The 72,089-nt window shown below is 38.9% G+C and overlaps 2 protein-coding genes and 1 pseudogene across 4 annotated transcripts; 2 read left to right on the top strand and 1 right to left on the bottom strand.

Moving 5' to 3' along the window:
- Positions 1-29,324: 29,324 nt before the first annotated feature.
- On the top strand, positions 29,325-30,617 carry LOC110945086 (annotated as a pseudogene).
- Positions 30,618-30,786: 169 nt separating this feature from the next.
- Positions 30,787-37,637, bottom strand: LOC110865962 (ABC transporter C family member 3). 3 transcript variants are annotated; one of them, XM_035974626.1, is made up of 11 exons: positions 36,522-37,636; positions 36,320-36,421; positions 34,319-36,098; positions 34,145-34,231; positions 33,008-33,607; positions 32,775-32,939; positions 32,393-32,687; positions 31,778-32,298; positions 31,642-31,705; positions 31,323-31,562; positions 30,787-31,242 (listed from the first exon to the last, which is right to left on the bottom strand). In XM_035974626.1, exons 2-11 carry the CDS (start codon positions 36,373-36,375, stop codon positions 31,124-31,126), a joined length of 3,927 nt encoding a protein of 1,308 aa, XP_035830519.1. In that variant the 5' UTR covers positions 36,376-36,421; positions 36,522-37,636; the 3' UTR covers positions 30,787-31,123. The 3 variants fall into 3 exon arrangements, with proteins under 3 accessions (XP_035830519.1, XP_035830518.1, XP_021971000.1); XM_035974625.1 differs by having other exon boundaries at positions 36,509-37,636; XM_022115308.2 differs by lacking the exon at positions 36,320-36,421 and having other exon boundaries at positions 37,482-37,637.
- A 26,821-nt stretch (positions 37,638-64,458) lies between these two features.
- Positions 64,459-67,848, top strand: LOC110945084 (replication protein A 70 kDa DNA-binding subunit D-like). The gene is made up of 9 exons (XM_022186721.1): positions 64,459-64,611; positions 64,706-64,973; positions 65,072-65,174; positions 65,316-65,446; positions 65,565-65,649; positions 66,951-67,077; positions 67,164-67,363; positions 67,450-67,573; positions 67,660-67,848. The coding sequence occupies exons 1-9, from the start codon at positions 64,459-64,461 to the stop codon at positions 67,846-67,848; spliced, it is 1,380 nt and encodes a 459-aa protein (XP_022042413.1).
- Positions 67,849-72,089: the final 4,241 nt, after the last annotated feature.

Consider the following 72,089-nt stretch of genomic DNA (forward strand, 5'->3'; position numbering starts at 1 on the left):
TAAATCTGCATTTTCGGACAGATTCATACTCTTGCACAAAAGTGAGTATAACTTGCTCATTTCTTAACGAAATCACTTGATTCTTCTTCCTACTTGCTTGGATAATCATGGGGTTTGATTCCTTGACTTCTCCTTGGAGAAATCAGACCTGGAATTGCTCCGAAATTGTCCACAAACTTTAGGTTTTGTTTCAAGTTCTTCAAAAGTTTGTTTAAACTCATCCAACTTGTGTCTAACACATCTCAAGCCTATGTCCTAATGCTTACAACCTCTCTTATGGTTGGTAAAGCTTAAAAACAAGGTTGAGACACTATAAATCAGAGGTTAAAACCTCAAATACTTTCTGTTTTATTAGGGTATTTCACCCACAAGTCATGTTCAAGCTTGGTTCTTGATGAGAAGTGATTATGGAACAACTTGGGTTGTTCCAACATAAAATCCTCACATGATTTGATGATTTCTCTTTAGTTAGATTGTTTGTATTATTGTACTAAACCTAGTTCGTGACCCTCCTTGGTTGTCTTTACATCAAGTGAAGTGGTGAACATTCAAGGGGTCCCTAAATGGGAGCATGTTCTTCCTACCCCATACATGACATTCATGAATGACTCGAGGGACCTAAACGAAGATCCTAATCTTCTACCTCCTACTTGAAATATTAAACTTAATAATATGTAATACTTAAATATATATACACACACATTCGAACCTTTAATATTAGACTTGTGTTTATATGTTAAAGTAGTAGAATGACATCTAAGACTTAACACTCCAAGTATGATTCTAACGGGCTTACTACCCATGAAATACAATATAACCCTAGTGGTTACGTAGTGTCATATAAGAGTATAAGTCAAGGATGATTATTTTGATATCCTACCTTATGCTATGTTAAACTCCAAATTATAATCTTCCGTTATACGCCAAACTCACACATCTACGTTTCCTCGTGTAGAAGGACAAGGTGCTCCAAACTAATTCATCCACCAAACTTGCTCTCGGAACTTCAAGTCAAGACTTGTAAACCGTGAGTATACTCGAACCCATTTTACTTTTAAACACTTTGGGTGCAACATGTATTCTATATTAAACGCACGTGACACTTGAAACTTATTTGAAACATGCTCTATCCTTTTAAACATGAAACATGAAACTTGTGATACTTGAGACTATTTTTGTGCTATGTGAACGTTTAATCCTTGTGTGTAGTTCTGCCTTAACAATGGTAGCGCTATAGGGGTAATGCACCTCCCCATTAGTCTTTGGGGTATTGTTAGGAGGAGACATATTAACCTCCCGTGAAACTTTGGGTTAGGTACTTTAACGCATTGGAAACTTGGGCTATCACTTGGACTGCGTAAACTAGCATGGTTGAAACTATTTTAATATGTTCATGTTGGATACGAGTTTTTATTCTATTATGCTATGTAAACAAACTTGTATACTCTCTCTTTGCTTTTGCATTGAAACTCTATTTTAATACATGTTGCAGGTTGATTATTGAAGTATGGGTGATTGATGAAACAAGTTTAGGGTGGACTAGTTACACACCTAAATTTATCTATCTTTTGTTGTTATGATTTTTGTTGAAACAATGTTGTTATCTCCTTTTGAATTTGTATGACATTTAGTATTGCAATGAAATTTGAATTAAATTAAATATTGTCACATAGTGTTATGACGTCTCTAGCAATCTATACACACTTCGTCTCATCCCGATGTTTCCGCCATCGGTTGGGGTGTGACAAATTGGTATCAGAGCCATAACTATTGGGAATTAGGAAAATTGCCATGCTTTTGCCCTAATCTATAGTTCTAGGAATTTTGCCTCTTATTTGTTGTTTAAAACTTTTGTGCTCTACCATGCATGCTTCCTAGCTACACTTTCTATTAAACTTATGTGCCTTTCCTAAGGCTAACACTAATACACTTATGCTATTTTTATGCTCTTGTAACACCAACGAGAAGAATTTACCAAAATAGGCGTGAAACCCACAATTTGGTAAACGACTCTCATTCTACCTTTAATCTATTTTGCACGAAATTTCACCATTAAGCTAGGAGTGACATCCACAACTTAATGGTAATTTCCATTTCAACTATAGTGGACCCTCGTCAAAGTGTCAAAATTTTATTTTGATCGACGAGTACCAACCACATTTAGGGTACGAAATCGTCAAGTTAGGGGTGAAACCCGCATCTCGTCGATTAACTCCCATTCCTCGATTTTTATTCTCGCCAAAGTCCCGAATGTTTCAATCATTTAGAGATGTGTAGTAATCGGAAGGGTAAGATACCGTTAATCGCTTCTCGACGAGAGTATCTTACTTATAGGCCAAAGCACAATATCTCTAATTCGAAAGAACTTTCGAGCCACTTTGGAATAGTCGACGTTTCTCTACCCGAAACAATCCAATGTTTTATTGAGCCTCTCTTTTATGTATCTCAATTTATATGTGATTTTTATACTTGAACGTTCATTCATTTCCAAATGTCGTTTTAATCATTTCGCACGTTATCGCAATCACAAACAATAATAATCCCTCGTGAACAAACTAAATTTACGATGCTTTCGTTTATTCATGTTATGCTATGTGGAATTCATGACTATGCTATATGAAACACTTTTATGCTATGTAAATCAAATTGAACCTTTTATGCTATGTGAATCAAATTGAACCTTTTATGCAATGTGAATCAAATTGAACCTTTATGCTATGTGATCAATTTCGTTTCTGAAACAAAGATTATGACCAAGTCTCACCTATTCGTTCTTTTGAATCTTAGATGTCTTCTCGTCACTCCAACGCGTCTAAGAAGTCAAAGTCTCGCTCCACAAAGAAGATGATGGCTTTCATGGCCGATCAATTTGCTCGCGTCGTTCCAAAGGTCATTTCCGAGATTCGAGCCTCTTAAACCCCTCACTCTTCTGTCGACTCTAAGGTTGAAGCACGCAAGCCCGTCTCGTTCAACTTCAAGCACTTTTCATCGTGCAATCCAAAGCTATTCACTGGCAATGATGGGGTGACCGCCATGCTTGAGTGGTTTGACAGCATAGAGGTCATATTCATCAATAGCGAGTGCCCCGATGAGCTCAAGACGCGCAGCGCGACTGGGGTATTCCAGGCCCGAGCTCTCGAGTGGTGGACGAATGAAAGAAACATACGTTCGAACGAGCTGGCATATGCTCTGACATGGGAAGAGACTACGGCCCTAATGATGGATGAGTTTTGTCCTCCACATGAGCAACGAAAGTTGGAGGAAGAATTTTGGGTATTAAAGCAAATTGGTGATGACAACCTAGCCTACACCACTCGTTTCAAACAACTCTGTTTCATTGTCCCTCACCTTGTCTCGACCCCTGATCGCAAGAAAAGCAAGTATATTAATGGCTTACCCCCTAATATGCGTGATACAATCGAGGCAGCTAAACTCGATAGCATCGAAGACATTTACCGTTTGGCCGCGTCCTTGAACAACAACCGTATTCGCGATAAGCAAGCCGCAAACCTCGTTCCTTCGAAGCCAGCCAACCAAATCACTCAACAATCGAATAACAATAGGGGAAAGAAGCGAAAGCAATGCGATTGTGCCGCCTGTTAACCCGGACCCTGTTGCTCCTGATAACACCCAAAGGCCGTACACTGGGATTCACCCCAAGTGTGCCACTTGTAATTTCCATCATCCCGTCAATGCTAGGTGCCGTCGTTGTGGCAATTGCAACCGCTATGGTCATACTACAATTTTTGTCGCCAACAACCACAACAAGCACCACCCGCTCAACAAGCTCAGCAAGCCCAACAAGCACAACAAGCCCTACCTGCTCCTCAAAACGCAAGACCCGCTAGAGCTTGTTTCAAATGTGGGGATGTTAATCATCTTCGTCCTCAATGCCCACAATGGAATCAAGAGCAGCAACAACCTCCTCGTGGACGCGCCTTCAACCTAAACGCGAATCAAGCGCGCAACGACAATGATGTCGTTAACGGTACGTTCCTTGTTAACCATCTTTATGCTTCGATACTATTTGATACTGGTGCGGACAAAAGCTTTGTGTCCTTAGAATTCGAATCATTGTTAAATTGCACACGCTCTAAGCTACCTAAGTCGTTTTCCGTTGAAGTCGCCAATGGCAAGTCTATCTTAGTCGATTCCATTCTCCTCGATTGTCGTCTTACTCTTAACGAGCATGCTTTCTCTATCGATCTTATACCCATGCAATTGGGTAGTTTCGACGTCATCATAGGCATGGATTGGCTTCAAAAGAATCATGCTGAAATCGCTTGCCACGAGAAATTCGTTCATTTGCCTCTTCCATCCGGTGACGTTTTGCACGTTTATGGAGACCGACCTTCAAGGGGACTAAAGTTGATGTCCTGCACACAAGCGAACAAGTACTTATGCAAACAGTACTTTGCCTTTTTAGCCCACGTTGTGGAAGAACAGGGCAAGGGAAAAAGTTTAGGTGATGTTCCAGTGGTGCGCGACTTCCCTGACGTCTTTCCTGAAGATCTACCCGGTCCTCCTCCCCCTCGATCTGTTGATTTTCGTATTGACCTCGTGCCTGGTGCGACTCCTGTTGCCAAGGCTCCTTATCGTCTTGCACCTTCCGAAATGCAAGAATTGTCTTCTCAGCTTCAAGAACTCCTCGATAAGGGTTTTATCCGTCCAAGTACCTCTCCATGGGGTGCTCCTGTGCTTTTCGTTAAAAAGAAAGATGGTTCTTTCCGCATGTGTATCGACTATCGTGAGCTCAACAAACTCACCGTTAAGAATCGTTATCCCCTTCCGCGTATCGATGACCTCTTTGATCAACTTCAAGGCGCTACCTGTTTCTCCAAAATCGATCTTCGTTCAAGTTATCACCAACTTCGAGTCCTCGAAGAGGACGTTCCAAAAACCGCTTTTCGCACACGCTATGGACATTACGAGTTCGTGGTTATGCCTTTTGGCTTGACCAACGCACCCGCTGTGTTCATGGATCTCATGAATCGTATTTGTAAGCCTTACTTGGATCGCTTTGTGATCGTCTTCATTGATGATATTCTCATTTATTCTAAATCTCTAGCCGATCATGAGCGTCATCTCCGCCTTATACTTGAACTTTTGCGTGTTGAACGTTTATATGCTAAGTTTTCTAAATGCGAGTTTTGGATCAAAGAAGTTCAATTCCTTGGGCACGTTGTTAGTGAAAAAGGAATCCATGTCGACCCTTCAAAAATCGAAGCCGTGAAAAATTGGACCGCGCCTAAATCTCCTTCTGAAATCCGTTCTTTCTTAGGATTGGCGGGTTATTACCGTCGATTCATCTCGAACTTTTCGAAGATCGCCGTTCCTCTCACTTCGTTGACTCAAAAAGAGAAACCTTTTGCTTGGGGTCCTAAGCAAGAGGAATCTTTTTAAACTCTCAAGGACTTGCTTTGCAATGCTCCTATCCTCGCTCTCCCTGATAAGAATGATGACTTCGTGGTGTATTGTGATACATCAAATCGTGGTCTTGGTTGTGTGCTCATGCAACGAGACAAAGTCATCGCTTACGCCTCTCGCCAACTCAAAATACATGAGAAAAATTATACTACCCACGACCTCGAGCTTGGCGCAGTTGTTTTTGCGTTAAAGATTTGGCGACACTACCTATATGGTACTAAGTGTGTGGTTTTCACTGACCATAAGAGCCTACAACACATCTTTGACCAAAAAGAACTCAATATGCGACAGCGACGTTGGGTGGAATTGCTCAACGACTACGACTGCGAGATTCGCTACCACCCTGGTAAGGCGAATGTCGTGGCCGATGCACTTAGTCGTAAGACTCATGTAGATGTCATTCGTTGTTTTCATATCTCGAGCGATCTTCACAATCGCATTCGTGAAGCGCAGTACTCCTCTATCAACGAAGGTTCCATGGCTGTAGAAATACGTGGAGCATCTGAAAGTCAACTCGTTTCAAAACCTGATGGTCTCCTCTATTGTTGTGATCGCGTCTGGATTCCGGATCGTGACAATCTTCGTGACCTTATCATGAACAAAGCACACAAATCTAAGTACTCAATTCATCCTGGCGCTGACAAGATGTACCATAATCTACGTACATCCTATTGGTGGCCCGGTATGAAGAAAGACATTGATGTGTACGTTTCCAAGTGTCTTACCTGTTCGAAAGTCAAAGCCGAGCATCAACGACCTTCTGGTCTACTCGAACAACCTGAAATCCCCGTGTGGAAATGGGATAGCATTGCGATGGACTTCATAACTAAACTCCCGCGTACACCTTCTGGTTACGACATCATTTGGGTAGTCATTGATCGTTTAACTAAGTCCGCACAATTCATTCCCATTCGCGAAGATTTCAAGGTTGAACGACTTGCTCGTGTCTATACCAATGAAGTCATACGCCATCATGGTGTTCCCCTCGACATCATTTCTGATCGTGATGGTCGATTCACTTCGCGTCTCTGGCAAACTTTTCAGTCCGCTATGGGTACTCATTTGAATCTTAGTACGGCTTTCCATCCGCAAACGGATGGACAGACTGAACGTACTATCCAAACCTTAGAGGACATGCTCCGTTCTTGTGTCATCGACTTTGGTGGTAGTTGGGATGTGCATTTACCTTTGATCGAGTTCTCATACAACAATAGCTACCACTCCAGTATTCAAATGGCTCCTTTCGAGGCATTGTATGGTCGCAAATGCCGATCTCCTTTAAGCTGGCACGAGATTGGCTATAAACATTTTACTGGCCCTGAGATCATACAAGAAGCAACGGATAAGATTCTTCAAATCCGTGACAATCTACTCAAGGCTCAAAGTCGTCAAAAGAGCTACGCTGACAAAGGACGCAAACCTATGGAATTCAACGTTGGTGACCATGTCCTTCTCAAGGTGTCTCCTTGGAAAGGAGTGGTTCGTTTTGGTAAAAAGGGAAAACTTACCCCTCGCTATGTTGGTCCTATCAAGATACTCAAAAGGATTGGTAAAGTGGCTTATCGACACGATTTACCTCAAGAGCTCAACAACGTTCATCCAACGTTCCACGTCTCTAACCTAAAGATATGTCTCGCTGATGAAGGACTTCAAGTTCCTCTCGAAGATCTTCAAATCAACGATACTATGCATTTCGTGGAGAAGCCTGTAGAAATCGTGGACCAGCAAGTCAAGTTACTAAGGCGCATTAAGATTCCTATCGTCAAGGTTAGATGGGAAGGAAAACGTGGCGCCAAATTTACTTGGAAACTCAAAAAGGATATGAAGTCAAAATATCCTCATCTTTTCCCTGCGTCTTCCTAAATTTCGGGACGAAATTTCCTAAAGGAGGGGAGACTGTAACGCCCGGCTCTTTTGTACTTTCCATTTATAAAAGGTTTTGGTCGTATTTCTATTTTTTGGAAACTTTGTAATCCTGTAATCGTTCTCTTCCTTGAAATCATTGTCAAACCGAGACTTGGATCATTAATGAAGCTTATATTTTGTTACATTATGTTAAACGCATTCTAGGTATACTCGTATGTTCGATTTGGTGAATCAATCTATGTTTAATCGTGATTCTTGGAAACTATGTGCAAAACTTGTAAATGATCTAAACTTATGCATGGAACGTATTTTGAACGAGAACGACACTTGATTTGATACTTATACGTGTGATTATACTTGGTTTATACTTCTCATACTTAATCATGTCTTAAACTATGCCTTTATGGCAAATATGGCCCTTAAAATACCCTAAATGCATCAAATACACAACTTCAGGGGCCAAATTGTAAAAAAAATGAAACTTTATCCGGAAACTTGGAGGCTCGCGGCCCGCGTGGACTTACCCTGTCCCCTTACGCGGCCCGCATGGGCTTCAGATTCGCAGAAAACACATTCAGCTGCGTTTTGACGCGATTTTGCACGAAATCCTAAGTTCTAACACTCCCCAATCATCATTAAGCCACCTCTAAACACCTCCAATCATGCTCAAACTCTTCCACTATAAATATACACCTTCTCCAAGCATTTCTACACTTTCAACACTCACAAATCACTCCAAATTCACTCTCAATTCAGCTGTAAATCTGCATTTTCGGACAGATTCATACTCTTGCACAAAAGTGAGTATAACTTGCTCATTTCTTAACGAAATCACTCGATTCTTCTTCCTACTTGCTTGGATAATCATGGGGTTTGATTCCTTGACTTCTACTTGGAGAAATCAGACCTGGAATTGCTCCGAAATTGTCCACAAACTTTCTGTTTTGTTTCAAGTTCTTCAAAAGTTTGTTTAAACTCATCCAACTTGTGTCTAACACATCTCAAGCCTATGTCCTAATGCTTACAACCTCTCTTATGGTTGGTAAAGCTTAAAAACAAGGTTGAGACACTATAAATCAGAGGTTAAAACCTCAAATACTTTCTGTTTTATTAGGGTATTTCACCCACAAGTCATGTTCAAGCTTGGTTCTTGATGAGAAGTGATTATGGAACAACTTGGGTTGTTCCAACATAAAATCCTCACATGATTTGATGATTTCTCTTTAGTTAGATTGTTTGTATTATTGTACTAAACCTAGTTCGTGACCCTCCTTGGTTGTCTTTACATCAAGTGAAGTGGTGAACATTCAAGGGGTCCCTAAATGGGAGCATGTTCTTCCTACCCCATACATGACATTCATGAATGACTCGAGGTACCTAAACGAAGATCCTAATCTTCTACCTCCTACTTGAAATATTGAACTTAATAATATGTAATACTTAAATATATATACACACACATTCGAACCTTTAATATTAGACTTGTGTTTATATGTTAAAGTAGTAGAATGACATCTAAGACTTAACACTCCAAGTATGATTCTAATGGGCTTACTACCCATGAAATACAATATAACCCTAGTGGTTACGTAGTGTCATATAAGAGTATAAGTCAAGGATGATTATTTTGATATCCTACCTTATGCTATGTTAAACTCCAAATTATAATCTTCCGTTATACGCCAAACTCACACACCTACGTTTCCTCGTGTAGAAGGACAAGGTGCTCCAAACTAATTCATCCACCAAACTTGCTCTCGGAACTTCAAGTCAAGACTTGTAAACCGTGAGTATACTCGAACCCATTTTACTTTTAAACACTTTGGGTGCAACATGTATTCTATATTAAACGCACGTGACACTTGAAACTTATTTGAAACATGCTCTATCCTTTTAAACATGAAACATGAAACTTGTGATACTTGAGACTATTTTTGTGCTATGTGAACGTTTAATCCTTGTGTGTAGTTCCGCCTTAACAATGGTAGCGCTATCGGGGTAATGCACCTCCCCGTTAGTCTTTGGGGTATTGTTAGGAGGAGACATATTAACCTCCCGTGAAACTTTGGGTTAGGTACTTTAACGCATTGGAAACTTGGGCTATCACTTGGACTGCGTAAACTAGCATGGTTGAAACTATTTTAATATGTTCATGTTGGATACGAGTTTTTATTCTATTATGCTGTGTAAACAAACTTGTATACTCGCTCTTTGCTTTTGCATTGAAACTCTATTTTAATACATGTTGCAGGTTGATTATTGAAGTATGGGTGATTGATGAAACAAGTTTAGGGTGGACTAGTTACACACCTAAATTTATCTATCTTTTGTTGTTATGATTTTTGTTGAAACAATGTTGTTATCTCCTTTTGAATTTGTATGACATTTAGTATTGCAATGAAATTTGAATTAAATTAAATATTGTCACATAGTGTTATGACGTCTCTAGCAATCTATACACACTTCGTCTCATCCCGATGTTTCCGCCATCGGTTGAGGTGTGACATTATAAAAATAGTGATTTTTGTTAATGGGCCGAATAAAGATAAGTAAAGGAAAGTTATAGTTTATGTTTAGTAAAATAAACTAATGATCGTTTTTGGTGTTGTGTATGATAGGTAAATCTCATCTTTGATGAAGCCGAGCTTGGATCGAACACAATACACCTCATGCCCGCTATGCGCTTTCGGTTATGTTTTGTGTCAAACGGGTCAAAACTCCTTTTGGTTGTAATGTTAACTAAATATTTAGGATTTTCGTAAGTAAGTTTAAGGACTTGTGATTTACTATGGTAGTTCGGGATAACACTTGTGACAAACTTTTGATGGTTGTGTTTACTCGAACTATATATATAAAGGGTATTTTGGTAAATGTCGAAAAGAAGGTAAAAATCATAAATTTTTGTTGTTTTGACCTTATGTAAATATGGGCGTTACAAGCTAGTGCCTCGTATTGAAGAATACGTAGCGCGGGTGTGAATGGGGTTGGCGTAGGCCCTCCGGCCTGCTGCGTGCCCGCGCAGGCTTGTGCGTAGGCTGCGTTCAAGAGAGCTTGCTGTTGTAAGTACTAGGAGTGGTGATCGACTCCTGATGGTGAAAATGGGGTAAATTGGGGAACCTCTGGCATATTCGCCGAGAGATTACCCATGTGAGCGGATGTGTCAATATGGCCTGTTGGTTGGCTCGGGGGAGTGTTCCCTGTTTGCCCTGCGCTTGTTGGGATGAAGGGTCCCCCCATGTTGATATTCTGGTGATCGAACATGATCTTTGAAAAGAAGAGAGAAGTGTGCTAAGAGGAATAGTGGTGGGCGCCAATGATGAAGCAGTGGATAATCTAGGGATTAGTCCACGGGTCGAGCTTCGTCAAGTAGGGTTAATCCCTTCTTTCCTCGATCGATATCCGGGTCGTCCTCTAATCTGTCTCATGCACAAGGAAACACAACGTGACTCGTAACAAGGAGGATGGGGTGGGGTTGCTCCTTGTTACCACTATCCGGCGTGAGAATAAGTCATGCTGGTGTTGTCAGTCTGCCTACCAGCTTTTATGCATGTGGGCTGGGCAGCTGCGCATTGGGCGGTCTGCTGACCGCTGCTGTCAGAGCCCGGGCAGACCACTTGTTGGTTTGGTCACTGAAGTCAAAGTGTTAGTTCCACTTGTTTTTGACAATATGATACAGTTTGGACCGCATCGCTATGTGCGGTAACTGAGTGATTACCGCAAGCCTTGTATGTTGATGAAAACATCCATTTTCATATACAAGGTGAGTTTTCTCATCTTTCCTCAAGTGGGAAAGCAAACCACGTCCGCACGTGCCCGCACGAACGCAAGTGAGTCGTCAATGAACCAGGTGATGGTCACTCACGGCCAAACCTGATGTGAGATTTAGGACCATATCCCTTCAATTATATACACAAGTTTTGTCTTAAATAAAACACAACATGAAGTTTCTGAAATGTACAAAAGTTCTATCATAACATACGATTCAAAAGTATATAAAAGAATTTAATAGAAGTTAACTATAGTTGTACCATAATGATTTAAGCAATGCCTCAAAATTATAATATTTGGCACAAATATGTTTATTCGTTTCAACATTTTAGAGGCGCTAAACGTAATACAAAGTAGAGGTCCTTTGAATTTTTACAATTTCACAATAAAGAGTGTGCAAACAACAACTAAAAATTTAAAGTAAAAACCATCCTCTTTTACCCGAGCTTGAGACCAGCAAAATTAGAAAACAAAATACTAAATACCCTAGGAATTCAAGAATGTTTTATATACAAACTAGAATTTGCTACAAAAATAGTCGTTAGAAATTAAAAACTAACCTAACTATCCTTCAATTTGTGATTCATCATTCAAGCCTATCCCTAATATCGGATTTTTAGCCATAAATTCTCAATACTCACCAATCCCCAATGATGCCATTGAGTAATAACGACAAGCAGAGACTCGAAGATTTAAAGAAACGATGTTGGAGGCCTTGATTTAGGGATTTTAGGATTAACGGTTGGGTTTGGATTTTGGAATGGCACATTTTCGATGAAACAAAGATGATTACTACTGCTAGTCGCTAATCCTATGGTTGCATTAACTAGTCGCATTAAATTGGAATGATCAGGCTTTGGGTCTTTCTTTAAAAACTGATCACATTAATTGGGACCTTTATTTAAAAACTGGTTTAACTTTTTCATTATTTGGGCTTAATCCACATATAAAAACTTTAAAAAAAAATTCGAGGCCTCTATTCCCTAAACCCATGCCTATCCTTAGAAGCCCATTGGGCCGACCTTCTTCACATATAATTCAATATAAGCAACATCAGAAACTACTTTAACTAAAGAACTTTTGACCAATGCCATCATCTTGTAAAGGAATATGTACATGTATCCCCTTCAGATAAAGAACTTTTGATCATTACGTTTTTGGCCCCTGTGGTTATATCATTTTTACTATATTAGCCCAAAATAAGAATTTTTAACATATCTGCCCCCATAGTCTCTATAACTAACCATTTTGGCCCCTAAGTCTAGAGATCATGAGGGCCAAAATGGTTAGTTATAGAGACCATGGGGGCTAAAATGGTTAGACTTAGGGGCCAAAATGGTTAGTTATAGAGATTATGGGGGCAAATATTTAAAAATTCTTATTTTGGGCTAATATAGTAAAAGTGATATAACCACAGGGGCCAAAAATGTAATTTACTCGTTTTCTTAATCTTTGTTATAACACACAGACTTGACAAATGTTTTATAATAAATTATTCAACTTTTAAACCAATCAAGTTGAATAAAAAGTGGTCTGAAATGTATAAAATTATTAAAAGACAACAGTTTATCATATAATTGTTTTAGTTTTTTAATTTAAAATGGTTAATGTATAAAGTTATGGTGCTTGGTATCAGCAAAAACAATTCTAAATAATATTTATAAAGCTATGGTGCTTTGAAAAAAATAAGATAAATGTCTTTATTAATTATAAAACGTATATGAAGCAACATTAGTATGTTTGCGGCTGGATGAGAGACAATGCATGGGTGGCATCTAGAATTATATACCTAACTTTATCGTCGTGAAAGTGATTTTGTCAATGTAGGTGATTAATTGTTTTAATGTTTGCACGTTTACTTTTTTATTAGAGACTTGTTATTTATTTATTTATAATAAACCTTTTCACTTTCGTCTTTATAATAAAGTGTTTTGATCATTTATTTATTAATATTGATATTAATACTAATACTAGTAATAGTATAACAAAATATAAAAAAGTAACAAAAGTCTTATAAAATAAAATAATATAAAAAAACATAATTATTACTTTTAACTTTACAATAAAATAATGTATTAAAGTATTTAATCATTACCAAGTTTGACTAATTTGGTATATTAATCCATATGTTTGGGTGTATTTATCACACCCCTTTATTTTTAACTTAAATAAGCTTAGCGAAACACCCCCTTAGCCTCTAGGTATAATAATGATCAACCTTTCAAAATTCTTGTAAGGCCTCCTAATCCAAGATCTCACTCAGCTAAAGCAACCAAAAGGTGTGCGGAATCCACCTGATGATCAACCACTGTAGATGAACACAAGAATGCAAGGATTTGAGAGAGAAATCAAGAATACACAGAGTATTCTTGATGAAGATGAATGACGTCACTCACACAAAGCGCCGCCAGACAAAAGAGAATGATTAGGGCACAGAAATTCACACAGAATCGTTACCTTGTCTATTCCATATTAAAGTATATATACAAGGTGAAACCCGGACTTTCAACACTAAATAGAAAGCCCGGACAAAACATAGAGCACAAAGCCAACATAGAGTTTTTGCCACAAAACTCAGACAAGCCTAATCTATACAAAACTCAGACAAAGCTAGTCTAAATAAACTCTGTCTAAAATTAAACTCTTTCCAAAATAAACTCTTTCTAGCCAATAAACTCTTTCTAGACAATAAACTCTTTCTAGACAATAAACTCTTTCCAAACTTTGGACATTGTTCAATAAAGACCCTAAATGTTGGAAGCCTTGCACTTATCACCCAAAAGTGCATTAACAAACTCCCCCTTGATCAGTGCATGGTCTTCATTGAACTTGAGATCTTCAATTCCTCTTTGAAAAGTCGCTACCTGCCCAGACCTTGTTCTTCACACAGAACTGGACCACCTTGATGAACTGATCCGCAAGAACACGATCCTCTGCATTGTATTTCAGGGGCAGGCGACGAAGCTTCTTCAAGTGTCCTTCCCTCAAGTTTGCGAGCCAAATCGGATCCAGTATCTTCGCAATCTCCACCGACACATTCGTCTCAGTAATCACGGCTTCCCCAGTTTTTCCATTGAGGTACCAATACCCTATTTTATCAAACTTATTGAGATCGAACTTTCTCATAGGTATTTCACGAAGGCAACTCGATGGTGGGTAAACCACTTTCCATTCCTCTTTTCCAGTGAACTTATTCAGATATTTAACCCCTTGACCGACAGCTGGCTTGAACAGCTTCCACTTGCTCTCACGACTTTCAGCAACCAAATGAGGAATCAAACCTCTGATAATAGCCACGTTTGTGTGGTTGTTGAGGTCAAGTTGAGCGATGTGATGAAGATCACGTGCGGGAAGAGTCTGAAGATCCTTAGCCCTAGGCCTGAAGTATTGAACTCCATCAGTCCTCTTAATCATCACCAAGCCATGCTGCTCGTCGAAATCCCAACTACGAATTTGACCCGAGTACTCGCCTTTAGTCGATAGGTATCTCTTCCTTTGCGTGTCATCTGGAAGAACCCTAAACCATCGGCGAGCTGCCGCACTAACTTCTTCGGGAACTCGTAGTGGGTTGAAAATTTCTTCAGGCATTTCAACGCCAAACACATAGCTTCTGAGAATATCGCTGTTTACCGGCAAGGACTCATACTGGATAGACTTCCCTTTCGCAGTTTCAATAAAACTGAACTTGCCAGCCAAGTCATCATCTGTACACCAATCCTCAAACGTTCCCTCAGCCACTTCTCCAGGCTCCAAAACTACTTCAGCAACAGCCTCTACAGGGCCCTTATCACCACCTGTAACTGCACCTGAGGACTCCCCCTCAACATGAGCTGGAGTCGCAGCTTCAGGAGCACGTGCACTCCTTGACTGCTCCCCCTGCTTTGATGCGTTGGGATCCTTGTCCTTATCAAGATCTTCTCGGATTTTCTTGAGTTCATCCATTTTGCACTGAGCCTGGATCTGAAAATCAGAAGACGAATTCTCCCCCTGAGCAGCAAGGAGTGATATGAGATCTGTCACGATCCCGATAAGCCGATCCGTAGTACTAACCAAGGTCTGTTGACGAGCAGACGTCGAAGCCTCTTGAGCTATGAACTTCCCCAACTGAATACTCTGAGCCTTGGATAGACGGAAAAGGTGAGCCATCTGTTGCTCTCGATCTGCATCCCTTTTCTTCAAGAGATCAATTTCACTTTGCAGCTTAGAAAACTGAGTCTTGTGTTGAAACATGACCTTGGCTGCATCCTGAAACTGGTCACGAACAAACTCTTGAAAGTTCTGCTTTGTACCTGAACCAGATGGTCTCGAAGCAGAAACTGGAGCCGATCTAGGAGCAGGAGGTCTCGAACCAGACGGCTGAGCCCTGGATGGCCTAGAACCTGAAGATGGCGACACTGGAGGACGTGAAGAAGCTTTCTTCCGTCGAACTGATGGCGGATTTTTACCAACAGCGATCCTTGGACCTGTCCTCCGTGTCTCTGGATCTGGCAAATCAATAGGAGAACTAGGCTGAACTGGCAAAGATGAACTTCCTGATAAAGCAAACACATTGCCCGTACCCGTCTGAGATGATAAAGACTCAAATAGCGATACTACAGGAATGGGAGAAGACATAATCGGCGTATCCGGTTGAACGGACGTAGTCACACTGGTAGCTTCCACAAAGGAAGGGAATGGAAGCGGGGAAGACAGTGTCGGAGGAGCTATAGACAACTCCACATTAAGAAGACCTCTTGAGTCGGATGGAGCAGAACTGGATATAACTGAAACTGAGGCAACCATCGGACTAGAAGACTGAAGATCCGAAACAGCGACACGTCGTCGCTTATAATCTCTCAAAGGAGCTGGAACACGAACCTTATCAAGGACAGGACGTTGACGGTCCGCATCATCATCATCATCAGAAGAGCTAAAAACAATGGAATCTGGATCACTTGCTTTGTCATTCCATCTAGCTAGGCGAATACCCCACTCGGAAGAGGGACCGAGAGAAGCAACCTTTGCTCGAAATGACTCAAGCTTTCTACTTTCGTGGGGTCGAAGACAGTTTTGGAGCTCTTTCAGTACTGCACTAAGATATTCTTTTTCGGTTGGCATATCATCTAACAACTCATTCACAACAGCATCCTCCATAGGTCGTTTCCCTTTGTCAACAGTACGGGAAGACGGACATGCATCTAAAGCAGCATCAAGCTCTAAAATCTCATCATCAGTTTCTACAGCAACCTCTGTTGCTGAAGACGTAGAAACTGGAACTTGAACAGACACAGCGTCTTGAATCGAAGTAACAGTAACTGGTTCAGAAATCATAGGCTCTTGAACAGGTTCTGGCTCCGGAATAACCGCCGGTGGTTGTTGAAGATCAACCTGAGGTTGAACAACCACGGGCTCTTGAATATCACCAACAAAGATGTGATCTAAACCATCTCTAATGTTTAACCATTGCAAATCAGATTCTGGATTGTAGTTGTCTTGAAGAATAGCACCACACAGGGGAGTCAGAACTGGGCGTGCATCAGTTCTTGTGGACTTGTTAATCTTCGTACAATCCTTGAAAATACGATTACCCATTGGTTTAGACCGTACGCAAGCAAAGTTCCTTCGAATGAAAGATTCGGCAACAAATGTCGAAAGATAATACAAAGGAATCGAGGATACAAAAGCATCAGTCGCTTATCATTCGCCTTTAGACCAATCTGCTGTTTGAGAGCTTGGAAAATCATTAGAGAAAAATTGTATGGCTGGTTGTAAGGTAACCCAATCATCCCAGACACAAGATCATTACTCATCGTATCAGTTCCCGATTTTCGTGGAGACAAACACTGCATCAACACATGAAAGAAGAATCTCCACTGCCCGAGAAACATTGCCTTGGAAATCTCCTTTTTATCAAAAGAACCAGCATAACCGAAGGATCTAACTCCACGTTCCCGTATTTAACGCACATAACACGTGCTACCATAATCTAAGTCACCAAAACGGAGAGCCGCACGAATAACCTCCTCCGTGATAACAATAGAACTCCCAGAAACAGTCGCCTCAATAGTATCATCAACAACCCGAGCTGTACGCCAAAAATCATCAATATACGCTTGCACTAGATGAATACTTTCTGAAATCGCGAAACCAATTCTTGAATTTCGAAGAAAACGAATAATATCGGCATATTCGGCTCCACCACGAATGTTTACATCTAGCAAAGCAGTTTGATTATGACCTTTGTGAAACTCACGAACCGGATGCGGTTGTTCGTCCATTCCTGTTGAAAACAAGCCACAAACGAAACACATGCATCAGTGATAGTTGTCAAATAGACTAAGAAGCTAAACATTTAGTTTACACATAGTAAACTTAAAAATACATAATGTCGGCAATAATTTACTGTCACATAGACGAAAACACATTGGACACACAGTTAATGTATGAAAATCACTCTCAAGTATCTTAATACAGAGTAGAATGCTCGGAGTACAACAGTGACTGTTTCACTAACCACAAAAATACTCAGGAGTCAACAAATAACCTCGGAGCTGAAATGTGTTCGGACAGAAACATGACACTTCATAATCCTCTGACCAAAAAGAAATTAAAACTCGGGACATGATTTATAACAAATAAACTCGGAACTGTCAAAATATGAAACTCGGGACTGTTAAACTTCACATTAAACTCGGGCAGTTGGATAAATTAAAAACTCGGGACAGTTAAGCTCGGACCTGTGTTAAACTCGGGACACTGTTACAAAGTCGGTGCATAACAAAAACTCGGGACGAACATACATCCTCGGACCTGAACCGAGCTGTTTAACAGATAAACAAACTCGGAACAAAGGAAACCCGGGACAGAACTTAAAGAAACTCGGAGTTTGTTTGAACATTAGAACTCGGAATTGACAACCATTAAAACCTTGTCATTGACACAAGTCTTGCTCTCCCCGAACTTACGGAAGAGAAGAAAGACCGAATCTCAAAGATTTCAACACCAATAATATGAACATGACTTTCATGAGAGATCAAAAGAGGAAAATTTAAATTCTTATCATCTTCTACCTCAAGAACCAAGTTTCGCGCCAAGAACCTCAAGAACACAAGCTAAAACACATTCAAACCAACAAGAAATTTCACATAAACAACCACATTTAAGATCACATTCATACAAGATTCATGCTAAAAACAAACCAAATAAGCAATTTTCTTCATGATTCATGAACTTTAACCTCAAGAACACCAAGTTCTTCAACCCAATCACAAAACCCCCAAATTTTATCTACCAAACCCTAACTTTAAAACTTCAAAATCATCACATGGAAACCACAATTTGTAAGAAAAACAACCAAGTTGAAGCACAAATTCATCAAGAATCATGAACACAAAGTTCTATCCAAACCCTAGAAGGCAAGACTCCTTACCAAGAGAGAAGCCATGAAGAAGTAAAGAGTAGAGGATACATACCTTGAAGATGAATTAGTAAGTTGAATCTCTACAAACAAGACTTGCAAGAAGAATGGTATAAGCAAGGAAGTGGAGAAGAAAGTGAAGTGGGGTTTTTTGAAAGATGAATGAAAAACTCAGAGGATTTTGAAAGGAAGAATAGAGGAGAAGTAAAGAAAATCGGACCCTATGAAGATAAAACTCGGTCCCGATGTTTTTTTTTTTTTTTTTTTAGTTGGACTAATTAATCTATTTACACTTTACACCCTTAGTCTTTACTCAACTTAATGAACCTTACCTAAAAGCTTTGGACTCTTCAACAACACCATTTAACTCTTCTAATTTAGAAAAAAAACGAACAAATCGAGATGAAAAATCTTAACGCTTGAAAACCGAATGTTTTTATCGACTTTCCCTCCCGATGAAATTTCCCAAACACTTAGATGAATCTCACACGACCGATTTTTTAAAGAAAACTTATTTTAAAATTACCGAAATTGATGTTTAACACCTTATTAAATAAATTTCACAACCCTAAAGTATTTAATGAGTTAACTCGCACATAGAAACAAGAAAGCAAAATCTTTTTGTGATTTTTCAATTTAAACTAAACTAAGAATTTAACCTAGAACGTATTTACACTAATTATCTTTTTGTGAAGTCGGAGCAAGGAATCATATCGGTTTTTCTGTTGGTATCCAACACAGAAACCATAGCATTTAGCTTTAATGTTTTAGACTAATGTTGACAGTTCAAGACGTTCAACGGTATTGTGGTCCACCTAAGTTTTAGCACGCTTTCGAACACTGTTTTCGAGATATGGAATTAAGTGTATTAAGCTGACATTAACTGTGTTTACCCACCTCAGAATATACTCCCGTATCAAGGTATGCGCGAGAGATCATCTTACTGGTGAATATACCATTTATCATCTGTTTTTGACGTATAAGCTAATGTGAGATACTCACTTATTTGAATTTCAGATGCAAAGGGCACAAGAGCAAGTCATTTGTGATAGAATCACTTATTGAGGATAGACTTGACTCCCGCAAGATTTTGAGGGGCATGTGATTGTTTATCACTTATTCGGGTCGGATGCATCATGTTTTGAAGATATTTACACGTATGTATGGTATCATGGAAGATCTAGACTTGCGTCCCCGTTGTTTTCCGGTAAAAGAAGCAACCATGATACCCAGATGATAAACAGCATAAAGACCACGTATCTCAGAACCTCGGCAATCTATCAAACGAAATTACGGTACCAAGACCATATATCCGAGAGATGCGCCACACGAGTTACGTAGTTCATTATGTTTATATACCAAAAACAGGTTCTTATATACACGTAAAACCTACCGATGCAACGTATAATGAAGCTGTCACATTTAATAGTTAATCTCATATATATATATAGCCATAGTCCTGCACCAGATACGACTAACCGATGTACTATCATTTCCCTTATATCTCAACACGACTTCATTTTAGATTTTTCAAATGTTTTTGTATTTTTCTGAAATTTATCCTACAACTAAGTAAAATATTTTTGGAGTTTTTCAATATTTCGAAAACGGTAAGAACTATACAGAAAAGATAAAATAAAGTTTCTATGCGAGTTTTGAAAGCATTTTACTCTGGGTTGATCATGCCAATCATTCGGACCAGATTTTCAAATCTAGCCCGATCGAATGTTTTCGTAAACAGGTCGGCAAGATTATCCAAGGTGTCTACCCTAACCACTTCTATCAACCCCTTCTCAGCACAGTCGCGAATAAAGTGATGCCTAACATCTATGTGCTTAGTGCGTGAGTGATTTACCGGATTGTTTGTTATGGAAATGGCAGAGTTATTATCAACAAGGATAGGAGTTCGAGTAAAATTCAAACCGTAGTCCCTCATTTGCTGCTGAATCCACAAAACCTGAGCACAACAGCTTGAAGCAGCAATGTACTCGGCCTCGCACGTGGATAGAGAAACGGCAACTTGCTTTTTGCATTGCCAAGAGACAAGACGGTTTCCAAGAAGTTGTGCGCCGCCAGAGGTTGACTTTCTGTTCATCCGGCACCCTCCGAAATCTGCGTCAGCATACGCCATCAAATCCAGACCACCTTCAGCTGGATACCACAATCCAAGCTTAGGCGTTCCTTTCAGATATCTGAAAATACGCTTGACAACTTTCAAGTGCGATTCCTTCGGAGTTGATTGGTACCTAGCACACAAACAAACAGAGAACATAATATCTGGTCGTGAAGCAGTTAGATACATCAATGAACCTATCATTGCTCGATATAGAGTCGGATCCACTTCAGGATCTTTCTCATCATCGGGTGAAAGCTTGAGATTTGTCGGTAGAGGCGTGTCATAGGGTAAGCTATCTTCCAATCCAAATCTTTTGAGAATCTCATGGACATACTTTGTCTGGTGCACGTACGTCCCGGTATTTTCTTGACTCACTTGAAGACCTAGAAAGAATGATAACTCGCCCATCGCGCTCATTTCAAACTTTGACTTCATCACCTTCTCAAACTCACGACACAACTCTTCATTTGAAGAACCAAAGATTATGTCATCAACGTAAATTTGCACGATCAGAAAATCTCCCCCTTTCTTCAAAATGAACAATGTGGAGTCGATTGCACCACGCGAGAACCCATGCTCCAAAAGATGTTTTGATAACGTCTCGTACCATGCTCGAGGAGCCTGATGGAGACCATAGAGAGCCTTGTCCAACAAATAGACCTTGTCGTCTAACCCTGGAACTTCGAAACCCGGCGGTTGGGACACATACACAGTTTCATGCAATTTCCCGTAAAGGAAGGCGCTTTTCACATCCAACTGATAGACTTTGATACGCATGTGTGCAGCAAAGGCTAGAAACAAACGAATAGCTTCCAGTCTTGCCACCGGTGCATAAACTTCTGTATAATCAATCCCTTCTTCCTGATTGAAGCCTTGAACAACCAACCGTGCTTTGTTTCTGACAACGACACCCTTATCGTCCTTCTTGCACTTGAAAACCCATTTTGTGTTGATTGCATGCTGGCCCTTAGGAAGATCGACCAAATTCCACACCTTTAACTTGTCGAACTGAGCTAACTCCTCTTGCATAGCCTCACACCAAGAATTATCCTTCAGAGCCATTTGATAGTTCTTCGGCTCTATCTGAGAGATAAAACATTCGTGCAGGCTAAGATTGTAGATTTCTTCTTTCTTGATAGCAGAGAACAGACATTGCATCTCTGAAATACTCCTTCGCGTTTGCACTCCCGCAGTTGGATTCCCAATAATATTATCAACAGGATGATGAATATTTGTTCTTGGAACTGGGATTGCCGGAGCTTGAAGATTGTTTCCCAAATTCGATTGAATCTCCCCCTCAGCATTTGCATTACTACTAGAAGCTTCACCATTACCAGAAGACGCAACAACATTTGGATATGCTGAAAAGTCAACGTATAGATCACCACTCGTAGATTGAGCCGCTGCATTGGGGATTTGCTCAGCAACAACATCATTTACGATCGAAGAATCAGCGACTGGAACATTCGAAGACACATTAGTAGGAATACTTGCTCTCCAGCTCGCATCCACTTCATCTTGGTTCACAAGATGTGTGTATACAACCTCCGAATCTTCTTCTGAAACATCAGGAAGATCAAACGAATCAAATAATTTATCATAATCATAACCGCTTTTGGGACCGAATTCGGACGGTGGAGGATCGAAACTCAAAGGAGTTATGTCAAACACGATCTCCACTATTCGCTTCTTGATGTTATAAACGCGTTTGTTTGGAGTTCCATTGGCATAACCCAAAAAGAACCCAATTTCACCAATTTCCCCCATTTTCGGAGTATCTTTGGTGCGTTTGATAACACACTTAATCCCAAAAGGCTGAAAACCGGATAAGTTCGGTTTCCTGTTTTCAAGCAATTCATAACAAGTTTTATCTTCTCTTTTGACAGTAAGCACATGATTTAACACATAACATGCAGTGTTCACCGCCTCGGCCCAGAAGAAAATTGGCAATTTTGATTCAGAAAGCATAGTGCGGGCCGCCTCAATTAGGGTACGATTCTTCCGTTCTGCAACTCCGTTCTGTTGAGGAACATATGGAGCGCTGAACTGATGAATTATTCCCATTTCCCGACATAACTCATCCATATACTGATTCTTAAATTCAGTGTCGTTGTCACTTCGGATTTTCTTAATAGGAAGTGAATAATTTTTCTCAAGTTGTTTGAATAAATCTCTTAAAATACCAGCGGTTTGATCCTTTGTTTTTAAGAAAAATACCCATGAGTAACGTGAGAAATCGTCAGTGACAACTAAGCAATAAGACATACCACCAACGCTAGCAACATGGATCGGGCCGAAAAGATCCATGTGAAGCAACTCAAGTGGTTTTTGGATTGAGTTAACTGTTTTCGGTTTATGAGGCTTTCGTTTGATTTTTCCTTTTTCACATGATTCACATTTGTTGTGCATATTGAAACTACGTAAAGGAACCCCCAACACCAAGTTGTTTTTCACTAAGTGGTTCATTTTTCGCAGATGCACATGGCCCATTCTCCTATGCCAGAGATACGATTGATCTTCAGTCGCCTTTGAGAGTAAACAAGTCACTGGAGCAGATGAGTTAACCAACGGGCGCATGTCCATGACATATGTGTTATTCACCCTTGGAGCCCTCATAACGATCCAATCTTCAGGAACAACAAATCCCGGACGCAATACGAAGCAAGCTTTATCAGTGAACAACATCGTGTACTTGTTATCACAGATTTGAGAAACCGACATCAAGTTATGCTTCAGTTCTTCAACGTAGTTCACTTTATGCAGCGTGATTTTTCCATTCGACACGGAGCCTTCACCGGTGATATAACCACCCTTTTCACCGGCAAAATTCACATAACCACCACGAAATTGTTTAAAATTGTTCAATAATTCTTTATTTCCTGTCATGTGTCTGGAACAGCCACTATCGATATACCAAATATAGATAGCCCTCTTCAGCTGCTCCTACACTCCCCAACAAAAATTTAGTTAGAGTGTGGGACCCAAGCCATGATGGTCTTGGGTCGTCCTGATTCGTCAATATAAGAAAACTCTTTGAAATAACCATCATCGCCTCTGTGTCCACCATTTCCATTTCGGAAATTGTTGGAATGAGTCCCCGCAAATCGTGGATTGTACAGAGTTGACGATCTGTTAGTATAACCAGAGTTTCCATACCCTCGGCTTCCATAGTTTTGGTAATTGTAATTTTGATTGCTGGGAGGCTCAAAATTCCTACCAAATCTAGGAGCATCTTCTTGTCTTGAGAATGATCGTGGACGATTATCCGAATGCGGTCTTTGATTTGGAAATCGGGGGGGGGGGGGTGACGCATTTCGATCATTCACGAATCTGTTCTGTGCATGAGGTCTAGCATAGTTGTTGTTCGAACCTCCAGAACGATTGTCATTCTCAACTCCTTGAAAGGTGACATGATTTTGTCGTCTGTGAGGGGTTTTCTCACGAGTATCATGTCTTTGAGGCACATTTTCCGATCTGTCCCCACGGTTTATAACAACGGGTTTCTCCTCTTGATCCTGTTTTTGTTGTGATTTAACATTTGGTTTAACATCAGGTTTTACTTCTTGTTTAATCACTTTGTTTTTCTCAACCTTTTGATTTTTACCATTTTTCTTTTCAACATTAACTGATTCATTTTGTGGCTTGTCAACAAAAGGTTTCTTTTGATCAGGATCAACAAGTGATTTACCCCTGTCATCTGGACAGTCTGCTGCTAAGTGTCCTTTCCCACGACACTTGTAGCATTTGCGAATTTTCGCAGCGTTCTTCGGACGTTCCTCATGATCGGTCGAAGATGATGAGCCGTTGGTGGAATTTTTCAAAACTTGGTTCACAAACTGAGAGTTGGAACCTGTTTTGATTTTTACTTCTTCTTTGACAAGATCCTCCCATTTAACAAACTCAGTTTTAGGGATATTTTTCAAAGTCTTTTTAGTTTTCCCACGTGACTTAGGTTTTGACTTCTCATTTTGAACTTGATTGAAAATTTCTAAAATCTTGTTGCTTATCAAATTTTCAATGTTTTCAAGGTTCACCTCATTTTTCTTTGAAATTCCACTCTTCTTCGACTGATCTGAGTCAGTGACTTCATCTGGTTCAGATTCTGACTCACTTTGTGGTTCAACTGTCAGAGGAGTCTTTGGCACAAAATTTGCCAATTCAGGGTCAATGCTTGGCATCGATGTATAATTATGGTTTACCGGAGGAGGCACCTTGTTATAACCAATGCCAAACATTCCTTCCTCAGATTCTTTGAGACGTTGGCTGTTAATACAGAAGTTCATCACTTCGGATGAATCCCTGAACTTTTCGATATTTCGTTGCAAATCTAAAATCAGATTATCTTTTTCCAAAATGATTTTGTTCTTTTCCAAAACACAATTTTGATTCATTTCAAGTTCAGATTTTAATTCCTGATTTCTAAGATTACCCAAAGCCACAAGTCTCTCAAATTCAGAGATATCATTTTTCAGTGCTTTTATCTTAATTCGGTGTTCTTTATCCGAATTAGATAAAACAGCAATGAGTTCTCTGGATTTTTCTAAATCTGCAATTAAGTTTGTGTTATGAAGTGCATATCTATCAATCTTAGTCACAAACTCAACACATCTAGCACATCGCTTATCTACAGAAGATGATTTTACCTCAATGCCAGCCATGAATGCACAAGCCTCGTTTTCTACGGAATTTTCTTCCAACCTTTTAGCTTCTGCGTCCGCAAATTGCTGCATTTCAGCTGTGGAGATGTTGAATTCAAAGCGTTCTCCTTTTTCTCCATCTTCTGTCTTGCTAGGCTTCTCAACAGTCTCTTCGATCGAAGGACTTTCATTCTCAGTAACATTCCCCGAATCCAACTCTTCCCCAAGAACTTCAGCTACAACTGCAAGCTCCTCAATGCTTGTCTCTTCAACAACCTCTTCATACACTTCTTCGTTCACAATTTCAGCTATAAATGCTTGTGACACGATAGCTCCTGAGATGTCTTCCAAAGCACAACCCCAGTCATAAGGCTCAGTCACACTCTGTAGAGGTTGAGCCACCATAGCATTGTTTGTCGAAGATGTGGTATTTTCAGACCCACTTGAACGAGCACTTGAGTTGGAGTTAGCATTTGATGCATTGTTTTGAGGTCTTAAATTGTTTCCTCGGGAGTTGTTGTCTCTGTCAGATCTTTCCATCTTCGGCTTTCGACAATCACGTGCGAAATGCCCGTAGATCCCGCAGTTGTAACACTTTACCTTTGACATGTCAACCCCCATTCGAGTCTTTGTCTGACCCCCTATGAACTTCCTACCCGTCTTCAGCAGAAACTTCTTCGCTCTACGGACTAACAGAGCCATATTGAGCTGTAGATCAAGTTCTTCCATCTCGTCTTGATCTATCTGATCGAAGTCTTCATCGAGACTTGACGGTTCAACGAGCTTCCCAAGACAGAAGTTCTCGTATGCAGTCATGAAGGACGCCAACAAACCCATATTTTCTTCAATCAACTTCAAACCGCTTGCATCTATCTTAGGAATGTTCACACTTGTTCCTTGAGATTTCTGAGCGCTACTAGAAGAGTACATCCCTTGATTTGAATTGGTTGTTCCACTTGAACTGACAGTGTTGCTTATGAAGGCGTGATCACTCGCAGGACCTTCATTCTCCGAATACAAAGCAACACCGACACCACCATTACTACCCTTATCCGTCGGTTTCAAAGCCTTATACAACTGAGGATCTTGGATCTTCTCGAATTCAGATGCTTGATCTTCCATATTCCAAGCGTAACCCCTCAGCTTCTGAACAACTTCTTCCAATGAAAGCTCTTCGTAGAGAACACCCTCTCTGATCAAAGCGGTGTACATATTCCATTCTCTCGAAAGACAATTCAGAAACTTCTCAACCTTCTCGAATTCAGTGTAGATACCCTCTTTACTTCTATCAAGCTCGCTCAGCAGATGATAAAATCGATTCACTGTGTCATCGAACGATTCATTCTTTAAAGCCTTGAACACAACGAATTGAGTCTTCAAACGTTCGAGACGTCGTTTCTTGTACATTTCGTTTCCTTCATATCGCTGGATCATACTATCCCACAATTCCTTTGAGCTATTTCTCTTACGGAACGTGTGAAGTATAGATTGTGTCATTGCCATCGTTATCATTGACATAGCTTTCTCTTCACAGTCATAAAACTTTTTCTGGTCGTCAGTAAGCGCCAAGTACGTATCAATCGTCAACGTACGTACTGGAGTAGCTCCACATCCTTTAACGATGCACAACCAGATTTTGATGTCTTTTGCTCGAACATATCTTTCGAAACGCTCCTTCCACTCAGGAAAATCAAGTTCGTTGATCAACAAAGGAGGTTTGTCGTTACTTCCTACCTCAGCATTGTGCTTGAGGTTTTGCACCATTGTAGTTAGATTGTTGTTTACCATTCTTAGGAAACAACAGTGGACTTCCAAACAGTGAAGTGAGCTTCAATCAGAGTGTGAACCCCGGATCACAGAAACCTGAAATAAACACAGACAATAGAGAAACTCGGACTAGACTGTTAGAAATCAAAAACTCAGACACAAAAAGGACACTATAAAAATTTCGGACACACAGCACTTATACCTCAGACTAGACTGAGAGTATTAAACTTGGACACTAACTACAAAATAAAAGTAGACTTAGACGATAAACTCGTACTAACACCTAAAAAAAAATAAACTCACTCCAAGTTAACTAAAACTCGGACACAAGCTTTCTAAACAAAAATCGGACTCAAATATACTAACTAAACTCGGACATATCAAATGTTATTAAACTCGGACCAATATAACAAGAAACTCGGACTATATATATGTTTAAAGAACTTCGGATGTATCAAAACTATCTCGGACCCTTTTAATATAAAATAACTCGGACTTATAATAACTTTTAAATAAACTCAGACCTCTATATCTTAAATACTAAACTCGGACTAACTAATATAATTAAACTCGGACAACACTAAATAATTAAACTCGGACAACACTAAAATAATATATAAACTCGGACCCACAGTTACTTTAATACTCGGGCTATATATATATATTAAACTCGGACCAACTATAAAACTATTAATACTCGGACTTAATTTTTTAAACTCTGACACATATATAACTTAAAAAGTCGGACTCAATGTAACACTAAAATAACTCGGACGCAAAAATTAACTTATAAACTCGGCTATATATATTAAACTCGGACAATAGATTAATCATTAAACTCGGACTTAATAGACAACTAAGAAAGTACCTCGGACAGGATAAAACTCAGACACAAATTTCCTAAAAATAGAAAAGATTGGACAACCTAAGCAGAAACTCAGACTCTTTAACAACTATAAAAAGAAAAACTCGGACCAGGAGAAAAACTCAGACTGAATTGAAACTCAAACAAGTCTCAAAACTCAGAAAGGAGCCAATCTTCGGAGTATCTCCCCAATGTGACTACACACTGGTTCAATAATACCCCGGAGACACAAACACAAAGTGTAAACCTCAGACCAAGCTTCCAAAGATCAAAACTCAGAATTTTTATCTCCTTCAAAGCTCTGTATGAACAAGAACAAAAACCCCTGTAAAACCCAGATGAAGAAAACACTAAGAACTCACTAAACTACTCAAAATCCATCATCCAAACATTAGAAATGAATGAAGAATCATGAATAACACACAAAAACACACTAAAATCTCACTAAACCCTATCAAAGTATGAACTAATCTCACCAAAACCTTCAAACTAAGAACACCTACAGTAGTATGAGCACACTGCTCTGATACCACTTGTAAGGCCTCCTAATCCAAGATCTCACTCAGCTAAAGCAACCAAAAGGTGTGCAGAATCCACCTGATGATCAACCACTGTAGATGAACACAAGAATGCAAGGATTTGAGAGAGAAATCAAGAATACACAGAGTATTCTTGATGAAGATGAATGACGTCACTCACACAAAGCGCCGCCAGACAAAAGAGAATGATTAGGGCACAGAAATTCACACAGAATCGTTACCTTGTCTATTCCATATTAAAGTATATATACAAGGTGAAACCCGGACTTTCAACACTAAATAGAAAGCCCGGACAAAACATAGAGCACAAAGCCAACACAGAGTTTTTGCCACAAAACTCAGACAAGCCTAATCTATACAAAACTCAGACAAAGCTAGTCTAAATAAACTCTGTCTAAAATTAAACTCTTTCCAAAATAAACTCTTTCTAGCCAATAAACTCTTTCTAGACAATAAACTCTTTCTAGACAATAAACTCTTTCCAAACTTTGGACATTGTTCAATAAAGACCCTAAATGTTGGAAGCCTTGCACTTATCACCCAAAAGTGCATTAACAATTCTAAAGAAGTCGCCTGCCTGCCTGGCTGGAGTTGTTTGGATATAATTCTGTAACTTGTTGCAACTCTCCTTCGTTTTCTGTTTAGGGTTTCATCATTTTGTTCTTCAATTCAATCAGGTCTTCCTTTTCTGATTATATCCACCAAGTTCCATACTTTTCAACAAAATCAATCATCTAAACCAATTTTCAACATAGTATATTCAAACCCTACCACAAATGGATCAATTTCAATCACAAGATTGGGTGCAATCACTCCACCAATTTGAACACATTATTGCAACCAGTAGCGAGTCATTACAAGTAGAATCACTAATAAAACTATCCCACCTGTCGAACCGCATTCCGGTGACCATATTAGTATCCACTGTCCCAATCCTATAGTAGACCTTCTTGACACATCCACAACTAATTCACTGTTAAAAGCCTCTGTCTATTGTTTTAAATGTATATCTTGTCAAGGAGATGGGAAACTCGCCGTAACGATAGGACAATCCAGAGCGATTCATCGCATATTATGCTTGTGCCCCAATCCGAACTCCCTTTACAAAGAGTGCTTCTTAAATGTATTAGAAATATTGTAGCCTTTGACGGGCCTAACCGGGTTAATTTTGTAAGAATCGGTGGATTAAAAGTTGTTATCGTTGAATTCGGATACTTGCCCGGATGATAGTTTAAGACGTTTGTTACTAGATATTTTGAGCGCGCTTGCTCTTTTACGAGAAGTTAGGAGATCGGTTTTTAATCTCCGCGCGGTTGGTTTACTCGTGGAAGCGAGGAAAATGGTTTCTCGGGCTCGGGCCGGTCAGGCGATCGGGTTGGTTAAAAGAGCAAGGCGTGAGCTTGTTAACTCGGGTGCGATAGAAGCTCTTGTTGACTTGCTTCGAAACGGTGATGTTTCGACCAGATTAGTAGCGGGGAACGCGTTAGGGGTAATATCGTCACATGTTGATTATATTCGGCCCGTTGCGGAACATGGGGTTATTCCGTTATACGCTGAGCTTCTTCATGAACAAGAGCCGTTGGGTAAAGAGATTGCGGAGGATGTATTTTGTATTTTAGCTGTTACCGATGAATCGATGATAATGCCGTTGCAATCGTTGAACATTTGGTGACGATTATGCGAGGTAATGATAATGAAAGTGTAGGCGCAGCTGCTGATGTCGTGTGGGACCTATCAAGTTATAAACACGTATTACCGGTTTTTCATAGCTTTGGTGTGATATCTCTTTTGGTCGAGCTTTTGAGGAGTGATGATAGTAATGTTAAGGAAAAAGTTTGCGGGGCAATCAGTCAGTTGAGTTACGACTACGCTGAACGGGTTGTGATTGCGGATTTGGGAGGAATTTCGGTTTTGATTAGCATGTTAGAAGATGAGTCGAAGTTAAAGATAATGCTGCTCAAGCGCTTGTTTGTTTATACGAGGTGGTGTGATCGAATGTCAGGTGCGCTGAGTCATCCTGTGTTCCTGAGGGTGCGGGGGCAGATGGTGCAGACACGCGCTGCGGAGTTACGGCTGGCTGAATCGGTTAGACAGATGACTGTCGATGAGCTTACTTGGAATCCTGCTCTGGGGTAATATTTTTTTTTTTTTTTTTTTTTTTTTTTTTTTTTTTTTTTTTTTGTCGTATGTAATTACTTCTAAAGTTCAAACCATGTTATACTTTATGAATATTTTTGAATTTTGAAATTTTAAGTCTTTAAGATAACATCGTTTGAATATTTACATTATGTTGTTTAACCATGTTATGTTTTTCTCTCATTTATGTCATTATTACACATTAACCAGTGACTCACACTCCTTAACAAGGTATCATGGCTCCAAACCTTTGACGCTTTCTTACATTATTTTTTTTTTTTAGAGTAAATTGCATTTTACGTTCATTAACTTTGAGCAAAATTGCAGGCGATATCCTTTAACTAACGAAATTACACCGGTTGTCATTTATGTTAGTGTTTCTTATCAGGCGATGTCCTTTTGCCCTAACACAGTTAATTTTTTCTGTTAACTAACACCAAAAAAAAATTAAATGTGTTAGGGCAAAATGACACCGCCTGATGAAAATCAGTAACATAAAGGACATCCAATGTAATTTCGTTAGCCAAAGGACAGTGCCTGCAATTTGGCTCAAACTTAAAGGATGTAAAATGCAATTTACAGTTTTTTTACGACTTGAAGCCGATCTCATACTCTAGAATCATAGCTGGAACTAGAGCGTCCACGGTACTCAGCAACGAGCTTTGCAAAGGATGTAGATTTATTTTCCAACAATTTTAAAGGCGAATCGTATTCCTCAACCAGTCCTGCAATAGAATCAACGATTTTAAGATAACAGAGAACGTAACTCACAAGTAACTACGAATATAATTAAGATTGATCAAACCTTGTTCCAAGACTAAAACCATGTCACCGTTGAGCACAGATGTGATCCGATGTGCAATTGTGATGACAGTTGAGTCAGAAAAATGCAGACCAAGTGTTTGTTGTATTGTGTGGTCGGTTGATGTGTCCACTGATGCGGTAGCCTCATCAAGCACTAAGATCTTGCATTTTTTAAGTAGTACCCGGCCTAAACACACTAGTTGTCGTTGACCCATGCTCCAGTTCTCTCCGTTCTCATTGACTGCAACAATTTTATGAACTAAAAAAAAAAACAGACGTATTCTCATGGCTATTTTGAAATTTCACGTTTGGAGAAAAACCTGCTGAATCGAGTTTTCCTTCCTTTCTTCTAACTTCATCTCCCAGCTGACACTGATCTAGAGCCTAACGAGTCAAAATATACTAGTTAACAAGAGGCAGTATCCCGTTATAAAATCAGAATTTAGGCTATTTTACCTTCCAAATCTGTTCATCGGTGTACTGTTCAAGCGGATCCAGATTGCTTCTTACACTCCCTTGAAACAAGGTTGGATCTTGAGGGATGATGCTCAATCTTGACCGTAGATCATGAAGCCCGATCGAGGATATATCGACCCCATCGATGAAAATATGTCCCCCTGCCGGTTCAACAATTCTAAAGAGCGTTTGTATGAGAGTTGATTTACCGCTTCCTGTTCTTCCTACAATTCCCGTCTTTGTTCCGCCATGAAAACTGCATGTAATTCCTCTCAACACAAGTGGCATGTGTGGGCCATACCGTACCTGAAGATCGCGTATATCCACTTTTCCATCCGATGGCCACATATCGTCGGGCTTGCATGTCTCTACAATAAGAGGTGCCTCACTGGGTATAGATGTGTATTGAAGTATTCTTTCGACGGAAATAATGCTGTTCTCCATATTGCATAGTTTCCATGTTACAGAAGCTTGTAGGATGTTTAAGTTAAGCGCGTAAGTCACTGCTAACCCCGCGATTCCTTCATGATTGAAGAAAGTCATATCGTAAACATGTAACATAACCCAAAATATGAATTAGGGTTCATAAAAGTTATATAAAACTCGATTGCTTACTTGGATCGATGGTCTCCTTTGGGACGATGAGCAAGAAAACTAAGAAAAAAGCGAATATAATGGACGACAAAAGCTCCACACGGATTGATAACCACTCTATAGCACCGGCACTGTGAAACTTTGGCCGTGAATACCCATCGGTTAATTTCATATTTGTGTGGTGAAATCTTTGTTCTTGTTGAAAGCTTCTGATGGTGGTTAAACCCGATACAGTTTCTGAAAAATGTTGTATTATTGGAGCTTTGCACACGCCGACTAGTCGTGCTAACTCTCGCGCTGAAGATATATAATAATGCTAACAAAAAGAAAAAAAAAGTTAGGTTGTTGATGTTGCTATATTATGCAGGTAGTTTTAACTTTTTAAAGTTTTAAACGACGATACCTGCAACCATATGCAAATAGCAATAACGGGAATGAAAACCAGGAACACCTGCCAAGATATCTGAGACATCATAGCAATAACCGCTAGAAGCTGTACAACCGCAAACGCAAAAACACCAACTGCGTTTGGAATTGTCAAATCAACCGCACTTTGATCTGTTGACACCTGTATGAAGATCAATTATGCTCATATTTACTACTAGATATTATATAAGTTTAATATTATTAACTTACTCTATTTAAAATGCGTCCGCTCGGTGTAGCATCAAAGAAAGACATTGGAGCACGAAAAATGCATAAATGCATTTTATTAAAGAGTAGATTAGCTGTCTTATAACCAGCCGTTGTAAGACACACTGCTCGAAAAAATATGCAAAATGTGCTTCCAACCGCCAAACCAACGTACACAGTTATGAGTGTGGGGCCCCCAACGGGGGGCACCATGTCTTGTGACACGGGTGATGCCCAAGCCAACCAGTAATTACTCACAACTTGAAGTAACTCGAAAAAAATCGCTGCAAGCAATATACAAGGCACAAGGGTGCCACCATATGTACTTGTAATGTATTTCCAGTAGATAGAAAAACCAACACTTCCTTTTCCGCGTTCTTCTTTCTGAACGATTTGTTCTTTTGTCACCTTTGTGTCGTCCGATATAACCTCGACGTTATCTTTTTCATTGACTTTTGTGTTTTCGGATTCAAACTTTGTATTTATCGAATCAATTATTGACAATGCTTCTTTATGTGCACCAACAAGTTCCATAAAGTCACTTCCTGAATCAAGAATGTCATTATACTTTCCAGCTTGTTTGATCTCTCCACCTTTCATAACCTTATTGAAAATTCAAACATATAAAACTTAGTAGTGCTTCTATATACAAATTGACCCGTTTAAAGTAGACTTAACTGCCATTTTCATCCTTATGGTTTGTCCAATTATGTCTTGGCCAAAATTTCCAGTTTGTACAATTTTCGTCCCTGACATTCTTGAAACATGCCAGTTCCGTCCAAAAACTTAACGTCTATTAGAACCTGCCATTGCCATTTAATGAAGGATAAAACGGCATCTTCCTTTTTTACACCATTTTCCATTTTTTTAAATTTTCTGTTTACAGGGTTTAAAAAAAGGAAAATGACGGTTTTACCCTTCATTAAACGGCAGGTTTTAACAAACGTTAAGTTTTTGGACGGAACTGGCATGTTTGAAGACCATTAGGGACAAAAATGGTATAAATTTGAAATTTGGCCTGGATTGACATAATTAGACAAACCATAGGAACGAAATGGCAGTCAACTCATTATTAAATTAAAATAAAATACAACCCACATTGACCCGTTTATAAAGAAAAGAAGAATCTCACTAGCTCACCAGGACAAGATCAGCAGCTGGCAAGAACTCTACTTGATGAGTGACATAAATAACCGTTTTCGATTTCAGAAATCCGAGTACACATTCCTGTTATGCCAAGCTTATATAAAGAATCCTTACCAACGTTTATACTATTAAAACTTATGAATTAACGAATTTTTAAACTTTACTGACTTTAAATAGATGGCTTCCCGTATGAGCATCAACCGCGCTAAATGGGTCATCAAACAGATAAATATCAGCATCTTGATATAAAGCGCGCGCGATCTGTAATCTCTGCTTCTGACCACCACTCAAATTAATCCCTCTTTCACCTATAACTGTTTGATCACCAAAAGGCAGGATTTCAAGATCTTTCTTCAGCGCGCATGCTTCGAGAACCTTCTCGTACCTTACTCTATCCATGTCTTTACCAAACAGTATATTCTCTTCTATCTTTCCGCTTTGTATCCATGGAGATTGCGCGACATAAGCTTTTGTACCAGTAGTAACGTTCACACTTCCCGTCACTTTACTCACTTCACCTAGAATACACGACAGTAAACTCGATTTCCCTGATCCAACCGTACCACAAACAGCCACCTTCATGCCATGTAAAACTTTGACATTTATGTCGTTTAACGATACATTGCAGGATAAAACATCCCATGAAAAGGTTCCGTTAATGATTTCAACTGCAATGTCCGAGCTATCTCGTGGAGATGTCTGAACCAGACCAGAATCTAAGTCGGGGAGATTAAGGTATGCTGTGATACGATCTAACGAAACTTTAGTTTGAGCGATCATTGATATGGTGTCGGGAAGATTGTAGATAGGTTGTTGGAGTATTTTAAACGTTGCGATCGCCGACAATATCTTTCCTGATTCAAGTGGGACACCGAGGAGCATACATGTTGCAAAAGTGACTGCAGCTATGAAACTCGGGGCGACCCAAAAGATCGATATGATTGTGGTTGAGGTGCACAATAAGCTTTTCAACCATTTTGTTTCGACGCTTCTAAGTTCACGAATTTTCGACAAAAACTTCATCTCCCATCCTTGAAGTTTAAGGATCTTCATGTTCCTTAAAATTTCAGATGTTTTTACCATCCTGTTGTCTTTAGATTTCATTAGTTCCTCTTGAAACTTCTCTTGTAAACTTCCTAGAGGAATGTTACTCAACATCACGAAACCGATTGCAACTAATGCACAAAGTGAAGCAAACCCGAGGTTTAGATATAGAATGACTAACGCGATACCAACTTGCAGGATTACTAGCCATGGATCATGTATGTACCAACCGAAATCACCGATTCTTTCTGCATCAATGGCTATGAGGTTAGTGATCTCCCCCTTTGACTGGCTTGAAATGGTCAAACCCTTTTGGTATATCATTGCAACAAGGGCTGCCCGAGCCCGAATTCCTCCTTTTTGAAGCTTAAAGAACCAGTGTCTTTGTGAGAGAGATTCGACAACTTTCGCAGCAAAGAAGATGAAAACGAAAAGATAACCTTCGGGTCTAGACTCGCGACGTCCATTGAGGAACTGAACAAATGCATCTATGAGGTAAGGACCGACGTAAGACGCTAGCGTGTAAAGAACCGCGAGGATGGCTGTGGTTAATATGTCCATCCATGTTGTATGGATCAAAGCTGTCACCAGGTTGAAGGTTGTGAGTTTGTTGCTGATGAACCGATCGTGGTCTAGTTTGTTTTTTAAGATGGGAAAGGATCCTTTTGCGCTGTCTAGCCCGGATAGGTCGGGGATGTCGTCGAGGTCTAATGGTTTCTTGTAACCAATGGCAATCAATGGGCTCAACCAAGAGAAGGTCAAATGGCTAAAGATGCTGTATTCTGCATAAGTGGTTACAGGTTTAGAACTGTGGGTTATGAGTGGTTGTTGAAGATCATTATGTTTCGGGTCAGCTGCAAGATCTTGATCACCACTCAGCATTGCAGTTTCTAGCTGTGTGGGCCTGTAATGCAGATCATAACATACTATAAAGATATATTATTAAATTGTTTCTTTATTGTAAACTAGGTTAGTTACTCGTGTATTACACGGGTTAAGTATCATAAAGTATATAAATATCTTTGTTAATATATGTTTTAAATGAACCGGCCCATTGTCTTCATTCATGATAACAAAACATAACTGAATTTCAAACAACATAGAAAGCGAAAAACCAATCAGAACTTTAAGTGCACAACAGCGTTATCCTTATTTGTGAAGACTCCAGTGAAGTCAACCATAGAGTCGGCTCCAGCAACACCATATGATGATATCTCTTTTTGGTTCCTAAAAGTACAAGGGAAAATAAAGATTAGAGAATTGAAAGAAATAAAAAGTTCCCATAGTTGAAGTTAGTCTTCAAATGAACTTTACCGGTTGATGATACCTTTGGAACCGATCACTCGGAAACAAGTATTGCAAGCGGCAACAACTCTTCACACTTTTTGTTGCAATACGAGAATACAGTGCCTCAACTCTTGGGTGCAATAGGGAGATTTAAAGATGAACTCAATATAGATTTGAAGTTCACAAAAAAAGATTCATTTTTTACTAGACAATCCTAGAATTTTAGAATATTTTAGTAATTATTAATTTATAGTTTCGCTGGGACCAATATATTTACATTGGGATTTCAAAAAAATTATTGTCTTATTAGTTTATCGACTGGGATCCAATTTTGTACTGGTCCCAAGTTTGGACCGAACAAATTATTAATTTTATCTAGGTTAGACCGTGGGGTATGGTAGGCTTGGGTTGGGGCTTTGGTTGACACGTGTAAATTTCAAAACTCAATTCTTAAACCCACTTTGGATGGGGTATGGTGGGGCTTGGGTTGGGGGCTTGGGTTGAGGGTATGAGTTGACACATGGGAGCATGTGAAATGGCTAGATTGGTTTGGCCATTGAGAGTCTGCCATGTCACTTTGCTAGCCCACCCCACGCCCGGCTTGAAAGCCAAGCCCCAAGAGGCCACGCCCCAACCCAAGCCCACCCGGGATGGTGGCTTGGGCGTTTTCCCCCAACCCAAGCCCCATACCCCATGGCCTTATTAAGTATTGAATTATTGAGGTTCTACCTTACTTCTAAACGTCAAGTGTCCAGACGACCCAAGTTTCCATATCCACCTATCATCCCCACCCCAAATTTAAAAGAAGTGACTGCCAAACAAACAATCTTAGCACTTAAAGCACAAAACAGAACTACACAACAAACTTAATTAACATCGCTTCTGGACGGACTTTCTCGTATTAAAACAATCAAAATTATACTATTGAAAGAAATTGTGTAAACAAGTACTCCAACAGTCCAACCAAGAACACACTTAAAAGAAAAAAACAAAATCTTACTTTGAACAAACCGAAGAAACATTGAGTGTTGAGAAGCCAAGGGATAGTTTAATCAAAAGTAAACCTGATTCAATCAAAAGAATTGATCCAAACAAAATTGAGACACTGTGGTCGCAATAGCGAGTTCAAATAGAGAATCAACAAAGACTATGATGAAAACTTTGAACGTGTCTTTCAATTTCTATTCATAATAAACCACGTGTCATCAATTTAGGTAGGCAAAGGCAGCCACGTGTACTTTCATTTTGATCTATTAGTACAGAGATAGAGAGGAGATTTCTTCACCTAGTAGAAAATATCTATTACAGAAGTTAATTTGAGTGGGATAATCTATTGGCACACCTAACCCATCTATTCGCACACTTTTTGAATTTAATACGCATCGTGTATTGAATAAAGTAAAAGACTTGACACACTGACAGGTGCATGTGTTGTCAGGCAGCTAGCTTAATACGCATCGTATAGGCCTATACGATGCGTATCAAGGAACTGAATTTTTGAAGTTTATTTTTTGGTGTGTTGTGTCGAATGCGAACCCGAGAAACGAAAGGGATTTTGAGCAATTGGTCGCGGACATGATAGATAAAGATCTTGACACGATCATATCCATTTTCAAGTGTTAGACTAGATAGTCCAAGATGAAATATATTAAAACCATTCAAGCCGACCAGTCTACAATGTGTTATGGTGAGATTCTTCAAGTTTGCACAGTAGGAGAAAAGACCAGCACCTTTGTCAGTAGGGGCGTGCAAAAAACCGAATTAACCGAACCATAACCGAATTAACCGACTGTGACAACTGGCACAAAACCGGTAATTCCCGTACTCTTTAATTATTGTTTAATGACTACAATTATGTGCTTCAATGTCAACATTGACTGATTACATGCTAAACAAGTGAATTCATGCATGTTTTATACCACCAAATATTGCTTTAAGCATTAACGAGAGCGTTGCGTCAGAAATACTAGTAAACTCACCGGTAAGACACAATGTGTCAACAGAACTGCAGAAGGCAGACAGACATTAGAATTAGGGCCTAGGTGTAGGTCCAACGACAAGAATACATTAAAACCCAAGAGTACATACAAGGGTTTATGTATAAACTTTACGGAAGCTAAAATACGCACTAAAAAGCACCCGAAACGCACTTTAAGTGCATAATTTTAATAAATTCAGCTCTAATCAGCTTTTAACAACATAAATATTATGCAGAATTCATGTTTTAACATCCAGAATATTTCCCTAAGTGTCGGGAATTGAAAGTGCTACAAAAGGATGCTTAAAAGACACTAAACGGTGCAATTTAGCACTTTATCGAATCGGTATCTAACCGGACAACCAGACTTTATCCGGAACATAAAAATATTGTCATTGACACTGTTTTCCTTTTTCTGAGCCAGTTAGGGTCCCCGAATACCCTAACACCCGTTATAAATTACAACACACATCATACACTAATTAAACTCCTAACTTAACTAACTAACTTAATCATCTAGTTGGAATTCAACCATGAACCCCCCCCCCCAAACGAGTTCGGTTCCCATGTGGGGACACCCCCACAAATTCTTGATTAATTTAATATTACATGCTAAATATCTAGGAGACATATGATCCTATGGTTAAGACCACTAACTAGTTCTATAAATAAACCAAGAGCTCATGCTACATTCATTCCAAACACACAACAAAAAAATTCATCTCCTCCTCTCCCTCTCATTGAGTTCGGCCGAAACCCCCTAGCACCACCTCACCATTTTCAAGTTTTGATCAAAGCATTTTACATACATACAAGTGTGAAGGATCACGTATAAGGAAGCTCGGTGCTTACGGAATCACAAGGACCTCACCACGACGCTATTAACCACCCATTTTTCGTCTAGTTTCTTCCCTAGCCACGAGCTAGTAGTAAGTGACTCTAAACGCCTTCTTAAGCTTGTTTAAAGTGGTTAATAAGAAATTTGTCGGATGAAAATCATGAACATATAAGATCAAAGTTTAAAGTCTACTAAAAATGATGAACAAAGTGGTTAATGAGTAAATATTGGTGTAAAACTCTTGAAACTTGTTTTGTTATGATTCTTTTATGTTGTTTAATGCTAGTAGTAGTTCGGATCGCCATCTAACCCGACTGGATCATGTTCATGGAACGTGAACTAGTGTATGTTAAAGAATGAAAGTGATAAGATGATGAACACTACTACATATAAACATGAACTTGTGTAAAAGTGATTTTCTTATAAAATGGAGTTCTAAACTAGTAGATCTAAAGATCTACAAGTGGTATTTTTGAAGAACCAAGTGTAAAATGAAATCATGTTTTAGAAGCCGGATCTTTCATAAACTAAAGGTGATTTTGTGAACACACAAGTGTGTAGACACTTGTGTAACGAAAGGTTTTAACAAAGAATTATTTTTATAATTTTTGACCCAGAAGTTATAAACTTCCACTTTCTTTAAGAATATGGTTTTCAAGAAGCCAATTTTATTTACGAAAATAGAAAGATCTACAAAAATAATGGAAGGTTACTACACACTTTTACATAACCCACAAGTTCATGTGTTTGCGATTTACGTATATTTTTTACTAGTTTAGTGTTTGAACATTGTTTGTTGATGATGGGAAAATTGTTGACTGAATTTTTGAAAAGAAAATGATACGCTAGTAAGCGTGGCCACCTCCAGTTACAGAGGAAACTCTGGCAAAATTTTTCCAGAAATATAACACTTGGAAATACTTTAGTAACAAGTGTTGTGAATATATTTTTAACTAGTTTTCCCAAATAAAATCCGCCATGATTTTTATTACAAAATTTCCAAGTGTCGGAGGTGGAATTTTCGTAAACGAAACTTGTTAAATATATATATTTAGAATATATATATATTTCATAGTAAAACGCTTGTGTGATTTTATGATTATCTTGTGAACTGTATGGATGTTATTTTAGAGTAAAAACATAAAAAATACACATACAACATACTTGGGCAAATACAAGAAAATATATTTGCGAAAATATATTATTTGACAGAATAGATAAGTTCGACAAGTTATGAACATAAACTGAAGTTGGAATCAAAGAATACATAATTCGGGTGCAAAGTGCAAACATACAAGATACTTATATTAATTTTTGAGAAAATAATATAAGTAAAATACATAGTTAAAAATATAAAATATTTTTAACACAACAATAACATTACAAAAAAAATAGTGACTTGTTCTTGTACGATACAAGTCTAGTGACTAACGATAATAAAAACACGTTTAGGTCACGACGCACTATAAGCAAAACCGGTGAAGTTTACGACGCAAAGGAACGCAAAGTTGTGAGTTCATGCTCCCCCTTTTCTTTAACTGTTTTTGTTTTACACTTCGGGGGTGAAATACATGTCACAAATTTTACATTGTTTACATGTGTTATGATGGGTACAAAAACATTCAAGTGAAACATTCTAGACCATGTCTCGAATAGGGTACCATAAGCACCATTAATCAACGTATACATTCAGACCGCGGAACAAAAGGTTAGATCTAATGGGTTTCAGGCAACCCCACTCTTGGCCTACTTCTACCAATGAGTGCTTCTGTGTCTCAGTCAAAGTTGACAAAAATGCCTAGGTTTGGTGACTTCCTATGTCGTGACATATGTTAGTGGCCTTGCAAACCACTAGCAATCTCACACATTCAAAAACAGTCATAGTACCCAGTTACAGATACGTTTTACAAGTTACATTCAAACATTCATACATTCTACAAGTTTCATACTATGTTTTCATTCGAGTATATTAAACATTCAAATCAATCAGTGCATGAATTCATACCAACATTATGTTGATGTTTTTCCAAAACTCACATGTATTTCAGGTAACTAGGATGGATGTGCGCGCGGTCTTACTTATGCTTGTGGATGTCGCTATGTTTTTCGTTAAATAAAGTTGTAACTTTTAAGACAATATGCTATCACGTGTTGTAAACACTTGACTTATGTTTTCAGTAATGTAATGTTTGAAGTTATTTTTGAGCATATAGTATGTTTACCTTTCGTATGCAATGAGAACCTTTCATGATCACACCTCGTGCTTCCGCCGCAGAAAGGGGTGTGACAGATTGGTATCAGAGCTGCGATTGTAGTGAACCAGGATTCATTCTCGAGTCTAGTCTACAATCTCTAGGATCCTTTCACGAAAATGATTTTTCAAAGAGTTTTCATTGCATAAAACTTCCCGCGACATCCACTGCCTGAAACTGTTTACATGAGTCTAGAAAAGACACTATGAGACTTAGGGTGCACAAGAGTAGCACTTGTCTTTAACTGAGAAATTACTTGCAATTATGTGTGATAATTAGCATATACATGTACTAGATGTAGAATACCACTGGTATACATGACTTTACCTGAAAACAATGGCCTAACTGAAGGAAGAAATACGAGGATGAAACGAACTGTGCGGACTGTGCAAGGAGTTACGTAATTATGGATGCATACATAATTATGGAATTCAGTGCACAGAAACCACAGCAAGTCTTGTCACGTATAGATTCCCTCAGTACAAGAAGAGGGTCAAACGTATACTCTTTGGAGTAACGACTTAGGGTATAAAGACGAGAACCGCCAATGTGAAATAAGGTGCCTACCTAATTATACATGCTTGTTGCTGTATGAATTGATTTATGCATTGTGCGGATTGTTTGATGTCACTTATGTGGTATATGCCTGCATATATATATACTACTACTGTCTCATATGACGATATCAAACAAATGTCTAACCTTATTGTGTTATGTTCTGTCAGAACATGGCACCAAGAAGAGCTGTGAACGCTCGTGATCAACCTCCCCCTCCCCCACTGCCAATGACTGCTGAAGAGCTGAACACTCTACTGGAAGAAAGGATCTCTGCTGCTATCGCCCAGTACTGTGACAACCCAAGTTTCCGACTTTCACTTTCGCATTTATTGTGCGTTGACTTTGACTGGTTGGTCGTTTGACTTGTGGACTTGAAATTGTACGCGTTGTGTTTTAATGAAACGTATTGTCATTTTGCATATATGTGATTACTTGTTGTGTAGAAAATAATATCAGGATTATTATAAGACGCTTAGACTAAATCACGTAATGCCCGACGAAACAGAATTATATTCGCCATTTAACCGACTCGACGAAACATATGTGTTTCGCCGAGCCTGGATTCGCCAAAACCGCCAAAGCCCAAATCACGGCCCAAATTAGTTTGCGTTAAATATATACTAGATTAAGGGGACGGTTACCAAGAGACTAAAAACCCTATTCCTCCTCTAGTGCGTGACGGCAATTGCAAGATTCCAAACCCCCTCCATTCGATCAGTCTAGTGACTCTCCCTTTCGGTAAGTGCACTATTGTTGAATAAAATCAATTGTTTAAGCTATTCGTTTATTATCACTATGGTTTCTTGATGAACGCAAGATTCAATGATGTTATGTATGTAGATACATGTTATTATTTACAACTGTTATGTATGTGTTCCTGAATGATCTGCAAATTGATTTATAATTGATGATTAAGTAGTTTGAATATTCTCATATCATTGGTTGGAATATGGTTGTGTGTTATTGGTTCATGTATCGGCTGGCACTAGTGTAGGTCCAATCACAATTTTTAGTAGCAAAATTAAATTGACTGCATATGATTATTGGATAGCCACTTTGATATGATAGCTTATATGTATTCATGTACAGCGTGATGATGATCTGGTTAGTTTTATGAGATTGAGCAAATCAATATTATCAATCAATATTATAAAGCATGCTGACTTTTGTAAATTCCAACAGCAAAAGGAAAATGTCGGCTAGTAACATGGTTAGGGGTGTAGAGTTCAAGGCCAAATGTTAGTAAGTGGCAGGAAAGCATGTGAGTTTGGGCGGCCATAAATTCTGATTGGTTGGGTGTTGGGCGGCCAATGAAGCCCATTGGTTGTGGGCTTGGCCCAACCGAATTATAGTGGGTGGCGGCTAGTCCTTACACATGGCCATCTCACTTTAGTTTATTAATGATAATTTTCGGTCAAACTTTCCGAGTAGCATTGATTGCCGCCCACCATGCTAGTAGGTGCACATATATTGTCTGTTGTAGACAATTAAAAATTGGTTGTATATTGTTTGCAAGTGGGGAATATGGGCGGCTGGGAAAAAGGGGGTCCAATCGGAAGTATAGCATGTGATAACTTAAGATTCATGACAAATGTGTTGTGTTGTTGCCGTTAAGCGATTGGTGGGGTGGGCGGTCAACCAAAGCCATTGGTTGTGGCTTTGGCCCAATGGTGCTTGAGAAATAAGGGTAGTATATATTAGAACATCCGACTTTTAACCCCAAGACCCCATGTCCGAGTTTTGATCCCTCTTTGTCCGAGCTTTGTATGGGGACTTCCCTGTCCGAGTTTAAAGGGGGGGAGCTCCTTAGTCCGACTTTGTGTTATTATATGTGGTCCGATTTTAGTGTAAAAACTGCTTGTCCGATCTTATTTACCTTAGTGCCTGGTCCGAGCTTCACTAGTATGTAAAGGATCTGAGGTTATAAGAATGAATCCTGTCCGAGATTGTATAAAGGATCAAAAGTCCGATTTACTTATGCTTATACATGTTTGAATGCATGATATGAAATACAGTGATGTTACATGCTTTGAGTTCTGTTACACTTGAAAAGATTTTCTGTTTGTGATGGCAAGTCCATGAGAAACAACATGCTACTATGCTCTACCTGTATGTGATTATGTGACACTTGACTGAATGATACCATATGCGCAAACAACCTTTATCATATCATTCCGTACACAATGAACGTACATAACACAATTGCTTGTATAACAAAGACTTGTAAACCCTATTTGCTTGCAATCACTTATCTCGGATTTATGTGCAATGCATCCTAGGTCGTGTGTACCGGACTTAGACAGTTAATTAATCCTAGAAGCAATAACATACCGAGCAAACCAAGGTGAGTTCACACAGCCAAGGCATGGGTTCCCAGGGTGGGAATGGGTTGGATGATTACTTGTGCATACTTTGATACTGTAACGAACGATTAAACTGTTGATGCTTACGAACTACTCAACTGCCTTCGCACCCACCCTGGTCGGTAAAGACTATGGTCGCGAACGAACTGATAAATTGCCTTCGCACACACCCTGGTCGGTAAAGACTATGGTCGCGAACTAACGAACCTAATCTTCGCACACATGCCTGGGAGGCCGCGATGGAACTGATACGATATGAAACTTAACTGAACGAACGCACTATTACCCAAACTAAACTATTAACTGTGAACTCGCTCAACTAGTTTGTTGATTATCTGCTGCATGCCTTGCAGGACCTTAGGTACATATTGGAGCTTGCACAAGGAAGGAGCAGGTCGTTGTGGGGCTTGGATCTTGATCATCTTATTGAACACTTTTGATATTTGACATTTATTTGCTATGAGTTTTACAATAATACGCTTCCGCTAAACAATGACAACTTACTTATGTTTTGGAAACACCTTTCATATGGAATTGGTTTGGTTTATATTGCACTTACTTTTACTTTATACAATGTTCTGTATGATTGGTGGCTTGATCCTGGTCAGTCACGCTCCCAAGCGGTGATACTCCGCGTGTGGATTTTGGGGGTGTGACAGATTGGTATCAGAGCCATTGGTTATAGAGAACTTGGTTTTAATATGGAAAAACGTTTTATTAAAACCAGACTATAACCAGAACAGTGCTCTCAATGATCCACAACGACGCTTCGCTCCACGTGCAAGACTCAACCTCCTAGGTAATAAGGTTCATGTTTATTACCTGTTTGCTAGAATTGCATAGAACTTGCTCGTAGTATGCTTACATTACTTTGCTCACAACTTGTTATTGCTTGAGAACACATACGTGCTTACACTCTTCTGTCATCGCACTATTCGTGAACCATTCTTACTTATGCTACCTTTACTGTTCGATCATGTCTGGACGTGTTGACATGACTCAAGCCCAGTTGACGGCTCTCATTAACGAACAAGTTGCTGCGTCACTTGCAGCCGCACAAGCAGGAGGTATAACCTGCTATTCCAGACCCATTCTAGGATGTTAGATCCTACTCTCGTGACCCAACTCTCGCGCTTAACCTTGACCTATCTTTCTCGCGCAACGGGTCGGAACGCATAGCAACCTGTCTGCACATTCAAGAACTTCATAGACAATCGTCCAAGCACATTCAGTGGCACGGAAGGAGCAGTGGGACTACTCCATCGGTTGAAAAGCTCGAGTCGGTTTTCGAGATGTGTGAATGCCCTGAGGCTCGCAGGGTGAAGTTCGCCACTGGCGCACTTGAAGGGATTGCGCTCACTTGGTGGAACGCACAAGTGCAGATCTTAGGGTTGGCAACTGCTAACGCCACACCCTGGAATGATTTCAAGAATGCATTAAAAGGGAATACTGCACGCGTGATGACATCCACGAGTTGGAAGTGGAGCCTTACCATTTGAAAATGACGGGGTCAGGAATTGATGCTTATACGAAACGGACGAACGAATTGGCCATCTTGTGTCCAACCATGGTGGACCCTCCAAGCAAGCATATCGAATTGTATCGCAAGGGTCTAGCCTCAGAAATTCAGAGCTATGCTACATCGGCTAACCTCGACAACATTCAAGACATTCGGTGTCTTGCTTATCGCCTCACGGATCAGGCGGTGGAACAGAACAGGCTGCCTAGTTGTATCAGCGCTATTACTACCGCTACCACTTCTGCTACTCCCGCTACTCCTAGTGACAACAAGCGGAAATGGGATAGGTATTCCAGCAAGGGTTCAGCTACCGTTCGGTCTCAAGCACAGCAGCAGCACAAGAATAGTGACCGCCAGAGCACAGCAGAAACTAAGAATTCAGGAGCCCACGGCTTGCAAATCGGAATCGCCAGCAGCAACAGCAAGCAGAAATCCTATGCAAAGAAAAGATTGTTCGTATTCCTCGTTCTGGTCAAGAACCTCTCGAAGTTCAAGGCGACAAGAGTGGTGCCGTGGTTGGCATCATCTCTTACTTGAAGACGCAGAAATGTTTGCGTAAAGGAAAGGAAGCTGGAGGATATCCCAGTTGTACGTGATTTCCCTCAGGTGTTTCCTGAAGATTTACCTGGTTTACCTCCTCATCGTCAAGTCGAGTTTCGGATTGAGTTGGCTCCTGGAGCAGCACCTATAGCTCGCGCACCGTATCGTTTAGCTCCAACCGAACTGGAAGAACTGTCGAAGCAGCTGCAAGAGCTCTTGGAAAAGGGCTTTAATCGCCCAAGCTCTTCGCCTTGGGGAGCTCCAGTGTTATTCGTGAAGAACAAAGACGGAACATTCAGGATGTGTATCGACTACCGTGAACTTAATAAGGTGACGGTGAAGAACCGTTATCCTCTTCCGCTCATGGATGACCTATTCGACCAGTTGCAAGGGTCGTGTTACTATTCCAAGATTGATTTAAGGTCAGGGTATCATCAGCTGAGAGTCCGGGATGAGGACGTCTCCAAAACCGCTTTCAGAACTCGCTACGGTCATTACGAGTTTCTTGTCATGCCATTCGGGCTTACGAACGCGCCTGCAGTCTTCATGGATCTTATGAACAGGGTGTGCAAACCCTATCTCGACAAGTTCGTCATTGTTTTCATCGACGACATTCTGATCTACTCCAAGAGTCAGGAGGAACACGAGCAGCACTTACGTCTTATCTTGGAACTTCTTCGAAAAGAACAACTGTACGCAAAGTTTTCAAAATGCGACTTCTGGCTTCGTGAAGTCCACTTCTTAGGCCATGTGGTGAACAAGGATGGGATTCATGTCGATCCATCCAAGGTAGATTCGATCAGAAATTGGCCAGCACCGCGTACACCGACAGAAATACGCCAATTCTTGGGTTTGGCGGGGTACTACAGGCGATTTATTAAAGACTTCTCCAAGATCGCGCAACCACTTACTATGTTAACACAGAAAGGTGTCGTTTACAGATGGGGTAATACGCAGGAAACTGCTTTTCAGTACTTAAAGGATAGATTATGCAGCGCACCTATCCTCTCATTGCCCGAGGGCACGGATGACTTCGTGGTTTACTGTGACGCATCGATACAGGGGCTTGGTTGTGTATTGATGCAGCGGGATAAAGTTATTGCCTACGCCTCTCGGCAACTCAAGATTCATGAACGGAACTACACGACGCACGATTTAGAGCTGGGAGCTGTTATTTTCGCGCTTAAGATATGGCGACACTACCTGTACGGTACCAGGTGCACGATTTACACCGATCACAGGAGTCTCGAGCATATTCTTAAGCAAAAGGATTTGAATATGCGTCAACGGAGATGGGTTGAACTTCTAAACGACTATGAATGCGCCATCAAGTATCATCCAGGCAAGGCCAATGTTGTGGCTGATGCCCTCAGTCGGAAAGACACTCTACCGAAGCGCGTGCGAGCGTTACAGCTTACTATTCAGTCTAGTCTTCCCTCTCAGATACGAGCTGCTCAGATGGAAGCTCTGAAACCCGAAAACGTCAAAGCTGAAGCCTTACGCGGCTCAAGGCAACGCATGGAACAAAAGGAAGACGGCGCTTACTACGTAACGGGGCGTATTTGGGTCCCACTTTATGGCGGTTTACGCGAACTTGTAATGGATGAAGCTCACAAGTCTCGCTATTCGGTACATCCAGGGTCGGATAAAATGTACCACGACATCAGCACTACTTATTGGTGGCCTAGTATGAAGGCTCACATCGCTACGTACGTTGGAAAATGCTTAACCTGTGCGAGAGTCAAGGTTGAATATCAGAAACCAGCTGGTCTACTTCAGCAGCCCAAGATACCGCAGTGGAAATGGGAAGAAATTTCCATGGATTTCGTTACGGGCTTACCTAGATCCCAGCGTGGGAATGACATTATTTGGGTGATCGTTGATCGACTCACAAAGTCTGCTCACTTCTTGGCTATCAAAGAAACGGATAAGTTTTCTACCCTAGCAGACATCTACTTGAAAGAAGTTGTTTCAAGGCACGGAGTGCCCACTTCTATTATTTCGGATCGCGATGCACGATTCACGTCAGAGCTTTGGCAAGCGATGCACAAATCCTTCGGCTCACGATTAGACATGAGCACAGCATATCATCCTCAGACGGATGGGCAGTCTGAGCGAACTATCCAAACTCTAGAAGACATGCTTCGAGCGTGTGTTATCGATTTCGGCAACGGCTGGGAAAAGCACCTCCCTTTGGTGGAGTTCTCGTACAATAACAGTTACCATACCAGCATTCAAGCCGCTCCATTCGAGGCATTGTACGGACGTAAATGCCGGTCACCTCTCGGTTGGGCAGAGGTGGGGGATAGTCAGATTACAGGACCAGAAATGGTAGTTGACGCTACCGAACGGATTGCACAAATACGACAACGCATGGCGGCAGCACGCGACCGTCAGAAAGTCTACGCGGATAAGCGTAAGAAGCCATTGGAATTTCAGGTCGGGGACCGGGTTTTATTAAAAGTCTCACCCTGGAAGGGTGTGGTTCAATTTGGTAAACGAGGCAAGCTCAATCTACGGTTTGTTGGACCGTTCGAAATCACTGAAAGAATAGGCCCAGTAGCCTACATACTGAACCTACCAGCTGAACTCGGTGCAGTTCACAATGTATTTCACGTGTCGAGTCTGAAGAAGTGCCTATCAGATGAGACCCTCATAGTTCCTTTTAAGGAACTCACTATCGACGAGCGGTTGCAGTTCGTCGAGGAACCAGTTGAAATCACGGACCGGGATGTTAAGGTCCTCAAACACAAGAGAATCCCTCTTGTCCGAGTTCGTTGGAACTCCAAACGTGGCCCAGAGTACACCTGGGAACGCGAAGACCAGATGACAGAAAAGTACCCCCAGTTATTCGAAACCAATGCAACCACTACTGAGGCTGAAGCTACTACTACAGAATTTCGGGACGAAATTCCAAATCAACGGGGGGATGATGTGACACCCCAGGAAAACCAGTGAACGATATAACTTACTTAGCTTCCTCAGTGAGTGCGTACCAAATTTCGGGACGAAATTTCTTTTAAGTTGGGGATAATGTGACAACCCAAGTTTCCGACTTTCACTTTCGCATTTATTGTGCGTTGACTTTGACTGGTTGGTCGTTTGACTTGTGGACTTGAAATTGTACGCGTTGTGTTTTAATGAAACGTATTGTCATTTTGCATATATGTGATTACTTGTTGTGTAGAAAATAATATCAGGATTATTATAAGACGCTTAGACTAAATCACGTAATGCCCGACGAAACAGAATTATATTCGCCATTTAACCGACTCGACGAAACATATGTGTTTCGCCGAGCCTGGATTCGCCAAAACCGCCAAAGCCCAAATCACGGCCCAAATTAGTTTGCGTTAAATATATACTAGATTAAGGGGACGGTTACCAAGAGACTAAAAACCCTATTCCTCCTCTAGTGCGTGACGGCAATTGCAAGATTCCAAACCCCCTCCATTCGATCAGTCTAGTGACTCTCCCTTTCGGTAAGTGCACTATTGTTGAATAAAATCAATTGTTTAAGCTATTCGTTTATTATCACTATGGTTTCTTGATGAACGCAAGATTCAATGATGTTATGTATGTAGATACATGTTATTATTTACAACTGTTATGTATGTGTTCCTGAATGATCTGCAAATTGATTTATAATTGATGATTAAGTAGTTTGAATATTCTCATATCATTGGTTGGAATATGGTTGTGTGTTATTGGTTCATGTATCGGCTGGCACTAGTGTAGGTCCAATCACAATTTTTAGTAGCAAAATTAAATTGACTGCATATGATTATTGGATAGCCACTTTGATATGATAGCTTATATGTATTCATGTACAGCGTGATGATGATCTGGTTAGTTTTATGAGATTGAGCAAATCAATATTATCAATCAATATTATAAAGCATGCTGACTTTTGTAAATTCCAACAGCAAAAGGAAAATGTCGGCTAGTAACATGGTTAGGGGTGTAGAGTTCAAGGCCAAATGTTAGTAAGTGGCAGGAAAGCATGTGAGTTTGGGCGGCCATAAATTCTGATTGGTTGGGTGTTGGGCGGCCAATGAAGCCCATTGGTTGTGGGCTTGGCCCAACCGAATTATAGTGGGTGGCGGCTAGTCCTTACACATGGCCATCTCACTTTAGTTTATTAATGATAATTTTCGGTCAAACTTTCCGAGTAGCATTGATTGCCGCCCACCATGCTAGTAGGTGCACATATATTGTCTGTTGTAGACAATTAAAAATTGGTTGTATATTGTTTGCAAGTGGGGAATATGGGCGGCTGGGAAAAAGGGGGTCCAATCGGAAGTATAGCATGTGATAACTTAAGATTCATGACAAATGTGTTGTGTTGTTGCCGTTAAGCGATTGGTGGGGTGGGCGGTCAACCAAAGCCATTGGTTGTGGCTTTGGCCCAATGGTGCTTGAGAAATAAGGGTAGTATATATTAGAACATCCGACTTTTAACCCCAAGACCCCATGTCCGAGTTTTGATCCCTCTTTGTCCGAGCTTTGTATGGGGACTTCCCTGTCCGAGTTTAAAGGGGGGGAGCTCCTTAGTCCGACTTTGTGTTATTATATGTGGTCCGATTTTAGTGTAAAAACTGCTTGTCCGATCTTATTTACCTTAGTGCCTGGTCCGAGCTTCACTAGTATGTAAAGGATCTGAGGTTATAAGAATGAATCCTGTCCGAGATTGTATAAAGGATCAAAAGTCCGATTTACTTATGCTTATACATGTTTGAATGCATGATATGAAATACAGTGATGTTACATGCTTTGAGTTCTGTTACACTTGAAAAGATTTTCTGTTTGTGATGGCAAGTCCATGAGAAACAACATGCTACTATGCTCTACCTGTATGTGATTATGTGACACTTGACTGAATGATACCATATGCGCAAACAACCTTTATCATATCATTCCGTACACAATGAACGTACATAACACAATTGCTTGTATAACAAAGACTTGTAAACCCTATTTGCTTGCAATCACTTATCTCGGATTTATGTGCAATGCATCCTAGGTCGTGTGTACCGGACTTAGACAGTTAATTAATCCTAGAAGCAATAACATACCGAGCAAACCAAGGTGAGTTCACACAGCCAAGGCATGGGTTCCCAGGGTGGGAATGGGTTGGATGATTACTTGTGCATACTTTGATACTGTAACGAACGATTAAACTGTTGATGCTTACGAACTACTCAACTGCCTTCGCACCCACCCTGGTCGGTAAAGACTATGGTCGCGAACGAACTGATAAATTGCCTTCGCACACACCCTGGTCGGTAAAGACTATGGTCGCGAACTAACGAACCTAATCTTCGCACACATGCCTGGGAGGCCGCGATGGAACTGATACGATATGAAACTTAACTGAACGAACGCACTATTACCCAAACTAAACTATTAACTGTGAACTCGCTCAACTAGTTTGTTGATTATCTGCTGCATGCCTTGCAGGACCTTAGGTACATATTGGAGCTTGCACAAGGAAGGAGCAGGTCGTTGTGGGGCTTGGATCTTGATCATCTTATTGAACACTTTTGATATTTGACATTTATTTGCTATGAGTTTTACAATAATACGCTTCCGCTAAACAATGACAACTTACTTATGTTTTGGAAACACCTTTCATATGGAATTGGTTTGGTTTATATTGCACTTACTTTTACTTTATACAATGTTCTGTATGATTGGTGGCTTGATCCTGGTCAGTCACGCTCCCAAGCGGTGATACTCCGCGTGTGGATTTTGGGGGTGTGACAAGTACGAAGCGAACCGTACTCAAGACAGTGGAGGACCAAGCAATGCTAGACGTAATGGACATGGAGATTCGTCTGGAGGAAACGCAGCTCAAGGCTGCACCTTCAAGCAGTTCCTCGACTGCAAACCAATGAACTACGATGGCACTAGAGGAGCAGTAGCGTTTGTACGCTGGACGGAAAAGACTGAAGCCACTATCCGAATGAGCAAGTGTACCGCGGATCAGCAAGTCACCTTTGCTACTGGGCTGTTTGTTGATGAAGCTCTGACATGGTGGAATTTGCAAGTTCAAACCTTGGGTGATGATGCCGCGTATGGCATGACTTGGGATGAACTGAAAGAAAAGATGAGAGAGAAGTACTGCTCTCGTGCCGAACTCCAAAGGTTGGAGACGGAGTTCTGGCACTTGACTATGGTGGGTGCTGACATCACTGGGTATACTCGAAGGTTCCATGATTTGTCTAGGGTGATTCCCTACATGGTGACTCTGGAATTTAAGCACGTTGAACGCTGTATTTGGGGACTGGTCCCAGAGTTTCGCGGCATGGTAACTTCGGCCAAACCACAAACAATCACCGAGGCTGTAACTCTGGCTGTCAGCCTTACTGAAGATTGTGTTCGTATGAAGAAGCTATCATTGGACCCAACAGAAAATACCGAGACGCATGCTGAGTCGTCTGGTGACAAGAAAAGAAAGCATTCAAATCTGAGCCAAGCAACCCGCAGCAACAACAAGGGTTCGAACAACAAGAAGCGTGGCACTAACCCACCTAGGGAGGCAAAAACCTTCGCAGCTGCAAATGAGTCTGGAGCTAAGAAGTATCAGGGCACTCTGCCCAAGTGTAACCGCTGTGGTTTTCACCATATGGGAAATTGTCGCGCTGGGAAGTGCGAGAACTGCGGAAAGTCAGGCCACCATACCGAGGATTATTGGGGTAAAGGTATTGGAGGCCGCAATAGTAATGGTAGTAGGAACGGGAATGGAAACCGTAACGGTGCTGGAAATGGGAACGATGGTGGGAATGGAAATGGCAACAATAACCGGGTTGGAAATGAAGCTGGGCGAAACCAAGGATGCTTCAGCTGTGGGAGCAATGAACATTTCATGAAAGACTGCCCAAGGAGAAACAACGCTCAGGCTCGAGCATTTGTGATTGGAGCAAGGGACGCACGCGAGGACCCTAATGTGGTCACTGGTACGTTTCTCGTTAACAATCACTTTGCATCCATATTATTTGACACTGGTGCCGATTATAGTTTCATGTCTGTGGAATTTAAACGTATGCTTGGGATAGAGTCTAGTAGATTGGATATTCCATACTCCATAGAACTAGCCAATGGTAAACTTGTTGAATCCGGCGAAGTTGTTAGAGGCTGCACACTAGAACTTGGTGAACGAAGATTTAGCATCGACCTCTTACCTATTCAATTGGGTAGCTTTGATGTAGTGGTCGGAATGGACTGGTTGTCCAAGAACAAAGCTGAAGTCATTTGTCATGAAGATCATTCGCATCCCTTTGGCGAATGATGAAACTCTCATCGTACATGGAGAAAGACGAGGCGCGCCTCTGCGAATCATCAGCTGCATGAAAGCGCAGAAGTGCTTAAGGAAAGGATGTGTCGCTTTCCTGGCACATGTTGTAGACAAGAAGGCTGAGGAGCCGAAGCTCGAAGACATTCCTGTGGTGAAAGAATTCCCTGATGTCTTTCCCGAAGATCTTCCAGGACTACCTCCGCAACGACAAGTCGAATTCCGTATAGACTTGGTTCCAGGAGCCGCTCCTGTAGCCAAGGCACCCTATCAGCTTGCACCATCCGAAATGCGAGAATTATCTACACAACTCCAGGAGTTGCTGGATAAAGGATTCATAAGACCAAGCTTCTCGCCTTGGGGAGCTCCAGTACTGTTCGTGAAGAAGAAGGATGGAACACTGCGGATGTGTATAGATTACAGAGAACTGAACAAGCTCACTATCAAGAATCGGTACCCACTACCGAGGATTGATGACTTATTTGATCAATTGCAAGGATCAAGCTACTATTCCAAGATCGACCTTCGATCTGGATACCATCAGTTAAGGATACAAGAGGAAAGCGTACCAAAGACTGCATTCAGAACACGCTATGGGCATTACGAGTTCCTTGTGATGCCATTTGGACTGACGAACGCGCCGGCGGTATTTATGGATCTGATGAACCGCGTATGCAAACCATATCTCGATAAATTCGTGATAGTATTTATCGATGATATCCTGATCTACTCACGGACGAAAGAAGAGCACGAGCAACACCTCAGAACCATACTGGAACTACTGAAGAAAGAGAAGCTCTATGCAAAATTCTCAAAGTGCGAATTATGGATTCGCGAAGTTCAATTTCTTGGTCACGTTGTGAATGAGAAGGGCATTCACGTAGACCCATCCAAGATTGAAGCCATAAAGAATTGGGAAGCCCTCAAAACCCCAACTGAAGTTCGTCAATTCTTGGGCTTAGCGGGCTATTATCGGCGATTTATTGAGAATTTCTCAAAAATAGCTCAACCGCTAACAACCCTTACGCAAAAAGACAAGAAGTACGATTGGGGCGTTAAACAAGAAGAAGCCTTCCAACTACTCAAAAACAAGCTATGCGATGCACCAATACTATCATTACCCGAAGGCACAGAAGACTTCGTGGTATATTGCGACGCTTCACGACAAGGTTTGGGTTGCATGCTCATGCAACGCCAAAAGGTCATCGCTTATGCTTCAAGATAATTGAGAGTACATGAAAGGAACTACACCACGCACGACTTGGAACTGGGTGTGGTGGTCTTCGCCTTGAAGATCTGGCGACATTATCTATATGGCACTCGATGTACAATCTACACAGATCACAAAAGCCTGTAACACATACTTGATCAGAAGGAACTGAACATGCGCCAGCGGCGATGGGTCGAGTTGCTAAATGATTACGATTGTGAGATTAAATACCATCCTGGTAAGGCAAACGTTGTGGCGGACGCATTAAGCCGAAAATAGAGGGTTAAGAACCTAAGGGTTCGAGCACTAGAAATGACTATTCAAACGAACCTCACTACACGTATTCGTGACGCACAACAAGAAGCCCTCAAGATGGAAAACCGTAAAGCTGAATACCTCCGGGGCGCATTAAAGTACATGGTGCCAAATGAAGAGGGAGCCTTATACTTTAAAAAGCGTATTTGGGTTCCGCTCTATGGTGGCCTACGAGAAGTCATCCTTGATGAAGTGCATAAATCGAGATACTCGATCCATCCAGGATCGGACAAGATGTATCAAGACTTAAAGGAATACTATTGGTGGCCGAAACTCAAGAGTGACGTTGCTGTCTACGTAGGAAAATGCCTAACCTGTGCCAAGGTTAAGGCTGAATATCAGAAACCGTCCGACCTATTACAACAACCAGAGATTCCCATGTGGAAGTAGGAGCAAATCTCGATGGACTTCATAACAAAATTGCCCAGGACCCCAAGAGGGCACGACATGATATGGGTGATAGTCGATCGGCTAACAAAGTCTGTGCATTTCCTACCTATCCGAGAGAATGATAGCACTGGAAAGCTTGCTGAGATATACCTAAAAGAGATTGTGACACGTCATGGAGTGCCTATCTCAATCATTTCAGACAGAGATGGACGCTTTGTCTCAAGAATCTGGCGATCCTTTCAGGAAGCCTTTGGGTCTCAGCTAGATCTAAGCACGGCATTCCATCCACAAACAGACGGCCAGAGTGAACGGACTATACAAACATTAGAAGATATGTTTCGCGCATGTGTCATGGACTTAGGCGGCAGCTGGGATACTCATCTACCTTTAGTTGAGTTTTCCTATAATAACAGTTATCATACAAGCATCAAAGCCGCACCGTTCGAAGCTCTGTATGGCCGCAAGTGCCGATCGCCTCTATGTTGGGCAGACGCTGGAGACAAAAGAATGGTTGGTCCTGAATTGGTACAAGAAACGACCGACAAGATTACACAGATCCGAGAGCGCATTAGGGCGGCCCGAGATCGACAAAAGAGCTACCCTGATCGAAGACGTAAACCATTAGAATTCGAGGTGGGATACAAATTTTTGTTGAAAGTCTCACCTTGGAAGGGCGTAGTCAGATTTGGAAAGCATGGAAAACTGAATCCACGATACATCGGGCCATTCAAGATCTTAGAAAGAATTGGTACCGTAGAGTACAAGTTGGAGTTACCGGTGGAACTTAATGGAGTACATGATACGTTCCATGTATCCAACCTCAAGAAGAGTCTAACACAGGAAAACGTGATCATCCCTGCGGATGAAGTGCATATTGACGACACTCTCCGGTTTACAGAACAACCAGTTGAGGTTACAGACTGGAAGGTCAACAAGACCAGAAGGAGCAGTGTCAAGCTTGTCAAAGTACGTTGGAACTCCAAACACGGAACCGAGTACACATGGGAACGTGAAGACCAGTTCAAAGAAAACTATCCCCACCGGTTCAAGAAGACTCCTGCGAGAGTTAGTTCAGCCTAAATTTCGGGACGAAATTCTTTTAACGGGGGGAGACTGTGACAACTGGCACAAAACCGATAATTCTCGTACTCTTTAATTATTTTTAATGACTACAATTATGTGCTTCAATGTCAACATTGACTGATTACATGCTAAACAAGTGAATTCATGCACGTTTTATACCACCAAATATTGCTTTAAGCATTAACGAGAGCGTTGCGTCAGAAATACTAGTAAACTCACCGGTAAGACACAATGTGTCAACAGAACTGCAGAAGGCAGCCAGACATTAGAATTAGGGCCTAGGTGTAGGTCCAACAACAAGAATACATTAAAACCCAATAGTACATACAAGAGTTTATGTATAAACTTTACGGAAGCTAAAATACGCACTAAAAAGCACCCGAAACGCACTTTAAGTGCGGAATTTTAATAAATTCAGCTCTAATCAGCTGTTAACAACATAAATATTATGCAGAATTCATGTTTTAACATCCAGAATATTTCCCTAAGTGTCGGGAATTGAAAGTGCTACAAAAGGATGCTTAAAAGACACTAAACGGTGCAATTTAGCACTTTAACGAATCGGTATCTAACCGGACAACCAGACTTTATCCGGAACATAAAAATATTGTCATTGACACTGTTTTCCTTTTTCTGAGCCAGTTAGGGTCCCCGAATACCCTAACACCCGTTATAAATTACAACACACATCATACACTAATTAAACTCCTAACTTAACTAACTAACTTAATCATCTAGTTGGAATTCAACCATGAACCCCCCCCCCCCAAACGAGTTCGGTTCCCATGTGGGGACACCCCCACAAATTCTTGATTAATTTAATATTACATGCTAAATATCTAGGAGACATATGATCCTATGGTTAAGACCACTAACTAGTTCTATAAATAAACCAAGAGCTCATGCTACATTCATTCCAAACACACAACAAAAAAATTCATCTCCTCCTCTCCCTCTCATTGAGTTTGGCCGAAACCCCCTAGCACCACCTTACCATTTTCAAGTTTTGATCAAAGCATTTTACATACATACAAGTGTGAAGGATCACGTATAAGGAAGCTCGGTGCTTACGGAATCACAAGGACCTCACCACGACGCTATTAACCACCCATTTTTCGTCTAGTTTCTTCCCTAGCCACGAGCTAGTAGTAAGTGACTCTAAACGCCTTCTTAAGCTTGTTTAAAGTGGTTAATAAGAAATTTGTCGGATGAAAATCATGAACATATAAGATCAAAGTTTAAAGTCTACTAAAAATGATGAACAAAGTGGTTAATGAGTAAATATTGGTGTAAAACTCTTGAAACTTGTTTTGTTATGATTCTTTTATGTTGTTTAATGCTAGTAGTAGTTCGGATCACCATCTAACCCGACTGGATCATGTTCATGGAACATGAACTAGTGTATGTTAAAGAATGAAAGTGATAAGATGATGAACACTACTACATATAAACATGAACTTGTGTAAAGGTGATTTTCTTATAAAATGGAGTTCTAAACTAGTAGATCTAAAGATCTACAAGTGGTATTTTCGAAGAACCAAGTGTAAAATGAAATCATGTTTTAGAAGCCAGATCTTTCATAAACTAAAGGTGATTTTGTGAACACACAAGTGTGTAGACACTTGTGTAACGAAAGGTTTTAATAAAGAATTATTTTTATAATTTTTGACCCAAAACTTGTAAACTTCCACTTTATTTAAGAATAAGGTTTTCAAGAAGCCAATTTTATTTACGAAAATAGAAAGATCTACAAAAATAATGGAAGGTTACTACACACTTTTACATAACCCACAAGTTCATGTGTTTGCGATTTACGTATATTTTTTACTAGTTTAGTGTTTGAACATTGTTTGTTGATGATGGGAAAATTGTTGATTGAATTTTTGAAAAGAAAATGATACGCTAGTAAGCGTGGCCACCTCCAGTTACAGAGGAAACTCTGACAAAATTTTTCCAGAAATATAACACTTGGAAATACTTTAGTAACAAGTGTTGTGAATATACTTTTAACTAGTTTTCCCAAGTAAAATCCACCATGATTTTTATTACAAAATTTCCAAGTGTTGGAGGTGGAATTTTCGTAAACGAAACTTGTTAAATATAAATATTTAGAATATATATTTCATAGTAAAATGCTTGTGTGATTTTATGATTATCTTGTGAACTGTATGGATGTTATTTTAGAGTAAAAACATAAAAAAAATACACATACAACATACTTGGGCAAATACAAGAAAATATATTTGCGAAAATATATTATTTGACAGAATAGGTAACTTGGACAAGTTATGAACATAAACTGAAGTTGGAATCAAAGAATACATAATTCGGGTGCAAAGTGCAAACATACAAGATACTTATATTAATTTTTGAGAAAATAATATAAGTAAAATACATAGTTAAAAATATAAAATATTTTTAACACAACAATAACATTACAAAAAAAAAAAATAGTGACTTGTGCTTGTACGATACAAGTCTAGTGACTAACGATAAAAAACACGTTTAGGTCACGACGCACTATAAGCAAAACCGGTGAAGTTTACGACGCAAAGGAACGCAAAGTTGTGAGTTCATGCTCCCCCTTTTCTTTAACTGTTTTTGTTTTACACTTCGGGGGTGAAATACATGTCACAAATTTTACATTGTTTACATGTGTTATGATGGGTACAAAAACATTCAAGTGAAACATTCTAGACCATGTCTCGAATAGGGTACCATAAGCACCATTAATCAACGTATACATTCAGACCGCGGAACAAAAGGTTAGATCTAATGGGTTTCAGGCAACCCCACTCTTGGCCTACTTCTACCAATGAGTGCTTCTGTGTCTCAGTCAAAGTTGACAAAAATGCCTAGATTTGGTGACTTCCTATGTCGTGACATATGTTAGTGGCCTTGCAAACCACTAGCAATCTCACACATTCAAAAACAGTCATAGTACCCAGTTACAGATACGTTTTACAAGTTACATTCAAACATTCATACATTCTACAAGTTTCATACTATGTTTTCATTCGAGTATATTAAACATTCAAATCAATCACTGCATGAATTCACACCAACATTATGTTGACGTTTTTCCAAAACTCACATGTATTTCAGGTAACTAGGATGGATGTGCGCGCGGTCTTACTTATGCTCGTGGATGTCGCTATGTTTTTCGTTAAATAAGTTGTAACTTTTAAGACAATATGCTATCACGTGTTGTAAACACTTGACCTATGTTTTCAGTAATGTAATGTTTGAAGTTATTTTTGAGCATATAGTATGTTTACCTTTCGTATGCAATGAGAACCTTTCATGATCACACCTCGTGCTTCCGCCGCAGAAAGGGGTGTGACACCGACAAAACCAAACCGAAAAATCCGAACCAAATAAAAAACTGGTGGGTCGGTTAAGGGGTTTTTTGAAAACCGAAAGTAGCGGGTCGGTTATGGATATAATGTTTTCCATACCCAACATAACCGAACCGAACCGAACCGACATGTAATAAATTTTTGTAGGATTTAGGATATTTCACCATATTTTTAATAGTTGATGTTGTTTATTGAAGATTTTTAGTATTTATAGGTTTTTCATATCGTTTTGTGGTTTTGGTTGGATATTTATTTGAATTTATGGAATGTATCATATCACTTTATTTCAATATTCAATAATAATTGGTATTTATATTATAGATTATATGTATTTTTTATACTATGTAATATACTAATATATTCAAATATGCAATAACTATTTATTCCATGTTAAAAAATTAAGCTATTTTTAGCTAAGCTAAATACACGGTTAACCACCCATAACCGACCCGCTAAAACCATCAAAACCAAATAACCATAACCACCATAACCGATCGGCTATGGTTATGGTTATCCATTAACCGACAGCGCGGTTATGGTTATGGTTTTAGGTCAAAACCGACCCAAACCGACCCATGCACACCCCTACTCGTCAGTATTGTCATGACTAGGTAGTCCAAGATGAAATAAAGGCCACCAGTCTACAATGTGTTATGGTGAGATTCTTCAAGTTTGCACAGTGGGAGAAAAGACCAGCACCCTTGTCAGTATTATCATAATGCAATGAGACATAACTGAGATTTAAGCGGCGTGTTCCGATCAACGTTTATCGACATTGTTATAGGTGATAAAAGGAAGGTGGGAGGCAGCCACGTTTCATCAATTTAGGTGGTAAAAGGAAGGTGGGAGGCAGCCACGTGTACTTTCATTTTGATTTAAGAGAAGAGAAAATATCTATTACAAAAATTTAATTTGAATCGGAGAATCTATTGGCACATCAAACCCATTTATTCACACACTTTTTCAATTCAATACGCATCGCCTATACGATGTGTATCTATACAACCTAATAAAAGCCATACACAGGGGATACATGTCCACGTACTAGGGCCTCAATTTCTCATTTTCCCGCCAATTCTATAATCCCTTCATTTCCATGTGGTGAACCCCTACCCGGGATTTGAATCACTCATTCGGGTCGATAAGTTCATTCCATATATAAAGCAATAACCCGCTCCTTTTGTTTCCACATTCTTCATCTTCTCACATACGGTTTGTCGATTAGGGTTTTTTTTTTGTTCTTCTCATCAGACAATCCATCATCGACGACACAACTTGATAGTCATCGACATCATACTCAAATTCTCGCATACGGCAAGGTCGATTAAGGCTTTTCTTTGTTCTCACCGAAGAATCCAACATCGACGGTACAACTTCATAATCATCAATCATCATATTCTAATTCGTTATTAATTGTTGTTAATATACTGTGTAATTTATCGATTTTTTAATAGATTTCCTGTTTATAACATCTTCATCACAATGTTGTTTTCTTCTTATTTTGATATTTTTTTTTATATATCATCTGATTTGGTATGTTTATGTAACCTGTGTTTGTAGGTTTTCAATATGACAGAAACTTCATCAAGGTAATTTATGTTTATCGTCTTCATGAGATTTTTTATTATATCTTTGAATTCCTATGGTTAATTTGTAGATTATGTAAAAAAAATTTAATTATGTTAATTTTTAGGATTCTTATGATTTGTTATTAGATCTTATGTTTATAACATCTTCATCTTATTGTTCTTTTGTTCGTTTTTTTTTTTTTTTTGTTATTTTCTTATAGAAAATCTGTTTTGGTATGTTTATGGAATCTGTATGTGTTTATTGTCTGTTTTGGTATCTTTATGTGATATGTCTTTATATTCGTTGTCTGTTTATTATTTATGCTTTTCGTCTTCCTGAGATTTTTGTTATTTCGTAAAAGTCTTTTGGTTTATTTTTAGATTCTGTATTCGTTATCTTAAATTTTAGGATTTGTTTATTATATTTCCTGTTAATAACCTCTTCATGTCATTGTTCTTTTGTTTGGTTTTTGTTATTTTCTTATATATGATGTTATTTTGTATGTTTATGTAATATATGTGTTTGTATTCATTATCTTTATATTCTTTATGTTTAACGTCTTCCTGAGATTTTTCTTATTTCATATAACTCATGTAGTTTGATTTGTAGAATCTGTATTCGTTTATCATCTGATCATTTTTTGCAACAGTAAGATTAACATGTTATGGTTTATTATTTTCTTCTTTTTTGAATCAGTATCAGAGATCCTTCTTTCTGTAGGTATATGATTCGAGCAGACGGAGTTCTTCTGGTAAGTGAGAAATTGTTATATGAATTATAATGCCTGTTCTTTGTTATACTGAAAGACAATTTATTATTATTGTATTGTTTATGTTTATATTATAATTCATTTTTACTTATTTGCTTTATAAGGCGATTCCATCTGACGCCGCGTGTAAATTGTGAGGTACGGATAAAACGCCTACAAATGTTCTGCTACACACTGAGGATGGCCGATCATTTATTGTTTTTATAAACGAAGCAAAAGGAAAGCTTTTCCTTTTCCATGGTTGGTCGAATGTTGTCATACATTTACGACTAAAAAAAGGATGTTTGGTAATCATCAATCCTGTAGATTCTACTACATTCAAATTATCATATTTCGTTGATGGTGTGAGTCGTAGCTCTTTCTGGACATCTCTGGCGTCTACATCATCTCACTTTAGTGTAAGATTATTTTTTACATTCAATTTATTTTTTTAATATATTTACATTTATTTTCTGAACTGATTAGAAAAATAACCATTTTATTTTTTCTTATCATTTCTACAGGTCATTCCTGATTGTATCCTTCCGAAGTGCTATAATTATACATCAAATGATGTAAATTCAATTATATATATTGGCAATAAAATGTTTTACGTTAAGATTGAAACAGTTGGTGGTAAAGTCGGTTTTACCAATGGTATTGATGTAATTGTTCGTGAGTTTCATTTGGAGGCCGGTTGTTGTTCGGTATTTACAAAATTTTTTGGTATTTTTTTCCATTTAAGAATTTTTGGTAAAAACTGTGTTGAAAAGAATTTTGCTGATGTAGATGTACAGACGATAAATATACATTTGTCTGATATTTTATATATTAAATTATTATATAATGTATGTAATAAATGTATATTTATATATTGAAGCATTTGACTCTGAATTATTAGAATTGTTAAATAAAAAATAAATCAAAAAAATATATAAAAAAAGTTTAAAAATACTAAACCTCATTCTAATTTCTTATATGAGATGATACTTACGTACTTCACACTTATAGTTGTTTCATTCTATTACATTACTGGTAGTAGTGAATGGTTTTAATAAATTGATCACAATTTAATACAACATATAACAATTATACTTAAGAATGTATATATTAAGAAATTAGGATATTAAGATACAAAGATAGCTGTTTATTTAAAAAAATATATATTAACATGGTTGTTTATGTACAAATGTTAAAATTATAATAATAGTTAGAACCCTGTCTATTTTGTGATTCTCAATTTGTATTAATATAAAATTGATGATTTAAGATTGTAACAGTCTTTATATAAATCGGTCTTATATATAAAATATTTATTTAAATATTAAACGGGAAACTGAATCATATATGTGTAATTGATAGTAATCCTTAAAATAAGTAACTTATCCTAAAATAGGTTGATATATTTTTTGAAAGAATATGTAATTGATTCAAATTTTATTTGACTGTTTTTTTAGAACTTCTGTAAATATGTTAATGATGTTATTAATATAAATGATTATATTGATATTTTTAGAACTTCCGTAAATAAGTTATTCTAAAATAGGTTAATCTATTTTTGAAAGAATATGTAATTGATATTATCGATTATTCATATTGATTATTGATTATTGATATTGATGATATTGATATGGTATTGATATATTGAAATGTTATATGATATGTTATTTTAGCTAATAGTATGGTTTTCCTTATATAACTTTTTATATTGCTCCTATAAGTATTTTGCTACACTCCATTCTTTTCCACATTGTTTCATTCATATTACCGCATTGTTTTGGTTAGGTGTTAATCTTACACTTCTTATATAGGATAATGTTTTTGCACTAAAACAGTCTTTTGTTAAACTCTGTTTTCGTCCATAGTGTTTCTGCATATTGTTTTTTTTTAATATTTTGCATTGGTCTTTGGTTTTTCTGATTAGTATATTGAAGTATGTTTTGTGACATGTCATAGATATTATGGAGAACCAGAACATAACTATGTTGAGAGCTGTTGATGCTTTTCAAGAACAGTTTTCGGTCAAGGTTAGGGTGATCAGGGTTTGGGAACACCCTGAGAGGAGAAATCCCAGTCAACTTTACTCAATGGACATGATTCTAATTGATGAAGAGGTTTATTTATTTTTTTCCATATATTTTCACATTTGTATTTTATTATACTATTTGATGAAGAGGTATTTTATTATTTTTTTCATGCATGATACAGGGTACAAAGATGGAGGCTAACTGCTTGAATTGTGTGTTACCACAGTTTCTTCTAGCATTAGTGGAAAAGCGATGTTTGATTGTTAGGAATCCAACAATAGGTTTTAATAACTCTAGATGCAAGTATGTTGACAATCAAAACAGGCTATGTTTCCAGAGTACAACCCAAGCTATTGAATGTGAAAATTTTGGTGGATCTCCATACGGCTTTGATTTCGTGAGCTTTGCAGACATCTTGAACAATACTGTTATTTCAAATGTTACAGTCGGTATGTATATAAAATATTGTTTGCAAAATATAATTTTTTTCATGCAATTTTTTTTACCTACTAACCACATCTTATTGGTCGATATTGTATTGTTGTAGATGTTATTAGTTATTTGACTCGATCATTTCCAAAAGAGACTGTAACTAACAAAGCAAGTGGGAAGCAACCTGTGAAAGTTACTATAGAGATTTCTGATCTGGAGTAAGCATCCTAATAATTTTCTTAGAATACAATATACATATTATTGTTACAATTAATAGTAATTATAGTAATAGTGTTTTACAAAAATTATATAATGCCACATATGAAACTTACAATGTACCTTTTTTATGAAATATTCAGGCGTCGGACAGTATTTCTTACCCTGTGGGATCAATACTGTGATCAAGTTTTGTCGTTCTTTGAAAGTATCAAAGGAAAAAATGTTCATGCCATCATTATATTGCAGTTTGGAAAGGTCAAGTGGTGGAATGGTTTGTATTCTTTTCTTAGTAATTTCTTTTGTTTGGTGTTTAACTGTACTTGAATTCTTCGAGTTTAAAGTTTTTATTTACATTTATTTTATTTTACTATCTCACGGTTTGTTACTAGGTGTCGCGTATGTTAACAATTCATACACGGTTAGTCGGCTTTTTTGCAATCATGATTGTCCTAAAGTTGATGAGTTCAGAAACAGGTTCACAACAAACATTCGATATATTATTTCTTATTTAACTTATTCTTATTTAATTTTTAAGAGTGGGGATCCTACGGAAAGTGTGTTTTTCCTAGAAAGTCTAGGAAGCGATCTGGGCCATCCAATGTGTGTGTTTAATGGTTGAGATCATCTTGGTGGCATTTTGGTAATATGTGTTTCTTAAAAATAGGATTATTTAATTAACCAGGGGTAGATATGTCATTTAGCTTGTTTTAAATATGAAAATAATTGTCATTCCATAACCACCCCACATTTCATGCGATTTTTCTCTCTCTCTCTCCCTTTCTCTCTCTCTCTCTTCCTTCTATCCTTCATGAAGAAACACATCAAGAAAACACATCGTATTAATCTGCTTGCTGCTAAAACACAACGTCAAGAAATCCTCCAGCATTACCAGCATGGATGGTAAAACACATCGTATGAATCTGCTTGCTGTTAAAACACAACTGTATGAATCTGAATGCTAAAACACAACTCTATGAATCTGATTGCTGTTAAAACACGACTGTATGAATCTGAATGTTAAAACATAACTGTATAAATCTGCTTGCTGTTAAAACACAACTGTATGAATCTGTTTGCTGTTAAAACACAATTGTATGAATCTGAATGCTAAAACACAACTGTATGAATCTGTTTGCTGTTAAAACACAACTGTATTAATCTGAATGCTAAAACACAACTGTATGAATCTGCTTGCTGTTAAAACACAACTGTATGAATCTGCTTGCTGTTAAAACACAACTGTATGCATCTGAATGCTAAAACACAACTGTATGAATCTGATTGCTGTTAAAACACAACTGTATGAATCTGAATGCTAAAACACAACTGTATGAATCTGCTTGCTGCTAAAACACAACTATATTAATTTGCTTGCTGTTAAAACACATCGTCAAGAAAACGGAGATGATACGAACATTATTTGAATGGTGATGATGAACTCGGATATGGTGGAGATGGAGAAGTGTTTGATGATGACGAAGACGAAGAAGGAGAAGGTTGCGAAATACAAAAAAATCTTGGAGAAACAGTTTCCATAATTTTAGGCATTGTTAGTTAATGAGAGATAAAATTCCAAAAATAAAATAAAATGTCAAATTACACAAGTGCCCTTTTAGTTAAAATCCCTCCATGCCACGTGTCACATTCTTTTTGCTTCCTAGACTTTCTAGGAAAAACCCACTTTCTACCCAACTCCTCCTCAATTTTTAATATTTATTCATATTCTGATGAACGTATACTTTAGTATAATATATGTTTTATTATTTTTTCAACAGTCTGATTGCAAACTCTGTTGAGGTTAGTGAATCCACGAGCCTTGGTTCCATGGCAAAATCTGTTGAAGAGGAATTCTTGGAGGGAAAAGATTTTTTCAACATTTCTGATGTTTTTTCGATTACGACGGTATATTTTTTGTTAATACTAAATTGCAGACTACATGTTAACTATATAAATTAATATCTTATTACATACTTATGCATGTTTGCAAGGTCATTGTTGTGGGGAATATAATGGGTATTTATAAAGATGAAGGATGGTTCTATGAGGGTTGCAATAGATGTAACAAGAAGATCAACAAAGTTGTTCATCTGAATGATGACACACAGGAATCAGGTTCAGGTGTAACAAAGGAGGTTCTTACCTGTCTCTCTGATCGTTGTGCTTTTAAAACTATAACTTTTTCTCTCAAGTAAGTGAATATACCTTGCAAAACTTTTTTTACATGCACGACCTATTTTTATTATGTTTTAATATGAACATACCAACATTCACTAGGTATAAGATTCAACTTAGGGTTCAAGACCCTTCTGCCTCTGTTACACTTACTTTGTTTGATCGCGAAGCACGGAAGTTGGTAGGAAAGTCTATTGAAGATATTCTTATTGCAAACCCTGAATTTGTATGTTTACATTTAGTAGCCTTATTGGTTATATTCTATATTTACTTAAAACTTCATATTTGTTGATAAATATTATATTTTGTCAGCGTTCTGATGCTTTGAAGATTCCTGCTAAAGTAGATGCGTTGGTTGGCCAGAATGTTGCTTTTAAAATAGACGTTACCAGTTATGTCTTGAAGTATAACATCCATAAGTATGGTATCACCAAGCTGACAGTGGATCCTAACGTTATATCTCAACTTCAAGAGAAACAACTTCTTGAACAGTACTGCTAGTTCAAATGTTACAGTCGGTATGTATATGGCATGACTGTTGGACGCATGTATATAACCTGAGCATGACATACACATGATATTTGTGGTCCCTTATACGTGCCGCTACAACGGGATTTGTCAGTGCTACACCCGTGGTGTAGTGGGCATTAACTGTATGGCTATGTAAGTTACGTGGTAACGTTGGGTTATGATGACATGGGCGGGTATAAGTCATGCTTAATTGATGTGATTTATAACCTTTTATATTCATAAACTCACCAGTAACAGTTGACGTCTTTTAAGCATGTGTCACAGGTAATGATGGTTAATTATGTGCATGCTGCTAATCTCGGATATGTGTGGCAAGTAGAATAAAGTATCCAAGACTTGTTTATCTAGTGGAAATTTTGTATGAACGGCTAAGAATAACTGACCCAACTTTGCTAGGCATCATGTATACAACCATTTGGGTTCTTTGTGGATGTCAAGGTGTGTGAGGATGTCAAGGCTTCTTTGTTTAGTTGTATCACGCACAGATCAAAGCATAAAGAATGGAGATGGTTTGAGTGGGTTAATGATCCACTATTTAACATGTTTATGTTCCTTTTTTTGTTCTTTGTTTGTTGCTTTCCTTCTATTTCTTGTTTTCTTTGTACAATGTCCTTCGCTTGAGGACTTGTTTTATTTGTTCTAATATGATTTTGCCGTTCTAAAAAAATATAAAAAACTACTTTTTACACTTTGAAATACAAAATAAGCAAAGCCGATTTATTAAACCCCAAATGAAATTCGAAAAAACGTCTATTTTACGTCTAATAACAACATAAGTTTCAGGGAGTAAGGGGTGTATGACCAAAACCTAGGTTTTGACTCATTTTTACAACATTCAAGTAAAATTTCTTACTAGAAACCCAAATTAAACTTCCATTACAACATATTCTAACTACGCCATGTTTTTATAGACTGTAGTCCTAAATGGTCCGATTACAACCTAACCGACATAGGTTTCTCACCCACTATATCACATGAAAACAATTTGATCCCGAAAAACTCAAATTAAGATACAGTTAGAACTTAATTTAACCACACTTAGGTACATCAATTCTAATAATAACATAAGTTCCTTGGATTGAGGTATGTATGACCCACACCGAGAGTTTTGACACATTTCTACCCATGCAAATGTAGGGTAAAGTTCTTGTACAAATCATCTTAACATACTAAAATACAAATTGAAGGAAAACTCAAAAACACTAGGTGGCATTTTTGTAATTATCAATAACTCCCCCCCCCCCCCCCCCCCCGAAAAAAAAAAAAAAAACCTAAACCCCTCCCCCCCACCCCTTAAAAACCTAACACCCCCCCACCCAAGCTAAAATGCTAAAAACTAAACCCCTAAAAAACCTAAAAAAATCTAAAAAAAAAAACACACACACAAATTTTTTTAACATTTTTTATTAAAAAATCGCTACTTTTAGTAGCAGCAAAAAAAAAATTTTTTTGCTAACGAAATGTAGCGATTTTTTAATAAAAAATGTTAAATTTTTTTTTTTTTTGTGTTTTTTAGGTATTTTTGGTTGAGTTCACATTTGTATAGTAACTTTGATAGTTGGTGGTAATTACAAAAATGCCACATTGTCTTTTTGAGTTTTCCTTCAATTTGTATGTTTAGTATGTTAAGATTATTTGTATTTGATCTTTTGCCTGCAAATGTATCACTTGTTTGAAACCGAGAGTAAACTCTTATTATAACTACATCTAGGTGTTACATGAACCCGTTGGTCTAATAATATTAAACGTGTGTATACCCAACAAGGCTGACCTTAAGAATTCGTGTACCCTGTTTGAGCTTGAAAAAACGTGCCTTTAGGCCTTAATGAAATTGAGTATTGGGCTCACAAAAGATTTAAACCTAATGTCAATGGGCTAATAACTACTATAATGTCACACCCCGTTCTCCACGTGTCTCACCGGTGGGCCCGGTGGGGGATTATCGTGACGTAGTTGGCAACAATATAGTCAAACCACACAATATATGAATGCACAGCGGAAGCATAAAGATAATTATATTTCAACCATTGTTTGTAATATCAAATGTATTACGAATAGTCGAAAAGTATCCACAGGGGATCAAATAAAAATATAAGTTTTGTTCAACAGACGAAGGCATCCTTAAGCTTGCGAGACTCTTTAAGATGCTAAGGAGATATAGCCAGCCAATTACGTTTAGTACCTGCATTTAATCTTTTTGGGGAAAATACGTCAGTTTACACTGGTAAATACATTCAACCGACACTTTTGAAAAATGATTATTAAAATTGATTTAAATGCACAAGGCACAAACTATTTTATAACTTGGGATAATTTATAATTAAATCTTGTAAAGAATTACATGTTTACTATGCGTTCGGTCGCCCGGGTCGTGCCGGGTTAAAGTTTAATAGACACACCACATAGTATAAAACCGTGGCGGGAAAACCAACGGCTATACCTTTATAGTCATGGACATAATGCCGGGTGTACGCCTACACTCGGATGTCAGGGTCATGGCCATTTCGTAAAATGCTGCCAAGGATATCCGGGACATGGTCATTAAGCCCCCAAAGGCGTAAAGCCAACAAAACAAATTTTTAAACGGGTCACATTGATAATACCCAACTACTAATGAGTTGGGGTCAATTGCCCGACCAAGCGGTATTTTAAATACCGTAACCCAAGCCCGTATAACGGAAAATAAGTTAAAAGTATTTACCTTTGCAAGTATAAATCCTTAATTGAAATAAATTGCAGATAGCTTTTACTGGTCTCCTATTCTGGAACAGAGTTTTAAAAATAACCTATTAGAATCCTAACGGGTCTTTAAATTAGCCGTAGCTTAGACCGGTTAGTTTCAAAGGATAGTTACGGTTTAATCGCATGAAAGGCGAAAACCGTGAATGGAATGTGATTTGGACCCAACAAGTTTGAAGACTTGTTTTATATGGGTATAATAATCACACTCTGGATTTTGGGGTCAAAACAATATGGTTTGACCCGTTTCGGCTAGTTTATGTAAACTAGTTACATAAGCCGAACCGTGCGCGCAAATGGCGTAACGGGTAACCGTAAGAGTCCTACACAGGTTTCCTAAGTCAATATGCTTCAAAGAGGTTGTGGTATCAGTAGGATACCTTCCATAATGCCCATAACGAGTTTAAATCCATTTTATGCCCCGTAGGGGTATTTCGGTCTTTTTAAAAATTATTAAAGGAGGTTTCTGAGTTCTACAGGAACCTGAGTTTCCAAACATTTTATAAAGTTAGAAATACTTTATTTATTATTTAAAATCAGTAGCAACCGAAATTGGGTCAAAAGACCTTGTAGAACTCACGTTGTGGCCGAAAAGGGTATATTCGGTATTTACCGAACCGATGCCATAACCGCAGGTTATGAGCAGGTTAAAAATAATTAAAAATCTTTAAAAATCCCAAAATATTATTTTACATCAGTGTGTAAAAGGTTTGGTGTCGAAATCCGGGTTTTGATAGGCGTTATGCTAATTGCGCTATTAAATTACTAAAGTTTCCGTAATTTGCGCTATTTAGCATATCTCCCATTCTGGACCTCGGATTGACGTGAAATTTTAGGGACATGCTTAGAAATCAGTAACCAAGGTTATGATCCTTTCATATGTCCGCAATTCTCGTTTTAATTTAAAAAGGGCGTTACGGTCAACTTTTAAGCATTTAACGGAATTATGTAAAAGACTCGGACAAACAACGAACCGGTCACGGAGGTTTATACCATCATGTAACCTGGTCCTAAGAGAGTCCTAAGGCATATCTAAATCATACTTTAACGGGTCAGAACTGAAGTCAAAGCAAAAGTCAAAGCTTTGCGACTTTCGGCTCCGAACCGGGTCAAAACAGTAAATGGTCGGATCAAACAAGCTTAGACTAGTTAATATACTTATTATCATGTTTTATGAGTGTTCAAACAGGTTACATATCATCTACATTACAGATTATGCATGAAATCGCAAAATAGCATTTCTGTTGACTTTTTCTAAGCACGTTTGACTCGACATTCGGACTAGTTAGAGTGGGAATCAGAGGGTGCCCTTTTTGGGGTTTAAAGCCCACATGATTACCATCATATAACTATCTTTGATTCGACAAACCACTGGACCATTTGTGATTTATCGCAAAGTCAATCGTTAATTACAACGGATTGACTTTTAAGCTAAACTATGCATAAACTAAGCCACAAAAGGTTAGGCATAC

The sequence above is a fragment of the Helianthus annuus genome, chromosome 6, assembly GCF_002127325.2.
Source record: "Helianthus annuus cultivar XRQ/B chromosome 6, HanXRQr2.0-SUNRISE, whole genome shotgun sequence".
NCBI classification, from domain to species: Eukaryota; Viridiplantae; Streptophyta; class Magnoliopsida; order Asterales; family Asteraceae; genus Helianthus; species Helianthus annuus.

Coding starts and splice junctions, on each gene's coding strand:
- LOC110865962 (XM_035974626.1), bottom strand. CDS start 36,375: ATGGTTGACTTCACTGGAGTCTTCACAAATAAGGATAACGCTGTTGTG. Junction 36,099..36,319: donor AACGCTGTTGTGCACTTAAA/GTTCTGATTGGT, acceptor TCTGCATTACAG/GCCCACACAGCTAGAAACTG. Junction 32,688..32,774: donor CTATTTGCATATGGTTGCAG/GTATCGTCGTTT, acceptor TCTTTTTGTTAG/CATTATTATATATCTTCAGC.
- LOC110945084 (XM_022186721.1), top strand. CDS start 64,459: ATGGAGAACCAGAACATAACTATGTTGAGAGCTGTTGATGCTTTTCAA. Junction 65,175..65,315: donor ATAGAGATTTCTGATCTGGA/GTAAGCATCCTA, acceptor TGAAATATTCAG/GCGTCGGACAGTATTTCTTA. Junction 67,574..67,659: donor TTATTGCAAACCCTGAATTT/GTATGTTTACAT, acceptor ATATTTTGTCAG/CGTTCTGATGCTTTGAAGAT.